The sequence below is a fragment of the Juglans microcarpa x Juglans regia genome, chromosome 3S (genome assembly GCF_004785595.1).
Source record: "Juglans microcarpa x Juglans regia isolate MS1-56 chromosome 3S, Jm3101_v1.0, whole genome shotgun sequence".
NCBI lineage: Eukaryota > Viridiplantae > Streptophyta > Magnoliopsida > Fagales > Juglandaceae > Juglans > Juglans microcarpa x Juglans regia.
In genome coordinates, this window is record NC_054599.1 from 6,338,260 (window position 1) to 6,407,401 (window position 69,142).

At 36.1% G+C, this 69,142-nt stretch overlaps 4 protein-coding genes and 1 non-coding gene across 7 annotated transcripts; 3 read left to right on the forward strand and 2 right to left on the reverse strand.

Annotated features, from left to right (window-relative positions):
• Positions 1 to 14,213: 14,213 nt before the first annotated feature.
• Positions 14,214 to 23,537, forward strand: LOC121256935 (polyadenylate-binding protein-interacting protein 12-like). Its single transcript, XM_041157744.1, has 11 exons — positions 14,214 to 14,582; positions 14,690 to 15,275; positions 15,623 to 15,733; positions 16,028 to 16,072; positions 16,169 to 16,241; positions 16,323 to 16,435; positions 16,591 to 16,650; positions 16,767 to 16,814; positions 16,900 to 16,968; positions 23,023 to 23,084; positions 23,188 to 23,537. Exons 2-11 carry the CDS (start codon positions 14,745 to 14,747, stop codon positions 23,243 to 23,245), a joined length of 1,170 nt encoding a protein of 389 aa, XP_041013678.1. The 5' UTR covers positions 14,214 to 14,582; positions 14,690 to 14,744; the 3' UTR covers positions 23,246 to 23,537.
• On the forward strand, positions 21,917 to 22,040 carry LOC121258937. The gene has a single exon (XR_005939488.1). It is a non-coding gene; the product is annotated as a U6atac minor spliceosomal RNA (small nuclear RNA).
• A 5,341-nt stretch (positions 23,538 to 28,878) lies between the features above and the next one.
• LOC121258645 (elongation factor 1-alpha 1-like) lies at positions 28,879 to 30,500 on the reverse strand. The gene is made up of 3 exons (XM_041160189.1): positions 30,402 to 30,500; positions 29,839 to 30,088; positions 28,879 to 29,168 (listed from the first exon to the last, which is right to left on the reverse strand). Exons 1-3 carry the CDS (start codon positions 30,498 to 30,500, stop codon positions 28,879 to 28,881), a joined length of 639 nt encoding a protein of 212 aa, XP_041016123.1.
• A 10,808-nt stretch (positions 30,501 to 41,308) lies between these two features.
• On the forward strand, positions 41,309 to 42,084 carry LOC121257069. The gene has a single exon (XM_041157937.1). It carries the CDS (start codon positions 41,435 to 41,437, stop codon positions 41,930 to 41,932), a length of 498 nt encoding a protein of 165 aa, XP_041013871.1. The 5' UTR covers positions 41,309 to 41,434; the 3' UTR covers positions 41,933 to 42,084.
• A 6,033-nt stretch (positions 42,085 to 48,117) lies between these two features.
• Positions 48,118 to 51,277, reverse strand: LOC121258045 (growth-regulating factor 2-like). 3 transcript variants are annotated; one of them, XM_041159383.1, is made up of 4 exons: positions 50,670 to 51,277; positions 50,351 to 50,524; positions 49,495 to 49,864; positions 48,118 to 49,185 (listed from the first exon to the last, which is right to left on the reverse strand). In XM_041159383.1, the coding sequence occupies exons 1-4, from the start codon at positions 51,013 to 51,015 to the stop codon at positions 48,387 to 48,389; spliced, it is 1,689 nt and encodes a 562-aa protein (XP_041015317.1). In that variant the 5' UTR covers positions 51,016 to 51,277; the 3' UTR covers positions 48,118 to 48,386. The 3 variants fall into 3 exon arrangements, with proteins under 3 accessions (XP_041015317.1, XP_041015316.1, XP_041015318.1); XM_041159382.1 differs by having other exon boundaries at positions 50,351 to 50,521; positions 50,670 to 51,276; XM_041159384.1 differs by lacking the exon at positions 50,351 to 50,524.
• Between the last annotated feature and the right edge of the window lie 17,865 nt (positions 51,278 to 69,142).

Consider the following 69,142-nt stretch of genomic DNA (forward strand, 5'->3'; position numbering starts at 1 on the left):
CTCCGTTTAAATAAAGATGGAATTCATCATTAAAAATAGTTTTTTTTTTTAAGCGAATCATATATTTTTTTTTTATTTTTTTCAAAAAAAATAGGTAGGATTTGCGCATCCCAAAATTATAAATATCATTTATCAAGTTTTAAATGATTTCATAACTCAATCACTTTAATAAAATGCTCATTTAAAATATAATTCATTAGCTGTTATGATTGTAAATTATCTAAAAAAGTCATTGCAAAAGATAACATAATTTCATATGATTGATATAACAAAACCTGATTTATATTAAAGTTGAGGGATATCAACTTACAATTAAAATAATATATAATAAAATTTAAAATAATAAATATAATTTCACTTCGTATTTTTTTAGAATCAATACACTTGTCTGAACACGTGTATCATGCTTGAAAAATACCTCGGCCTAGTTTATGTGAAAGTTGGGGAATTGGTTCTATGTCCACAGATCCCTGTGTCCACACTACTCCCAAACGAAAATGTTAGATTTCCCATGCTAGGGTTGCCACTGCCACCCGCCCCCTACCACATCCCACACACACATGGGCGGGGTTGGAGGTTTCACCCCGAAACCCGTTCCAACAAACGGAGGCTGGATACCCCGTTCAGGTACCGAGGTGAGGGGGACATCCCATCCGTTCGCCCCCTCACCTACATAAATGGATCATTGGACCATTGACCCATTCTGCTAATAATCATAATTAAACTATTACAATGAAACAAATTAAAAGAAAACTATTACAAATTTAAAATGAAAAATTCATCTAAAAATATTACAAATTGTACTATTGTAGGCTATAGCAATATTACAATGAGTTAATTAAATAAATTAACAAAAGAATAACATTTCAACAGAATTTGGGGTGGCCATGGTGGTAGAAAAGTCAATGAGTTGTGCCGACTGCTGTGAGAATCGGGATCATAAAACCTTAAACATTAATAATTTAAAAGGAAAACAAATTAGAATTATAAACTTGAAACAAAAATTAAAAATAAAAACATATATTAGAAATGTAAAAATTACAAATATTAAAAGTACTAACCAAGATAAGATTGGGTCATTAGGATCGAGATGAGAATAGATCATTGGGTCCTTAGGATTATGATTCAGCATATGTCATTGAGATTATAAAAGCTAAAAAAATACAAACAAAATAATTAGATACGAAAAATTATATAAATACAAAAAATAATTAAGGGACAAATTGTGCAAACCAATAATAAATGGCAATGGTGGGTCCAATACACACGAAATCATATTGCAACAGAAGTAGCATTAGACGTCGTCTCATATATTACTACAACAATTAAATTTATAATTAATACCGATTAAATAAATATAAATAAATTAAAATTATAAAATGAAATCTACGATTACCATATTCAGATTGATCATCACTCTCATAGATTCGGTTCAAGCCACTCTCAGCACTTTACTATGTTTAGCGTAAATTAATAAAGACATACGAATCGTTTAGGTGGAGAAGAGAGGAACTTTAAATACCAGTCTCCATACCAAAGGGTTGTTTGGCCTAATACTGTAATTCTTTTTCATACAGAGGGAGGTAAAATTAAATTGATTCATAATATTTTGGATTCCTTTATCAACCATCTCCATGAATGTCCATTTCTTAGTACCAAATTAATCAAGAAAACTTGGAAATAAGATAAATTAATTGATTCCATTTTCTAACCATTTTTCTTCTTTTTCTAACCATTTTTCTTCTTTATTAACTATAAATTAATTGTGTACGGTGCCTAAACTTCATATATGAGTTAGTAATTGGAAGTTGTCCTTCAGAATCTATGAACCATTTGAACAGCTTCATTGGCAAAAATTCTGAAAAAAATAATAATAATAAACGTGGATAGAAAAGTGAACTTGATATTGGACAGTTTTTTGCATCTACTGCCAACACCAACCAATGAATCCCTCATCTCTCGAGTCCAAAAACTTGTCACATGACCAATAGCCCAATAACATAATTAAGAGTTCCAAACCTTAGATAATTTCAAATTCACAATTCAAAAATTACAATCATAAAAACACATGCATAATTCAATCCTCCATAACACAATTCACAATCCCATCCTCCAACTCTTCAATTTAATTTCATCCTCCATAACTCAACAAAAAAAAAAAAAAAAAGAAAAAAAAACATATATTAGACTGTGCATGCAAATTGGGAATGAGAACTTACTTTCGACGACAAACTAGGCGTGCGACGGATGAACGGCGTTGGAGAATCTTCAGTCTTGATGGCATGCAACGAATGAACAAAAAGAGAGAGAGAGAGAGAGAGAGAGAGAGGGGAACTGAAAGGAATTAGGAAAGTGGGGGTTGCGGGAGGGGGGAGGGGAGCAGGGGTAGCTTAACACCCATATCAAAATGACAAAACGATGTCGTTTTGATATGGGTTGTTTAAAAAGAATACCCCAATCATCAAAATGACGCCGCTTTCTCAATGACAAAATGACGTCATTTTGATGATTGTGGTTTTTTTTTTTTATAAATTTATAATATATAATATATATTTATATATATGCAGGGGCGGAGTGGGGGTTTTGTAGGGTGGAGGTTGAGCCCATCCCGCCCCCGCCCAGCCAAGGGGCACCAGATACGAACAGGGGCGCCGCTGCCCACCCCTAGCATTCAACATTTTCTTTTGTTTTGGATAAGGAAAATGATGTTTGTCTCTCATTTTCTCTCTTGACTTTGATCGTTCATATATTTTAATTTGTTTTTTTAATGATTAAGAAAGTAGCTACTAATATATTTGTGTGTTTTTTAAATATTTAAAGAAATTTTAAAAAGAGAAAAAAGAAATAAAAAGTGCAATTGCATTAGGAGCACGTCCAACGATAAATGTTGGGCCGAGTAGTAGCATCCTTTCTAGAAATATTCAATTAAAAAATAATCTTATGAAATATTAAACTTATAAATTAATATATTTTAATATTGTACATTAGATTGTAAAGTTTATTATACAGTCAAATAGATATAATGTTTTCACATAAAATTATATCAATTTATAAATTTATTTGTGTAAGATCTCATTATATATATAACATTGCTCTTTTTTTTTTTAGTTCAAAATTATCATGGATGAAATCAAATGTATGATTTTGATCTCCCAACATTCTATTCATATTCGTCTTTTCATAATCCCGTTGTTGTCTTTCACTTTTAACATATGATATATACAACATGATAAGATTAACAAGTTCTTAATGGTATATATTTCTAGTCCTCTCCTTATGAAGGGTGGGGTGCTTATGATTTGTCTTTGGCAAGCCTGGTTGTCTCTTAGACCTTGAGTCTGAAGAGGTTTGGTGAAATGATGGAAAACATTACTCGACGTTGGGAATCTTTGAAGTTGACAGATGAAGAACAAGAGGAGAATGCACTTTCGGAGGATGCAGTGTTGTCCACAAATATCAGAGGCAAACATTGCCTTCTTGCTATGATTTTTAATGATAGAGCAGCAAGTAGAGAAGCCTTTAAGTCGACTATAGCCAAAGTTTGGAACACTAAGAGTTGGATCACGTTCAAGGAATTTGGTCTGAACAGATTTCTTTTGGAGTTTCAACTATACTTAGACAAGAAAAAGGTTATGCAAGAGAGGCCATGGTCTTTTATTCGTTACCAGATTTGCATGATTTGCATGAACGAGTTTGAAGGAGTTTTATCTCCTACTGAGGTGCAGTTCAAGATTGAGCCATTCTGGATTCAAATTCACAATCTCCCTTTTGCAGGTATGACCAGAGAGATGGGTATCAAAATTGGTTCTACACTGGGAAAGGTTCTTGATATGGAGGTTGACAATGAAGGGTATGACTGGGGAAGCTTTTTAAGAACAAGAGTAGAAATTAATGTCATTAAGCCTCTGCCTCGAGGTCATATCCTGAAGATTGGAGGCAAACAATGTTGGCTCACTTTCAAGTACAAGAGACTTCCAAACTTTTGTTTTAAATGTGGTTTATTGAAGCATGACAATGGGAAGTGTTCAGAGTTGAATCAAGCTACTCAATCTCAAAAGTAGTATGGTTAGTGATTACGTGCAACTTCTTCTTTCCCTCATGTTTTGGCTCTGAAAAAATATGGTGGTTCATCGGAGCCAGCCCATCATGGCTCCCCCTATCGATGGAATTTCGAGGAGGGTGGCAGAAGTCCCAATTTTGAAAAGTATTCATCACCAGAGGAAAATGAGGTACCTATTATAAGGCAAGCAGCATGTATCAATGGTGATGACACTAATCAACCTCATCATAAAGGAGAGTCTAATAAGAAAAGGGAGGAAGATTCAATTGACTACAATCTTACCATTAATAAGTACCCCAAAGGGTTTATTTTCACTATCAATAGTTCCCAAAAGTAGGGAAGACTTGCTATGGAAACTGAGGAGATCCCTACTGATTCTATTCCTAATACCAACTTGCCTCAATCCTCTGGTATTCCACTTAACGTGGATGATAATTTTGTGAAAATTGATAATATCCCACTAAATGAGCTCTTAAATTCAAAGAAGATTGCATCTGCTCACATTTACGTCATGCATAAAGAGTTGCCTAATTCTAATTCTGTTAAGAATTTGAATGGTAATACTTGGAAGAGAAGAGCAAGAGGGCAATCTACTGCCCTTACATATGTGACCAATAGATTTAGAGACCTTCATGTAGTAACATACATTAAAAGACCTGTTAATGATGTGGAGAATCTGAGTACCAATAATGCCACTCAGAAATTAAAGAACAAGCTCAAACCTGGAAGGAGCCAAACTCAGGCCATATTGGTGGAGGCTGTTGAGCAGTCCCACCAACAGTTATAAATTGCTTGAGTTAGAATTGCCGAGGGCTTGAGAACCCTCGGACAGTTCAGGAACTTCACCTTTTAGTGAAAATAAAGTATCCCAACTTGAATTTTCTTGTAGAAACCAAGTGTGATCGTGATAGAATGGAGAAAATAAGGGTAAAATTGGGTTTTGATTGTTGTTTTAGTGTGGAGAAGAAGTGGGGGGTTGGCTTTAATGTGGAGATCTGCCGTCAATATTGAAGTAGTGACATACACAAATTGCCATGTTTCTGCTATGCTTAAGCTTTCATTAGATGGGCCCCAATGGCAGATTACTGGTTTTTATGGCATTCCTATGATAACTCACCAAAGGGAGAAGTTTGGGGTTTCCAGTAGGCCTTACAGGCATATGAAACTTTTTAGAGATACACTGGCCCATTATGACCTTAATAACCTTGGATACGGTAGAGATATATTTACATGAGCTAACAACAGAGAAGGGAGACATTTCACAAAAGAAAGACTCAACATGGCTTTTGGAAATATGGCATGGCTTAATATGTTTGAAGATCATTCAGTGTTACATTTATTTGCTAATCAATCAGACCATAGGCCTATTTTCATTCAGATAAAGGACCAGGTACCAATATAGAAGAAAGAGATGGTCTTTAGGTATGAATCAAACTGGAGTAAGCAGGAGGGGTGTGAAGGATTAATTAAAAATGCTTGGGAAAACACAAGAGGAAAGCCTGATTCCTTACAGAGGACTTTACAAGGCTTACACAATTGCCAAGAGGATCTGAAGGTTTGGAGTAGAAACAGGCATAAGAATCAAGGAAAGCTTCTAAAATTCAAACTTGGGTTACTGGACTTTCTGCTAGAGACAAATGAGGGCAATCTAAATGATGGCATGAAGTCTTTACAGAAAGAGATAGACTTTATCCTTGATGTAGAAAACTCTAAGTGGCAGTAAAGGGCTAAACATACTAATTGAAAGATAGAGACAAAAATACCAAATATTTTTACATGTGTGCTAGCCAAAGGAGGAAGACCAATACAATTAGCAAGATCAAAACTGACTCAGGGCAGGAAATCAAAGATCCACATGAAATCAGCCATGTGTTTCATATTTTTTTTTTTTCAGGAGCTGTTTTCTACCTCCATCCAGTTAACATTGAAGAATGCGTTACTTCCATGACTCAGGTTAGTAATGAGGATATGAATTCCATCCATACCAAGCCTTTTACAACTGCAGAAGTGAAGGAGGCCATATTTAGTATGAATTCTTTAGGTTCTCCTGGACTTGATGGATTCCCAACAGTGTTCTTCCAAGAGCATTGGAAAACGGTGGGAATATGAGTGTGTGAAGCAGCACTTGAGGTGGTCAATGGAGGAAAGTGGTCTGGGAAACTGAATGATACTTTCATAGCCCTTATTCCCAAGAAGTCATCACCCTCTCAGTTCACTGATTTCAGGCTAATCAACTTATGCAATTTTTTTATAAAACCATTGCTAAAACTATGGCTAATAGGTTGAAGCTCATACTACCTGCCATTATTTCTCTAACTTAGACTGCTTTTTTACTAGGAAGGCTCATCACAGACAACATAATTGTGGCTTTTGGATCTTTGCACTCCATGAAAGCCAAATTAAAAGGAAGGAAGGGGTTTATGGCTCTTAAACTTGACATAAGTAAGGCCTATGACAGAATTAGAGTTGTAAATGAACCAGTCTGTTCGATAGCTTGCTCAGTACTTACTTGGTTAAACTCGAATCGAACTCAACTCGTGAAAAAAAAAAGCTTGTTCGTGAAAGTAGATGCCCGCTCGATTTGTAAATGACACATACCCGATAAAACTCGACTCGATTCTGCTAAGACTCGTTAATGCCTACTCGTTATGCTTGAATTGACTCGTTAACTCGACTTGATTAAAACTCATTGATATATTGATAGATATATGCATACACCTATGTGTGTGTGTGTGTATATATATATATATATGTATTAGCTAATAATATAAGCATACCATTTTTATAATTAAATATATAACATATAATCTAATTACTTATATCTATACAGTGAATATACTTCATAGGTATATTTTAAAATTTGTATAATAATTAGTCAATAAAATTTAATAATTTCATATACTAGTATGTGGGAACCATATATGAAATTAATATATGAAATAGATATACTATCATATTAAGTGTATGTATTAATAATATATGAGGCATATAATATATTGTTATTTTGGATAAATATCAACTAGTTAGATATTAATTATTTATAAATTTTTTAAAATTTTACAATTCAATAGAGGTTCTATTTGTTAGTTGTATAAATTTAATATTAGATATTTTATTTTTTTTATTTTTTTAAATTATTAATTATTAAATCTTATTCAAAGAATAAAAAAATAAACAACTCGAGCTCGAACTCGGCTCGACTCGAACTCGTTTGTGGGATGAGCTCGAGCTCGATTTGAGAGTTTAACTTATCGAGTCAAACTCAAACAAAGAATAAACAAAAATTTCAAGCTCGGGCTCGAGTATTTTGAGTCAATCCGAGCTCAGCAAGCTAAAGATTGGTTTGCCTCAATTGGATTACAGCCCTAGGTAGAATTGAGTGGGTTTTTTTTAAGATCAGTCATGTAGAAATTACGCTTTGTAATAGCTTGGATTGAACTCATCATGCAATTTATCATCTCAGTATCCTACTCTCTTATTATCAATGGGGTGCCTCAAGGATTTTTCTGTTCAACTTGAGGCATTAGGCAAGGGATCCCCTCTCCCTATATCTTTTATTCTGTGCATAAAGGCTCTCAATTGCCTTCTTAACAAGGCTAAGCAAACTAGTCTTATCATAGGCTTGCCAATTAGAAGGAATCATTTGCACATTAACCATTTTGTAAGGTAAATTCAATTGAGTGGAGTCAGCTTTTCTCTCTTCTGGATTCTTATGAAAGAGCTTCAGGTCAAAGATTGAATAAAGAGAAGATCTCCATATACTTCAGCAGGAATACCAAAGAAGATACAAGGGAGATAATCACAAGTATGGCTTGGATCAGAGGCACTAGCTCCTATGAAAGATACCTAGGCCTCCCAGCACTCATTGGCAGATCGAGGGCACATTCTTTCAAAGGAATCCTAGACAAGGTGCAAACAAGACTGGACAATTGGAAGACTAAATTGCCTTCTCAAGTAGGAAAAGAAATCTTAATTAAAGCTATAATCCAGTCCATTCCAACGTATAGCATGAAGATTTTCAAGATGCTAAAGCAGTTGGTCCATGATCTCAATAAGCTAGTGAAGAACTATTGGTGGGGGCAGCAGGCTCAAGAACAAAAAATTCACTGGGTTCCCTGGCATCAGATGAGTAAATCTAAAAGGATGGGTCTAAGAGACTTTGAGAATTTCAACACTGCTTTATTGGCCAAGCATTGCTAGAGAATCATTTCATCTCCAGACTCACTTGTTGCCAAGGTGCTTAAAGAGAAGTATTTCAAAAGAAGCTCTTTTTTAGATGCAAAGGTTGGTCACAACTCCTCTTTCCTGTGGCAGAGTTTCATGTCAGCTAAACTATTTCTTAAGGAGGGATTGTTTTGGAGAATTGGTGATGGAGAATCAATTGAGATATGGAATGACAAGTGGATTCCTCAACAGTCCACTTTCAAGCCTCAAAGTACAATTAGATTCCTTCAAACAGATACAAAGGTTGCCGCTCTCATTGATAAGACCTCACATCAACGGAATCAGGCATTGGTTGAAGCAATTTTCATGAGGGAAGAATAAGCTCTTATCAAGAAAATCCCTCTTAGCCCTTATCCTAAACCTGATAGACTAATTTGGAGATGCACAACTTCAGGAACATTTAGTGTTAAGAGTGTATACCACGTAAAATTAGAACTCGATAGCTTAAGGCTCGGCCAACCTTCTGAACCATGAAAAATAAAGGACTCTTGGACTAAGGTATGTCATTTGGGCATACCAAATGCTACTAAAACTTTCTTGTGGAGGGCTTGCCTCAATGCCCTTCCAACTAGAGCTAACGTATAGAAGAGAAGGGTTCTTGAAGATGGCAGTTGCCCAATTTGCAAGAGGTATCCAGAAATATTTGAACATGCACTATGGGACTGCACATCAGCTCGAGGTGCTTGGGGACAGAGTGTGAGGAAGATAAAATAGACTAGCCTTCAATTTCAGAACTTTAGAAACCTAGTGGAGGGCCTGTTTGAGATTTTAGAGGATGAGATGATGGAATTTGCCATAATCTCATGGAAGATTTGGAAGAGAAGGAATGATCTGGTTTTCAAGAATGCTTTTCTCTATCTATATGATCTTATCCTACAAGCTAAGTAGCCGCTTGAGAAAGTTATGCAGTTTCAGCATCAAGCAAAAAAGACTTCCCCTAGCCTGAATGCACATAATTCTTGGGAAGCCCCTCCTTAAGGTAGATTGAAACTAAACTGTGATGCAGCTCTTGACAAGATCAATTGTAAGGTTGGAGTGCGTGCTGTAATTCAAGATTAGGACGGGAAGGTGAAGGCTACTATGAGAATGAAGCACGATTTATTTCCTGATCCGTTGTTAGTCGAAGTTTTTGCAGCTCTACAAGCTTCTATCTTCTGCGAGTTACTAGGATGGCAGAATGTTATACTGGAAGGAGACTCACTGCAAGTTGTTAACTGTCTTCAATCAAGTTTAGAGACATACTCCTATGTTGGAACAATGATCAATGACACAAGGACTACTTTAGATTCCTTCACTTCGTGGTCTGTTAGACATACTGTGAAAGCTAATAATTCTGTAGCTCATGCCTTGCAAAAATGCACTTAGCATTAGCAACTCTATCATTTCTTTGGATGTTATTCCTCAATGTATCCAAGCTTTAGTTTAAGCTTTATTCAATAAAGGATACTCTTTTCATAATACACACACATACAACATGATAAATATATATTGGAGCGATAAATATCTTAAAAATATCTTAATTATTTGAATTGATAAAAATTTGACACCGGAAACAATCTTGACAGTAGATAATGATAAATGATACAAAGAAAATGATAGTATTACTACCAAATATGCCCACTCATATATTTTTATTTTTATTTATTTTTTAATGGCTAAAGAAGTGACTATTAATGAATTTATATATTTTTTAATTTTTTTTAATGGTTAAAGATGTTTAAAACATGATTATAGAAAAATAAAAAAACTCATTTGTACCGATGTGTACATTTGGTGGGCATATTTGATAGTCACCCTAATATTATCCATGATACAAACTCTCACTCGATGAGTGTAATTTGAAATGTAACCTAAAAAAAATTATATTGTAACTAACTCATTATCAATGAGTAATTTTAAATACAGTTTTAGAGTTTGTAAGTTTTGCATATTTTATTTAAAAAAAATATAGTCTATTAACAAAAAAAAAATTTATATAGATCAATCGCAAATAAGGAAGTGGCCAAAACTGCAAATTTCATTTTTATAAATAGTGACCAAATATCATCTTTAGGATGAACTAAATATAGCTGAGAATTATTTAGATGTTGAAGTGAGTTGAGTTGGGTTGAGTTAAATTGAGATGATAAAATATTATTAAAATATTATTTTTTAATATTATTATTATTTTAGAATTTGAAAAAATTGAATTATTTATTATATTTTATATTAAAATTTAAAAAAATTATAATGATGAGTTGAAATGAATTAAACGAATTAAACGAATCAAACGAAGCTACCAAATTGACGATGTGCTCTTACTTTTGAAGTCTATCCAATTCTATCGTTTATCCCAAGATGTCAAGGAGTAAGAAATATCAACGTTTGAATGGTCTCTATATATAATACGACAGCGTTTTTGAGACAGATATCTCCGAACGTTCAAGATTGTCTACCGCTCCACCAAATCAAAAGGACACGTGGAGTGCGCTAGATGTTAGTTGCATAATACCAAGTAGATGAGGAACTAGTGCGACCCATTTCGGCATCGGTTCTGAACACTGAACAATGATGCCCTTCTCAAGGAAAAGAAAGGCTGAAAGGGGACGCAGATGTCTGTTACTGCAGTGGATAATGACAGCCCTTGGGACTCTATCAGTTTGCACCCGTAACTCTGCAGACGTGGTAAATTAGGTAAATATTAGATATTATTAGTTTTTTTTTTTTAAATAAGATGAGAGTTGAATAAAATAATATTAAAATATATTATTTTTATTTTAAAATTTTAAAAAAAGTTGAATTGTTTATTTTATTTTATATGAGAATTTAAAAAAATTATAATAATTAAATAAGATAAGATAAAAAATTTTGTAAAACTGAACGAGACTTAAGTTTTATGAGTAATATTCTTTATTTTAAATTTAATTATCTCTAATCATATAAATTAATGTGACTTAATCAATTTTATTTATAGAATATTGCACACGATTGTTTGAATTTATTGTAATAAAAAAATAATTAGTTTAATTTAAAGATTTACGAAAAATTATAAAACTAAAATGGAAAAAATCATCTCAAACTCTTGTCCCAACTTAACAAGTGAGAGAAAATCCGATGGTAATGTGATGTATAGAATTTTTCAAATTTTTAATGCTGTCTAAAATATGTATACGACATTAAATACTATAAGACCCACCTTATACATTAATCTCTCTAGTTTGATAGCACGCGATGCTAATTTTGTAAAATGATAGATATATTACATCGCATAGTTCGGAAAATTAATCATGCTATGAATGCTAGTTAATTCTACCTCCATGCATAATCACACATCCATGCCCTCTACGATACGCATGTGTATTCATAGCATGTATTGTAAACAAATTGTCGGATTTGTCCCCATGAAATTTCATGAAGCCTACCCATCTCCACAAAGGTGCTATGATTAGTTATATTTAGAAAATACTTTCCCTAATATCTCTAATTATTGAAATGGATTTTCCCAATCTTTGATGTTCATTGTCACCCAATAATTTACCAAACCTTGAGAGTTAAACATGAGAGGATAATGAATTACATTACCATTAGAGTTTCCTACTTTTTTAATGTTCCAATAAAATCTAAGAATTATAAAATATAAATGTTCTTTAATGGGTTTCTTCATACCATTAAATACATGTAAGCTTTTTATTCAATAATAACAAGATCAAAAATCATTTTTCATCATATCGGGACTCTAAGAAAATAAATATTTATAAGTATTTTAAACATAGAAATTCAATTACTTAATCATTAATTCTATTAAGTGATAGAATTAAGGATTTATGCGGAATATTTATCTTAAATGAATATACACGTCTTATTTTGATTTTTCGAAAATTATGACTCTATGCTGTATTTTTATTTTTTATCGCCATTTATTTTAGGTTTTTTTTTTCGTAATTTAATTTGATTTGATTAAGCTTCTTTTCTCCTTGAGCAAATTAAATATTGTTATATGACAAGAGTTTTGCTATATACAGATATTTTTGTGTACTCCTTCCACATTCTACTGATGTGATGGATCAAATTAGTTATTTTATATTAAAAAAAGATGACAATCAATCACATTAATAGAGTACGTAAAGAATATACAAAAGTAATTGTAGATAAAATTTTTGTTTAACTATATTTTACTTTATACTGTTCGTTTGTGTGAAAGCAACTTTATGATATGGAAGTGTAAAGACTGTGGGTGGAATATGCCTCTAGGGTGCGATACCCTTTAAAATACTGAATAATCTCCAATTACTATCTAATACTTAACAAAAGACTTTCTCTCTCTAACCTCTCACAAACTTCAGATTTAACGAAAGGGGTGGGAGCTTCGGCTCCACCCCTTCTCTTTTTCCTTTTCCCTCCTTTCCCTTCTGTCCTTCTTATTCTTTGTGTAGTTTTTTTTTTTTATTTTGGTTGTGTTTTTTGGGGCCAAATAAGAGAGGATTGTTGTTCGGATGTTTTCCAGCCATCGCCTTTCAACACACGCCACACCGAGATGATGCCTAGCCGTCGATCTTTAAGACCACTGAATCCGGCGTCCATCAGAGTGGAGCGTAGCCCGTACGCGCGGGAGGAAGTTCCGGATCTCATTGGCGAGTGGCCATCATGCTCCACCGAGGAGCCCTCTGTTGATGTTACGCTCGGCTTCTCTGGAATCCCTTACTCCGGGACTTCCAAGATTGACCAGCAATTTTCCTGCTGAGTGACCAGTGTCATGCACGCACCACTGTCGATGCATTGTGCACTGTTCATTAGTGTTTTTGATTTTCTATTTCTTGTTGTTCCGTTTCAGTGTTTTGTTTTTGTTTGTTTCTTTGTTTCCTTGTTGACCCGAGTGTGGTGTTGAGTTTTTGGATCGGACGTAATCTGGAGCAAGAGATGTTCGAGAGTGGCAGACGATGCTACGATAGGTGGTCGTACGGCCAATGCTCGTGCGTAGGTGCCGCCTACACAATGGAGGCTGTTTTGTCCGTGTGTGAGCTGGGTGGTGCTGTCAGGGCTCGAGATGCCAATGCTTGCAGTGGGCGTGACGTCCGGGATCACATCGGTACTTGTGATTTTGTAGTTGTTAGTGTGTTTAATTTGTAGGTTTTTTGTTATTTTAATTATTAATAAATTAGAAATATATTATTGGATTTAGTGTCTATAGCAGTGTCCTGTACTCTTCCTTCCTATGAGGATAAAGTGGATCTTTAAGTTCTGTTTTACAGAACTCATTTCTCTGTTAGGAGAGAGTTTGTTGTGAAGTTAAGACAATGTCAACCGCAAAGAAATTTATGTGTAGAAAAGCCCCAGAGCTGATGCCTAGTTGACTTATAGTTTGGATTTTCTATATATTTATAAGTTACAGTTGTAATTTCGAATCATTAATAAAATGAGTCTATTTCGATAAAAAAAGAAATACTTAACAAAAGAAAATTGATTTATGCACTGAGAAGAAAAAAGAGAAACGACAAAAAAGGGACAAAAAAAAAAAAAAAAAAAAGATTTGTGTTCCCACATATCACAACGCAAGAGCAATGCTCCATTGTCTATGGATTATGCAGTATGTCATGTATGGCATTAGGCCTATTTGGCGGTCGCCCGACTCACCCCGGCTCATTCAGGCGGTCCGTTTGTAAAATTTGATATGGAATTGAAAATCAAATTAAAATTTAAATAAGAAATTATGTAAAATTTTAAAAAAATTATAATAATGAAAATTAATAAGATGAGATAAAATATTTTTTCTATTCTAACCAAACCTAACTGACAAACACACGGCGGCTGACGGCGGGAAACCTAACTGCCCGGCTACCAGCCGCATAGGACCGGTAGCAGGGCCTAGACTAATATGACATATATATTACATGTAATGGCATGGAAGATACATGTATGGGCATTTTCGGAAATGCAAATTTAGCTTGTGATTTTATGGGTCGTCCTCGGCTCTAGCCTATATGCATCAGCGTTTTGGGACGTTGTGAAAGAGAAGGTCCAAAAAGGCACTGCAGCTTGAACGGACGATCCGAAGAATAGAACACCCATTTCCTTTCTCTTTCTCTGTCTCCTATGTGAAAAAACTCCGTAAACACAATACTCCGTATATATTACTGAACAAAAAAAAAAAAAAAAAAAATTGTGTTCTGTTTCGCTTCAAACCTTCAACAACTTTCTTATAATTCTTCAGATTAGTTTATTTCATTTTTTTCTTGTTGGTTTTGGGTTTCTAATCGCTTGAACTAAACGATCTTGAGGTTGGTTCCGTCTTATTTCAATGCAAATGCTTTAGATAAGCCAGGTACGTGTTCTTTCAGGACTATCTTCTGGGTCTATAAAATTTGTAATTTTTTTTTTTTGTTTATTTCCAAGATTATGGACCTGATCAGCTATACCCAATTATTGCAGACAAATCTGAAAGCAATTGAAAGGAAAATTGTTGATACAAGCGGCCTGCGTGATCATGGCGGTTGCTGAGAATGCCAGTCAAAATTTTGAGAATACTACTACTGTAGTATCATCATCGGACTTGAATGCCCAGAATGATCTCGAAATATCAAAACCCAGAAATGATTCGATGGATATTAAGAATGATCAGAAAGAAAGATCAGCAGCAACGACTTTCACAGTGGCGTCGGACAATTACAAGTCTCAGATGGGTCAGATGGTAAATGGGTTTGACTCTAATGGGGTCAAGAGCCAGCAGATGAGGGCGGTGAAGTCTGGTGGTGGGTATGGGAGTAATAATCAGAGGGCTAATGGGGTTATGGTGAGAAATGGAGGGGATGGGGGCGAGAGTTTCAATAGGGATATGAGGGATTTGGAAGAATTGTTGTCCAAGTTGAATCCCATGGCTGAGGAATTTGTGCCTCCTTCACTAGCCAAGAATCATGCTTTCTTTGATGGTGGTGCTGGTGGGTTTGGGTATGCTAACAGTTTTATACTTCAAGCTAATTTTGGCAATGCTAATGCCAATGGATATACTGGTAGAAGGGTATGTATGTTTTTACTGTCTTTTTTATGCTGTTTGGTTGCTTGTAAAATGGAGGATTAGTGGTGATAAAAGAGATTTTACTATATGAGAAAATAGATTTTTTGGCTTTTGTTTTCATTTTCTTTGTTTTCTGAAAAATGAAGGGCTCACTGAGGGTGTTGTATAGTGAAATACATTGAAGTGCTGAAACTTTTATGTCTTCTCTCTTACACATTTTGTCGTAAGCAAGTTGAGCTTGCAGTTATTTGCAGTTTATTTTATTGTTCTTGGTTATTTTGGTAGTTTGGTTATTTTGCACTTTGCTTTTTAGTTGATTCTTTATTTTTTGTTCTATTGAAATTTTGTAGAGGAGGAACGGCTATAGTCAGGGGAAACGTAAGATGAACGGTAGAATGACTCCGGCACAGAGAGAGGCTATGATTAGGAGAACTGTTTATGTGTCTGACATTGATCAACAGGTAAATAGTTTATGTCTGGCTTGTGAAGGGTGGAACTATAAAATTTAGTTTGGGAAGAAAAGCTGTTATTTTTTTTTTTTTTGGGTGGAGGGGGGCATAAATAATTTATGATAAAATTTACCTTATAAGAAAATCTAAAAATATTAGTTTTTGATACCTTTTTGAAATTTTCGGGCCCCCTAGCAAAAGATTAGTTCCGCCTGCTTGTGATTGTGTAAACTCTATATCATTTCTTTATAATCATGTTTTGTTTACTTCATTTTCTGGGATCGATTCTCTTTGTTTTTTGCACAGGTTACTGAAGAGCAGCTTGCAGCTCTGTTTCTTACTTGTGGACAGGTAATGAGTATTTTAGTTTGCTCATATGTATCATTTTCGAATTTATAATGATGCATTATACTTAGGATTGTCTTCTGTTTTCTTTTTTGGCCAAAGGTGGTTGATTGCCGTGTTTGTGGTGATCCTAACTCTATTCTCCATTTTGCCTTTGTTGAGTTTACGGATGAAGGTATTTCCATAAATTTACGTATTTCATATGCATGTATGGTAAATGTCTTGTCATATTGGGCTGATATTGATATGCTTGCAGAGGGAGCAAGGGCTGCTTTGAATCTGTCAGGGACTATGCTTGGATATTATCCTGTTAGAGTGCTGCCTTCCAAAACAGCCATTTCACCAGTGAATCCAACATTTTTGCCAAGGGTGAGGATTATATATGATAGCTCTTGTTCCTCTTCTCTTTGGATGATGATCTTTCTTATTGTCGGTTCTAGAATCCGAATCATCAGTAGAGTGTTCTTATTATTATTTTATTTCTTTCCTGTTTTGTGGCTTCCCGATGTTTTCATGACGGTTAGTCTGAAGATGAACGTGAGATGTGCTCGAGGACTATTTACTGTACAAACATTGACAAGAAGGTAATTTTGGACATATCTATCACGATTCTTATGTAATTAAGGGCCAAAATGGCCCATTATCTTGGCCTTAAATAATTGGTTTAGTTTGTCATCATTTCTTTCTTCATTCGGTGCAGGTTACCCAAGCAGATGTCAAATTTTTCTTTGAATCACTTTGTGGAGAGGTATGTAATATTCCCTGTGCTGAAACCCCAAACTGTTTGTCATTTTTGAATTCTTATCCACATATTGAATTATTTCCTTGCATAGGTGCAACGCCTGAGGCTACTTGGAGACTATCATCATTCAACTCGTATTGCTTTTGTCGAGTTCACAATTGTAATGACCTCTGAGCTCTTGATTTTTATATCTGCATATTTTGATTCTTGTGTGCGTTCTAACTATTTGAGACTAGATACAGACATAACTGTGTCGTATTATCTGAAGTTATTTTAGCAGTTCTGGCTTGACAGTTTGGTCTCACTTGTGTATTCTTGTTTTGAGTCACATCTCTTTGTTAGAGTGTTCAGGTTTTTACTTTACATACTTGGAGAGTTCTTAAATATGCCGTGAATGGTTATCTAACATAATTAAGCTTTTAGCACTGCAAACCAATTAGCAGTTTCATGAATAGAAAATTATCTTGTAAAGGAAGATAGGTAAGCCTTGTGTGTAAGCATGTGACTTTGCAAAGAACGACCCTTGCTATGCATACTCGAAGATGTTATTAGAAGTATTTGAGACATCAAGTGTGATTAAATTAGTGAACTCGGAAAAATATTCCTTAGTTTGTTAAGAGTATAGGCTGTTATCAGTTCTCATTGCTCAATGTTTTTAGGTGTCAATAGAGACGGTAACAAAATTTTGATTTTCACTGGTAAGAGAATTTTATGGATTTTGGTAATATGTTGCTTTTAAAACAAAGGAGTTTTGGTAATAAATTAGAAAACCTTAAGCTATTTAATTTAGTTATGCTGTGTGTGTGTTTGTGTTTTCGAGGGGTTTATGTCATTCAGTTGTGAAACGAGGCCATATGTTGATGGGTTATGTAAGATGCAGTCATCAAATGAGTCCATGTGTGGATGGGTTATGGAAAACGTAGTAAGTTGATAGAGACGAACAATTTGTATCTCTACTTTTTAATGCCATACAACAGATGGGCAATTTTTTTCTTCAATTCTTTAAGAACTTGGAGTTGGCTATGTTCCAACTGTCTCACCAAAAAAAATGTAGTAGACCAGAAATAAGATCTGTTATTGCAGTATAAGAATTGTATTAAACATGTTAGTATTACTTAAAATGTGCTCACTTTCATAATTTAAGTTAATTCCACAAAGCTTATCTTAATAAACTGTGCATGGAAGGATGAGTACGCTACACATAAGTGTGTTGTCAACTCTAATAAACACAGATAATGGGCATTATTGGAGATCTTAACCGTAAGATCACTCCTTCAATGTTATTATGTAATTCCACATAGGAAAGTACTCGATTCAAGAAAACATATCGTACTAGTTATTTTGGACAAGATGGTTGTATGCTTTATAGCTTTTCTTTTCACTTGTAGATGCTGTCTGCAATAATAGATATGGGGCTGGTTTGGTTACACAAACCAAACTATCTCATCTCATCTCATATAATCATCACCACTTTCTCAAACTCCCACACAAAATATAATAACAATTCAACTTTTTCAAATCCCAAAACAAAAATAATATTAAAAAATAATATTATAACAATATTTTATTCGACTTTCAACAAAATATCTCATCTCATCCAAATTGCGTAACCCAATGAGGCGTTAGAGTTGTTAGAGAAAACATCATTTCCCCTTCTACATTGCCAAATTGAGTGGCAAGTGGATTTTGGTGGGGAGCCAAATCTGTAGATGTTTGGGGGGGGGGGGGGGGGGGGGGGGGGGGGGGGGGGGGGGGGGGGGGGGGGAGAGAGGGGTAAGATACAGCATTGGTTCTTTCTTATGATTTCAAATCTTGACTTTTTCATGATGGAAATTAGCAAGTCCCTCTACTTTTGATTATATCAGTAAAGAGCACAGTGAGCTGTAATTGTGAAAAGGTTGGAAGATCTGACCAAATAAGTGCATTGGCTTTCATTTAAGTGGAGATAATGCAAGTGCCATAATCTTCAACAATTGCATCTGTCTGAATGACAGGAGAGATCGGCTCTATGGTCTCCTTCTCTTAAACTTCAGCCCTCTTGAATCTCTCTTCAAGGTCATTTGCTTTGTCTAGTAACAACTCTTGGAAAGCTGTAGCAATCAGGCAATTTGCAAGAAAAGACATCATATTGACTGTCTTTCATACTGCTTGGGAATTAGTATCTATTCCCATAACTTTCAATTCTGAGGGTTTCACTACTTAAGAAGTGATGATGTATAAGTTTTTTGACAAGTTTGGGATGGTGATTTGGCTTCACCAGTTGGGATGGTGCCAAATTGTTTTGTCCTATTAATTGCAGCAATGGATTAACTAGTGCTTTAGCTTTTTTAGGTGTTTTATTATCCATTTCTTCGATAGGTAATTGATAATCGTGCATTTTTCAATCATCACAGCCTCAATCTTATGGATTTTTAGCCATCTCTTCTATTATTCTTATTTGTATATGGTATGCATCTTTAACAGATTTTGAGGATGGGAACTAAAGCAGCTTGGGCTGCAAGTCCTAAACCACTTGAAATTTTTGGATAATTCCCTTTTCATTGTGAGTTCTTAAAAGTGTAGTTTAGGTGGGAGAATGAGAGAAATGGAGATCAATCATAGGAAAGACGATTTAAGAGTCTGGGTAACCTCTTTTGACTCTGACTTCAGCTCTACTACAGATAAGCCTTAGACTACAAGTTTGCCTACATTTACAAGCAAGGAGCTATACTCATGCTAAAGTGCATTATGGTGTATCAAATATTTCAAGTTCAAGAATATATATTAAAGGCTGAAAGGCTTTGTTGAGAAGGTTAGAAAATGGTCTTCTTACAATTTTCAAGGCATCCCAAGCTTCATTTTGGCCCACAAAATTAAGGCATTGAAAGTGGATTTAAAAGATTGGAATGAACAGACTTTTGGCAATGTAGTTGAGCAGGTAAAATCCCTGATCAAAGAACTGCAAACTATTCAGAGAGCGTAGAAAAAGTGAGAGAATTATTTGTGAAGAGAAGATGAGAAAAAACTCAAGTGAGAAGTGATCTGGAGTTGGTTACACCATAGAGGAGACTAGGAATCATATTGTTGGGTCATTCTCTACCAATCAAGAAGAGACTAGGAGTCATATTGCACAGTTCTAATCTAAAGAGATTTGGAAGCTTAAGCTTGATGGCCTAGCTTTTGAATCCAATGGGGAGGAGGGCTTCTGGTTTGAAAGGCCTTTTGAGGTGATCGAGGTTCTTAAAGTACTAAACTTTTTGAACGATGAAAAGGCTCTGGGGCCCGAATTGCTTTTCTATGGATTTCTTTCAAGGTTCCATAGTGGAATTCCTTGCAGTTTCTTCAGTAGCTCTTGTGGTTTACAGCAGAGAGATCCTTTGTCTCCTTTCCTTTTTATCATTGTCATGAGGCACTTAGCAAAATGACATTTGCTTTTGCTGACAAATTTTCTATCTGGTTTTTCTAAGTGGTGTAGGAATTCTGTAGTGCTTAACTTATCACGTCTTCTGTACTCAAATGATATATTATCATTCTTTGGGGCAAACCCAAGCCAACTTGTGGAAAATTCTCCACTGCTACCTCCCATAGGAGTCTTGACTATGTCTCAGTCCCAACAATGTTACATATCTTTTGATTGCTTAATTGATTTTTTTAGTAGTTAGAAGGATTTAGGCTATGACTTTCTCAATTATTGATATTAAAACTGTCACTTTCATATTGGGCGTGCATAATTTCGAAGATTAAGTGATGTTTTCTTTGTTTTGTTGTTTTTTATTCTTTTTGTGTTTTATGATGATAGCTAGATTCTCCTGTGTTTTTTTTTTAAATTAAATTGGAAGCAAGTACCTCCATCTCCCATGGGAAGTAGGCCTGTAAATTGATCCTGTTGGTTTGTTTTGGGGGTCAATCCTCGGACAGAACCGAGGAGGTCTGGATCTTGGTATGTCAACTTGACTTCATCTAATGGGGCGATTCCCACCAGCCGGAATTGATCCTGACCTCCTTTAGTTGATATGTTGATATGGGACACTTTGGTTGGTTTGGGCTTGAACCAATAAAACAAAAAGAAAACATAATTGCAGAAGATTAGCTAATTATATCCTTTTCCCTGCATTTTCTCGGCTACCAAACAGAAATGCATCAAACTCAATATTTTCTAGCTACAAAACAATTCCTCATACACATTCCCAAACATACACAAATACGTTGAATCGCGGAGTACTTGACCAAAGCAACGAAGACAGCAAAACCCAGATAGAGATTGGTGATCTGCTGAAGAATATGATCTGGAATGCCCCAGTGGAAGGCCCAAACCACATGATCTATACTCCGAAAGGACTAGTCAATGATATAACTGAAGTCCATTGGAACATTATAAAGAGCAAAAACTTCTCATTCACAAGCAACATGGAATCCCTTACACCACCTACCCTTATCCTTATCATATAGGGTATCACAAGATCTGTGATGATAGAGAGAGAATGCGAGGTGAGGGAGGTAGAGTTGGGATGATTGATGGCAACAAAAAACAACAGAGGAAGCCAGACAATGCCATTTCAAGTAATTAGGTTTGATCCATTGGGATTTTAAGTGCCATATAAGGTTAATATTTTGGGCTGGGCTTACTCATCAAGGTGCTGCAACCTAGTGGTCAAAGAGGAGGCTTTGGAAGAGTTATAGATTTAGACATTCTGAGTTTGATTCTGCACTAGTTCCTTAGGATTACTTGGTACATAATTATGGTTAGTGGGGTTGTGTATTCAAGGTTTACTGTCCAGAAATGGGTTTGAAGGACACTATTTGGGTAACTTTCCACGTCATCAAACTCGGTTGATTGGTAATGAGTAAATAATTATGAGTAATGCTACTATGCCCCCTAATTTATACCACTCACGTGGCTTATTAATGACCCAACCGGTCCTTTTGAAGACCGGCCGGAACCAACTGGTTTGGTCGGTGGTGTTCAGTTACTTGGTCATTTTGAACAGCCCTAAATTGGAAACTTGGTTTCAAATAAGAAATTTCTTTAAAATTACCTATATTCTCCGTTGTCCCTAGAGACCTTCTAGAAATATTCTGGACATTGATTCTCTCTCGAGACATTAGAAGATATAGCATTTCCCCTTCTAGTGTTTGTAGAAAGGAGAGATGGCATCTCTCCTGACAGGGACGGGAACAGCCTTTGGGCGTACCTGTTACCACACATACGGTTAAGGCTTCCCACCTTCTATGGTGCTTAAACCCATTTTTACTTGTAAAAAAAGAAACATTTCACCTTCTATATTATGAATCTCTAGATTTGTCTTAGTAGTTAGATCATTCCGCCAACCTCCTAATAACCACTCCAGTGATTGAAAGTACCAAATCAAGTGGCCCAACGCCAATGTCCATAGTCCATCAATACTCTTCATTGCCATCTTTAACTTGGCAATCAATGTGAAGCAAGTCCTTGGAGGAGTCATCTGAATTAGAATCATGTGGAGAGATTCCCATGTGTTTATTTTCAATGTTCTCCTTAATGGTTATATTGTTTCTAATACAATCTTGCTTGATCCCCCTTCCCCCATTACAATGCCACGTAATTCTATCTTGACTCTAATGCAATATAGATCACTTATACATGTGTTTGCTGTGTTATGGATTTTACACTGGGTTATCTATATTAATTTAGATAACATATATAATTTTCGAAGCGGAAGCTTTGCAACATCATCAATTTTTATGTTAAATGTCCATAACTTTGGTAATTTAGGTTTTAGGTTATTTGAAAGATCATGTTAATAAATGTTATGCAAATTGAAATTTTAAAAAATTGAGACACTTCCACTTCTTTCCTATTTAACTCTGTCTTCGTACCTCTATAATTAATTTAGTTACCACAAAAAGTCACATTCAAATTACTCCACAATCAGTTGCACGACTGGTTATTAAAATAATCATGTTTTGTCCAAAGGAAATTATGATTAATGACTCGAGAGTTCTTGGACCACTTAAATCTCTATCATTGTGCCTGGGTTCAGTTGCTGGCCTCTTGATGAATCTGCTGATATAAAAAATGATGCTAGTGAAACATGCTTTTGTCTGCATAATTTATATATGGTAAAACTTTGTTACTATGAATAGTGGATTGTGGAGGTGATAACTTTGGATGTTCATGTTACAACTCGATTAGTAGAAGTCTTAATCCGTTCTATGCATAAGAGTGATTGTTGTGTTGGACTTTCAACTCATGCAGGCAGAAAGCGCAATTGCAGCTCTAAACTGTAGTGGTGTGGTTTTAGGATCATTGCCAATAAGGTTGGTGAGGTGGACTGTGTTTGTAATAACTGATTTTGTCTTCTACCATTTCGGTATCTTTTTCCCAGGTTGCTGAAAATATTTTTATGGCATGTGTATGCAGGGTAAGCCCATCTAAGACACCTGTTCGACCCCGTGCTCCTCGCCCGCAGTTGCACTGACTCATCCTTTAATGTTTCCCAGACTGATGTACTGCTGATAGAATTTTTTTACATATATGCATAGTGGCAGAAATGTTTTAAGGTACTTGCGGGTTTATATCCATCCTTTTGTTCTTTGCATTGCAGTCGGGATCTTTGTTATCTAGATTGGGTAATTTATGGGTTATTTGTTTAGCTTTTTAGAGTTGGATGGGATTTCGAGGCTCTCAATGATTTATTATGCTGCACAATGTGATGAATTCTGTAAGGGTGGTCCTAAAGAAAGCTAATGCCCGTCGGTTGTGTCCAACAATCTGAAATTCTCTCTTCCATCTCTGTCCTTGATCGTTTAATGTTCTTTTTTTTTTTTTGTTGGTTTTGTTGAAGTTTAGTTGGGTGCCCTGCTTGCTCCAATTTCAATTTGCAATATTTGCTACTTGACTCGTCGTCTATGTTCTAACTAGATGTGCTGTTGGAGAGTGAGTTTGACTGAATTTTCCCTGCAACATACATAACCGCTATCCCAACCATAATAACCACCTGTACTGCTCTGCCGCCACTTGCCTCCCCTCTGAATTGCCTTCATATCCTGTTGCTGCAGCCAACTTCAACACTTGCAACTTCTGACCCCCCCTCCTCTCTCCCTCTCACTGCTCTTTTGATTGAAGGCAATTGTCCAATTTCTTATCAAAGTCGAAAGAGGGTTTCATTTGTTATCTATTAAATTTGCTTTGTTTCAAGTATGGTTTTTCGTTCATTCTTTCATATCTTCAAATGTTTGCATCCATGAACGCTGAATCTTTAGTGTTGATTGGGGTTGTATTGGCTCAATAAATATTGATCTTGGGGTGGCATTCCAGAGTGAAGTCGCCAGTCGGAGAAGATACTAAGATATGAAGGAGATAGAATATGAATATGGAAGGAAATTATGAGGGAAATTGTAATGGATATTAAGTTGGAAAAATAGTCACAGTTTGGGGTTGTTTGAGGCACCCCAATTCCTCAAAAAATTCAAGCCAAACAACATTCCAGATATTTTCTACAAACCATCACCTCCGGTATGTGTTAGGGGTGGACTCCGACTCCGACTCCGACGGAGTTGGAAAGTTTACCTCTAACTCCGAAATATCTACAAACCATCACCTCCCGTATGTATTAGGGGTGGACTTTGACTCGACGAAGTTGGAAAGCCCACCTCTGACTCCGACTACAACTCTAATTGGAGTCGGAGTTCAGAGCTCCAATCGGAGAGTGATTGGGCCAAGGCCCACTTCCAAAGGCTCAAAGCCCAATATTATATTTGGGCTTCTAATTTTTGAAAAAGCTGTTTCAAAATTAGAAGAAAAACAAAAAAGAAGACAAAATCACCAACATCCTAGTGGGCTTCCCATTTCCAAAAAATATTGTAAAAAATAATTAAAAAAAACTTGAATACAATGACTAAATTACATAAATTACAAGACTAAAGAGAAATAAATGTACAATTACAAACACAATGTAAATAAAAAATGCAAAGGAACCCCAAACAACCAGCATAATCACAACCTCCACAATCACAAGTTTACAACATGTCAACCACCACACTGACAATCACAATCAGCACCAAACAACCACCCGTCCACCATAATCACAACCAACCCTAACCAACTTCACCAAAGTCCCAAACAATTTAAAATGAAATAATGTATCAGAATAAAACAAAATCCTACAAATTAGTAATTACAAATTGACAATAATTTTCAAATTTTCAGCACCATCAGCCTCCAATCCCAAACATCCTACACTATTTTGGAAATTAAAAAAAAGTTAGAACTAAAATATTATTTTGAACTAACAAAAACAAACAAGGCTTTTTTGCTAATGGCATTTCATTTATCACCAATAAAGGGAGTTCTCTATCCTACGGTGCGTTTGTCTAAGTCATCCGCAATTTAGTTTGAGGTTCACAACTAGGTCTACAAAATTATAAAAATTATAAGTTAAATAATTAAAACATTAAAAATAGACTTAAAATGATTATTTAATATTGAATCTATTTATCTGCATCAAAACCTTAGGTTCAAACACAATATGAATAAATAATTATATATATGCACTAACTAATTCTCAGTCAATGCTGGACCAAAGTGTTATTGTAGCATCAATAGAAAGAATCCTCATAGTCTTAGGTTAACAGTAGCAAGTAAAGTTGCTAATCATTTGGAAAGATTGCAAACTACTACCATATATTTGGCTAAGCTTAATTTGTAATGTAATTATATTGGTATCTGATCTTAGTTATTCTTTGAATATTCATGTGCTAGATTTTATGCACGATGATAAGCAAAGTTTCTAACATGATCAACTTAAACAAACAAAAGCTCACAGCCACAAATTTGGAAAATTTTGGATCTTGGATATGATATCTATATTCAGCAGGCCTGCAACAAGACGCCCAAGCCACTTTTGGGCCTTACCTGACTTGGTCTACAGATCATGCATTGCTAAAACAACTCGACCCGACCCATTCGAGTCGGGTTAAAAGTTGTGGGGTTTATTTATTTATGTATTTTTTTTAAACGACGTATGCATAAAAAGCCTTGTTTCCATTTGACTTAGATTGCAGATTCGATCAATGAATCAAATCCCTCCAATCACTGAAGTAGTGTATCAATGTTAAGATTGTACAATCTCCAAGCTTCTTTTCCCAAACACAAAATCCCTCCAATCGTATAGATGAATCAAATCAAGTAAAGAAGTTGGTCAAGTTGATAAAACACACACAACCTAAGAAGAAAAGAACCATTTGAATTATTTTATCCCCTAGCAAATGACATTTCAATAACTGCAAGTAACTACGCGGAGTACCAAGAATCCCATACCTTCGACTGCACAAAAGCCTTGAAATTGTTGCATTATAAACATGAACATCCCTGAATTCTTTCTTGGATGGTAAGAAATTTCCGGGGATTCTATGTCGCCTTCTTCTTCTTCTTGTAATTTTTCATCTTGGAGAAAAGGGAGAAAAATGAGGGATGAGAGTGAGAGGAGGCGGAAGTGGGTGGAGTTGCAAACAAAGAGAAGCGCTTTGGGTTTGATCTTTGGGTTTGGAATCGGGGCCGTAGGAATCGTACTGTAACAGAAGCTCGCCACGTGGGTCATAGATGACGAAGTCATTGTAGGGGAAGAAAAAGGAGATCTTACGGGCAGTGAGATGGGTTGTCGTCGTCGTCATCATCTCTTCAGGGTTGTCGTTGTGTAGATATCCATGTCCGCTAGATCAGATGCCTAAAATTGGGGCTTACGTTTAGTTGATCAAGTAATCTTCACCGTTGTTTACATCGAAAGCCATGTTCTACTGATGATGAAGAAGAGCAAAGCAAACCACCATCTGTGTGAGAGAGAGAGAGGATAAAGACCATGCCACCATCTGTGAGAGAGAGAGAGAGAGAAAGGCTAGGGTTTTTTTTTTTTATATGAAGAAGGGAGTTGGACACTCGGGGATGGATGCGGGTTATGGTTTCGCTCGCTAAACAGTCCATCCAACCCGCATCTAGTTTTAACCCAATTTTATCAAGCCTATTGGGCTGGCCAAGTTTTGCAGTTTTTTGCACAGGCCTAATATTCAGGTATATTCATTAATAGATTTTACCAATTTTTTCTTATTATATAATAGATTTTACAACATTTTCTCCATAGAAACAATAAAATGGTACAATTTGAACCAAAACTATGAATGAATATGAACGAATTCCCTATTGCTGAGTTGATGACTAAAATTATAGCAAAAGTGGATCTTACAAGAAAATGGGAGGAAAACCCTAAAAATTTCAATATGGCTAACTTAAATAGTCAATCAAATTTCAATATGGGTAACTTCAAATCTGAAATTTGAAGCACTTATTGGCAAATCAAATTTCAATATGCATGGCCATTATACACGGAATCGAAATTGGGAGAAAAACTCTAAAAATTTTCAAACCCTAAAAATCGAAATTTCACAATAGGGCAACAAAATTAGGCAATCCTCAAACAACAAAATCACAAGTATAATCAAATTAGATTTACAGTGAAGTCATGACAACAAAATCTCCAAAATTTAGGAATCCCAAATTTCAAATTCATCACAAATCAAACACCAAATACCAATTGCGAATCAAACAAATGGAGGTGATAATATACTTACAGCGTCGCAAAGGCTAGAGAAAAGTAGTCTATGGTGGGGCTGGGCTCGTGACGATGGCAAACAGTGTGGCACGACATACGTAAAAAGAGAAATAGAGAGAAAAGGCTTGCGAAAGAGTGAGGGGGAGAAGGGAGATCCTGCATTTTGGACCCCCGTGTGCAGAAAATGATGTCATTCCACTTGAAATGGAATGACTTCGTGCAGTTAGGTTTGTATAAAAAAAAAAATAGATGCAAAACGACGTCGTTTTACATATAGACTTTTTTTAAAAAATTCGGAGTTCAGAGCCAAGATAGTCCGACTCCAACTTTGACTCCGACATGAAATTTCAAAGGAACTCTGATTTCGACTACTTCAACTCCGTTGGAGTCGGCACCAGGGTGGAAGTCGGCCGGAGTCAAAGCTGGTGGGGGATTTGCACTGCCCTAGTATATATACTGGAAGACACCCCCCTATCCGACAACAACCAAAATAAGGCCATGGGCCAATTCCTGCACACAATAACTAAGGCCATGGGCCACTAGAACAACTTAGCAAGTCAAATAAAACAGAAGGGCAACAACTTAGCTGGAGGCCCATTAAGCTCGGCCCAACTTCATTGGGTTTATTATATTGTCCATCCCTTTAAAGAACATTGTCCTCAAGGTTGAGAACAAAAGACACCAAGTATAGCCAAGGAAACTAGAGCAGCGGAGCCAACAAGAAACTTCTTGCCAATCACAACAGTGGTGCTCCTAACAATATCAAGGGAAAGAACTTCTCAAATATTGTTTGGCAGTAGCAGGCTTCCTTTGTCATAGGAGTGCTTGCATTTCCTACTTCCTTCAAGCCGTCAATCCAACTGTACTCAACACCAACACTAAATTGTTCCTTCTACCTATACAATATGTGCTTTGTTAAGTATGGATCCCACTCATGGTCGAATGCAATTTGTAGGCCCAACTTTTTAATTCTTCCAAGATCAGGCCTAACCATTTTCCACTCAAGATCAATACCCATAACAATACTGATAAATTCTTTATCTAAAAAGAAAATATACTCAAGCCTCAACAACCTAACTGTTCTTCTAAGTTTCTCACATGCTTCCATAATATGTTGGCGAATGCATCTAATAGAGCCAGAACCCAGACAATGACAATTTGTCCTACCGTCTCCAGCATAGTCACCTCTGTCTGTAGACAACTTTGAATTGGGCATTGGGATAATCAAAGCCCCCATCAGCTTCTCCTCACTGCCACCATCATCAATACCAGGAGTAAACTTTACTGTCAGATCTAAGTTGTTCTTGTTTATGAGTTTGCCCCACAATGGAATACTAGCTTAATGATTTGCACCAATGGGAACTTGCTTTCTAGAAAAATGATCCAAGAAAGAATGATAGGCTTCCTCAAATGGAACAAATCTTTTCTATGGGAAATCTAACTCAAAATATTCTAGATAAAGAGATGAGTATGCCAATGCCCAAGACCCAGCATCTCTTTCACTAGAACTAATGGAAACCCTTGTCAACTAAATTTGAAACATTTGTGACAATGTCATTTTCATGTGCCTCATGCCACTGAAATTTATGAAAGTCCTCATCCTCCCCTAAAATAATAGGTTCTTGTGGGGCATTATCACAAGAAACAAGTTCATCATACAAATCCAGCATATTGCTATACTCAAGCTTCCTTGGGTGCTTACTGTGAAGCTCAGGGAACTTTTCAGTATCAAAAAGCCTTTTAGATCCCATCTTAACCATGACTGGTTTGTTGTTGCTGACCTTTAATCCCAAGTGTCCTTCTTGTTAAAGCCCAATCCTTCATTCACACCAAGTACTACTTTATACCATCTTCTAAGCCCCCCCCCCCCTCCTATTTGCTAGAATATTTATGCCCATGAAGAAAAGATTTTAATCTTCCACACTCATCTCTCAAAGCCTTCATTTCTAATGCAAACCAAACTGACCCATCAAGATCCCAACCAATGTAAAGTGGGGTAATACCAATAGATCACATATAACTGCAAATAAACTTTTGTTTCGAGTATTGAGAATGGCAAATGTGAACCTAGCATCCAACATTTCCATAATTTTTTCCCCTTCCTCAATCAAAAGGCCACAAGATTTGGTCCTTTATCAAATGGTCTTCTCAAAGTTTTAGCAATTTTACCCCATAGCACCCAAAAACAACCCTAAGTGGCAATATATTAAGCAGTTGAGGTGCACAACTCCATAATTCTTGGATTAGGTATTCCAAGGATGCAGCAACAACTTGTCTTCGGTAAAGAATTGCTCCATTGAGATTATGATCCAACACCTTAGAACAAGCAAGGGGAGGAGCTTTTGTATTGACTTTCCTTTTCATACTAATAACCCCCAATTTGAATGCAGTTGATTTATGTCTTTCTACTCTCATAGTAGAGGCAATATTAAACTATGTGTAAATGAGAGATTGGAGAGTTTGCTTACCTTTGAGTATTTTGAAGGAGACTTCCGTCACAATTTCATTGTACCTTGCTTTTGAGTATTTTGGAGTTGTGGAATCCATCTTATCGCAACAGCAAATCATTTGCTCGACACCAAGTGTGAAACCCAGGAGAGCATCCTCACGGGTTTGTCCATCCTTGGAAATACCAGCTTCAAACCCTCGAGTGGTGGAGTCAGTAACAAGAACAACACGATTAGCTTGAGAGGTTCCAGTAATCATGTTCTTAATCTCCTTAAGGAGTCCATCAAGCACTGAATCAATAAGCCCAGAGCCTCAGTGTAATGCCCTTCATAGAACGAGACAAGAAATGTGGAGCCACCGCCAATGAACTTAAGAGTGATATGCAATTTGACTATGGAGGTGGAGTCGTCCTTGGCTAGAGCCCCTTTGAGCTATTCGAGAGACTTGTGGTAGTTCGTAATGTAAGTCTAGAGGTGCTTGTGATGGTAGAACAATAGGATCTCGCCATTTAGCTGAGACTTAAAATGGCAGAATTTGAAGCACCTCTGCATCATGGAACTCATCCTGGTGGATATGTTCTTGCCTTGAGTGTTCCAATTGCATCCCTGTCCTTGGCCAAGACCTTGTCGATAGACGAGTCGAGATCTGTCTTGAACATCCTCCCGCCCATGATCCAGCCCATGTTCAAAACCCTAAGGTCGCTAGCATCGTCAGAATGTTGCCAAACTTTGGGACTTTTGGGACTTCTGGATGAGGAGTCAGATTTTCTAGTTGGATACTTAGTATTTGAGTCTTTCGAGGGACTTATCTTGTGGGTTTTGTATAGAAACAAATCTTATCTGGAACAAGGTTCTAGGTTGAGGTTGGAGAGGGTTTGGCATGAAAAAGGACGTTAAGCTTTGAATGGGTTTTCTTGGTGAGAGAGATTTGCCGAGAGGTTGACAGTAATGGAGAAAAAAAGAGGGCGGGGAGTGGAGACACTGAAACTCGCCACCTCAGGGATCAAATTCCCTTATTGTGTCCACGGAGTCAAGGGCACCCTAGTCCTTACCGTGTGTGTCAAGAAAGGTCTCAATCGCTAGGTATCCTCCTTTTTTGGCCATGGTGTGATATTTGCTAAGTAAAGAATTTAAGAGGAGGGAGGGAAGAGAGATTTCTTTGGAATCAACTTTTGTGGACACTGCCACCATCTTTTCAACCTTTGCTGCATTTTTTTCATCTTCCTTCATGCTAACTTGGTCTTGCAACTCAACGAAGGAGTTCGTAACCTCATTCGAAATTTCCTCTATTGTTGCCAGAAGTGCTTGTCATTTTCATGCATTCGATTGACTAAATCTTTGAGCTGTAGGGCTGATGCAAGAATTTGTTCCAGTAATTTTTCTTCCAGCGACTTGAACCTTGTCTCGTCTGCCATGAAGGATCTTAGTGCTCTGATAACAATTGTTATGAACCTCAACGAGATGCAAAGAGATACTAAGATATGAAGGAGATAAAATATGAATATGGAAGGAAATTAAGGGGGAAACTGAAATGGATATTAGACTGGAAAAATAGTCATAGCTTGGGTTGTTCGAAGCACCCCAATTCCTCCAGATATTTTCTACAAACCACCACCTCCAGTATATATACTGGAAGACACCCCCTAATTGACAACAACCAAAATAAGGCCATGGGCCAATTCCTACACACAATAACTAAGGCCATGGGCCACTAGAACAACTTAGAACTCAAATAAAACAAAAGGGCAACAACTTAGTTGGAGGCCCATCAAGCCTGGCCCAACTTAATTAGGTTCATTACAATGTGTTTGAATTATAATTACGGATTTCTTGACGAGGTAGAAAATACAGAGTGCCTATTTGGGATTGCTGTAGGTAATAGAGTTTTTTCGTGTAGAGTTTTTAATTGTAGAGCTTTATTAAAAGGAAAGAGACGCGAAAGAATCTTTCGCATATATATACTTTATTGGCTTTGGACTTACTTCTTAGAGTTCAATTCTAGAGAACTTTTAAATATTGAGTTACAAGTGTGATGAGCTAAAAGTGAAGCTATCTAAGATGTAGTCATTCCAGCAACAAATAAATTAATCAACCTCCTGAAATAATCTAACAAGGGTTTGGCCATTAGAAGCCCCCTGGCCTGGATTGGAAAACTGTCTCAGTTCATAGATAATTAGATCAATCCATAACAAGTGAAAATGGGTACACTTACTTGGTAGGGATTGATGAATTTCCAATATGTCACTTAGCAATAGAACTCTACTAATATATTTCCTTTTGGGGATCTACAAATCAAATGATTATATCTTCATTCCAATTTTGCCTCTTTGTCTCCCTTTGGGCAAAAATTTTTCTTGTCATAATGGTTCAATTTTCCCTAGTAGTATGGATCAAAGAAGGCATATCCCCTTCTCCATTGAAAGAAATGATATTCTTGAAGATATAACACATAAAAATACACATACTTAAATGATATTTTGTGAATAATCGAGTCATATCCTAACATAAGAAGCAAATGAGAGATATATGTTGTTGTGAAAAACTGACTACAGGATTATTAATCGAACAAAACAAAAACCATGGTATGCAAAATGTAGGTGGAATAAGAAATGAGAGGATAATGAATTAATGTATGCCTAGAGAAGAAATGATATTTGTAATCTTAGGTTCTACAAGTCCTGTGCACATCTTTTAAAAATAGTAAATAAATATGAAATATGAAAAAATGATTTTTTTATAGGTGACCCACTTTTTCTTTTAATGAATAAGTGTATGGCTAGAATGTTAGTGAGCAGTCTCCAAGTAGAAATCACCTGTCCCAATTGAACTACCCAATGCCTAGTTACCTTTTCCAAGTTCCCAGAACACGACCTGATATGGTATTTATGTAGATAACTGAATGACCTGATGAATGAATGACTTGTGCTTAGACTTCAATGGCTGTTCCTGATGCTTTTGTTCCTGCCTAGCAATTGGTGTTGTGGTTGGTTTTGCTGCAAGCTTAAACGTCAAGAATGGTTGTTTACATGTTTCCAAGAAAATTGGGCAGCATATTGTTCAGATGAATAATTAGGGGACTGTACAATTATTCATTCCATTGTAGCAATTTCGAAAATAAAGATTCTTTTTGCATATTTCCTCGAGTCTTTCTACACATCATCCCTACATCATATATTATACTTGACTTTCTATTTATTTATTTTTTTTTTATTTTTGTTCTTGCTAAACTAAAAGGATTTTTCTACTTATCATCCATACACCAAGTATTTGGTAAAAGAAAAAAAAAAAATCCTGTGTGGTATGTGATATAGTGATGATGAGAAGAATTTTTCTTTCCTCCCTTCGTATACCATCATGCCATGAGTACCGACCAAACCAACTAATTTTTTGGTCTTCTACTCTATGCACTATGAGGAAAATAATAAATATACAAACTTTCTCAAACTATTACCCTTCAAAGTTCTCAAAAAATAAAGGCGTTTTATATATTTTTTTCATTATATATGAGAATACAAAAAAAAAAAAAAAAAATGGCGACCCCAAAAGTTTCTCAACGTAATATTAAATTAAGAACTTGATTTGATTATCATTCTGATTTGATTTCATAATTATCAAAATATTTGATTTGACTTTCATAATTATCAAATCAATATATTTGATTTTCATTATGATTGGAGATATGTACCTTATCTCATCTCCATGTAATTTTCCTAAAAACATGTATCAATGCTTTGTATTCTAGGATAGTAAAGATGTTGCCTTCAAAATCTCTCTTCCTCAATCTCATTCTATCTTCTTCATCTCAATTTCAATTATATTTTATATTTCTATCATGGTATTAAAAGTCCTAGGCTAACACCAAACTTGATCTTATGAGCTAATTAAAGTTCTTTTACTAGTTTTACCTCTCACAAAATTTCATCACTGTTCAACTATGTTTTGTCTCAAATTCATGCATTTGGAGTATGATTATTACTTGTAAAGGAGAAATCGAATAATATGACTTATTTGTTTTCGCAGATGTAATAAGATGTGATGTGATGAGTTAAGATTAAAGTTAAAAGTTGAATAAAATATTGTTAGAATATATTTTTTTAAAATTTTTTTTTTGAGATTTGAAAAAGTTGAATTGTTTATTTTATTTTATATAAAAATTTGAGAAAATTATAATAATTAAATAAAATTAATTGAGAGAAATTATGAAAACAAACCAGGCATTGAGTCATTCCGAATCCTTAGTTTGTGACTTTGAGGTTGGCTTCATTGCCGAGAAAAAGACTGATTTTTGTAGGTTTGAGGTGTACTCGACAAGGAGTACCATCAGCATCAAGTTGGTTTAGGAACGAGGTAATTTTGATGTGGTTGCAAGGGTACGTTTTTCTTGATTGACGTCAACAACCAATATTTTCACCCCAACTTTAATGGACAAAAGCATATTAGGAAAATGCTAGGTTGTCTTCCATATATCTTTTCTTTTATTTTCAAATTTTGTATTAATAAAAATTAATTATATAATATTTTATTAATTAAAAAAAATTAAAAAACTAAAAAAAGAAAAGAAAAAAGATATTCGATCAAATTGAATGGCAAATTGGGGGGCTCCGCATTCGAGCAAAAAATTTTTTACAATATGATGAATCATATTAAATTAAATTAGTGTATAAACTCTAAGATTTGTAAGTAGACTAAACATTTCACTTTTATTATTGAACTGCTAGAAATAGACAAGATGGTCTAAATCATTTATAATGATCTAAACCTAATGATGCAGAATTTATTGTATGATAACATGTTAAATCAGACTATGGTAGAAAAAGAAGTGTATAAAAGGGACAAAGAGGTGCAAGTAGGTATAAATTAAATGTTAAGAAAATGATGGTAGGTGGGAAAAGAGGAAAAAAAAAAAAAAAATCCCCCATCTATCTTGTGGAGGAGGTGGAGAGGAGGAGGAGGGTGGTCCTTCCTATCTCAATAATAGAGTTTCTTCATATAGAAAGAAAGTGTGGAGAATGAAGATTTTTCGTGCTAAAACGTTATATAGAGAGAGTCATTTCAAAAATACTTTTGTTGTTTGTTAGATGTTTCAAGTATTTAAAGTTAAATAAAAATTACTAAATGTATTTAAGAAAAATTTACAAAAAAATTAAGACTGTTCATCAGGACCGGATTTTTTTCAGAACCCGGTACTCGATTTTTTTTTTCCATTCAATTTGAATGTTTAATTTAAGCATTCTAAATTTGAATGGGACATGCCATGTAACTGGTTTGCCAACTAGATTAATTAATGGGATAGTGCTTAATAACATCAATCAAAGAAATCTAAACTTACATAAAGCTTGTCTAAAAGGAAGACAAAAGAAATATCTTTGCTTAAAGTCTGGCATGCATGGAGCTAGTGATGGGGGATCAGACATACACCGGTTGTGCATATGATGCTTTCGATAGCTATATATACTTTCTAAAGATCTGTACACATGATAATATTGACGATGATCAATTAAAGGAATCTAATCAAATTAAGAATGCTTAATTAAGAACTGTCAAAAAACCAAAACATTAAAAAAAAAAAAAAATGGGAACCCAGATTCATTTGGGTTTTGGCCTGGGTTTGAAACTCGAGTTCTTGGGCTAGAACTCGGATGAATAATCCTACAAAAAATTTACTTATCCACATGTCAGTTATTGATATATTAAAAATCATGAAATTTAAAATTAAAAAAAAAACTAACAAAATAAGTCCTATAAGTAAAGTTGTAAGTAAAAGTATAAGTATATGTAACACTACTTAAGTTAAATAGGAAATGGAGTGATCACCTATCATGTTTAGTTTTAGGGTTTTAATTAAGGGTTGAAATATCAAAATTTGAATTTGCAATCCAACAATGGCTTCTTCAATAAATTGGGTGAATCATGAAAATATTGAATATATTAGTTAAATGTTAATATAAATGTAAAAAAATCATATATAATACCATTCAAACATTATAATGAAGTATGAATGACTTTAAAATAGGGATTCATCATCAATATGGATATAATATGGATCCAATGATATTAAAAAGAAAATAACCCATGGGTGTAATCTCAAAGTTCCTTTTTTTATTCCATCTCAAATATCATCATTTACCAAAAAGCTAAATACCCTTAATTTAGAGGGTCATGGTAATAGTATTTTTGGGTATAGCCACAAATTTAATAAAAATTACTTCTTTCTTTCCTATTTTTTCTCCTGAACCAAATAAAGTAAAGAACTGCATATTTTATTTTTCAAATTTTCTACTATTCTCACCAAGAGAAATGCTACTATACCGCCCAGTTATGCAACTCATTCTGCCTCATTGATGTGGCACGATTGTGGTTTATTAAAAAATTAAAACCACAAACATAAAATAAGTAAAAGGAACGTAAAGTTTTAATTGCAATCTTTTTGTGTTTTCGAATGTAATTTTTTTAATATATATATATATATATATATATATATATCGTAATAAATCATGTGACATCATGTGGTAATACCACGTTAATGGAGCAAAATGAACAATATAATTAGGACGGCGTAGCAACAATACTCTTCTCAACAATCACAAATACTATATTATTTATATAGTTCTCTCATATTTTTGTACAAGAATAAAAACAATAGAACTTCGTCTCTAAAATTCAATAAAAAAAACGCACCCAAAATCACTCGCAATGAATCGATTGAATTGATTTTGCGATTGAATAAGAAATACACAAAAATGCTTGATTTATGATAAATCAACTTTAGTCAAAACAATCTTTGGTCCGGAACATTTTGTGAATCCTAATTTTATTTGTTCGGATATTGAAAATACTCAAGAAAATCCTAATTTTTTTTTGCTGTTTACAACGTGTGCCAAGGCGAGCGAAAGTCTGATCTCTGCACACAACAGTAGTACATGGTGATGTGAGATTTATTACGTATATAATTTTGAGTTACGTTACATATAATTATTTTTATTTATTTTTTATATATTTTATCAATGTGATTAGTTAAAACAGTTATTTTATATTAATAAAAATTGATGCAACTAATTACATTAGTGGAGTGTACAAAAAAAACATAAAAATGACTGCACATAAAATTTTTATATAATTTTTAGGACACGTTTGTTTTTAGAGATGAGATAAGATGATATGAAATTAAAATTAAAAAGTTGAATAAAATATTGTTAGAATATTTTTTTAATATTATTTTTATTTTAAGATTTGAAAAAGTTGAATTGTTTATTTTATTTTATATTGAGATTTGAAAAAGTTGTAATGATAAAGTGAGATGAGATGAGATTAGATGAGATATTTTCTAAAAACAAACGAGGCCTAATCATCTTTGATTTCTATTAAGCCACCTCACCATTCCTCTTATTAATTTTATCATTTAACATTATCTTAAAGGTGTTATGTTTTTCTAATTGCGAGCATTTTATTACTTCTTGCTTTTATTGACAAAAGACTTTTGGTTTTTTATTGCTTTTAATTTTTGGTACCCCGAACTTTTTGCTCTTCTCCTCCCTTCCAAGCACATTTTCAATCCAAGCTTTAGCTTTTTTATCTAGAACTCAATTTAGAAAAATATTTTAGTTTCATAAAAGTAAATCTACAAATTAACGTGACTTGATGTGATATATTAAGTTGTAAAACTATTTTTAGTATAAAATTAATCTAACGTATTATATGAATTTATATTAATTTGTGAGTTATTTTATAGAATCTCTTTAGAGGATGTTTAGAAAAAGTTTTTATCTCATCTTATCTTATTTTTTTCACAAACAGCATTCAAACACAAACACTTTCAAACTAATCATTATAATATTTCCAAACTTTCAAATAAAAAAATAAAAAATAATTCAACTTTTTCAAATTTGAAAAGATTAAAAATTTATATTATAATAATATTTTAACTTTATAATATTTTTTATTCAATTTTTTCTCGTTTATTTTCAAAACAGAATAAATTTTTAACTTAAATAATCTCACTACGATTTACAAACTATCTTGTTATTATTTATAAAATTTTCATCTTATCTCATATCTCAACTTTTAACACTTCTAAGTTCTTGTTTTTTTTTCTCCTTCTCTCATAATGAATTCAAGGACTTTTCAGATATAACTCAGGCGTGCGAGCAATTTTCTTTAACCAACTCATTAAATTCAAGGAAAATAATTTATACATAATATTTTTTACAATATTTTACAAAATTATGTTTTAAATGAATGATATTTTTATAAAATATCTTATAAAAATAACATCATTTTATAAAATTATCCTCATCTTATGACGTTATTATGAAAATGTATTGAATATATCATTACTCTTAAATTCAAACTATATGCACCCTCTCCTACACAATAAGATAATAGGACTGGACAATGCTACAGCTCCCGCTAGGGCCTTTTGCTGGAGCTCTATTATGTGTTTTCTTTGTGTTTTTTTTTTAAGTTATTTTTTATATAGATTTTTTAAATACTTTTAAATATTTTTAAAAAATAAAATAAATTTAAAACATCATTAAAAACACTTTCTTAATTAGAAAGTAAAAAAATTATTAAAAAATATTTCTTTAATCACATGATTAAAGAAGTATTTTTTAATAATATTGTGAATTTTTTTTTATTTTTTCAAAATATTTAAAATTATTAAAAAAAATCTATATAAAAAAAAACTAAAAAAAACATATAAAAACACACGGTGAAGCGGAAATTCCCAACGGGAGGTCTAGCATTATTCTAAGAGGACTAGCATTTCTCTGACGACCCATAAGAAATCAACCCCAAAAGAGCTGGGGAGGGCCCAAAGAAGCCGGAAAGGGTAAAGAAAAACAGCACAAGACGTGTAGGGTTGTTCCTCTTTAGGGAAGGAAAAATAATAATAGTTGATTATAGACTCTTTGACCCAAAAAGAAAGGAAAAAAAGAAAGAAAAATAAAAAATAATATTAAAAAATAATATTCTAACAATATTTTTTAAAAATTTTTATCCTTCATTTAAAATCATATCATCCCAACTTCTCTAAATCCAATCTAGCCAAAGCTTAGACTACGAACAACGAAGATTCATCGCACTTACAATTGTGATTCATGAGCTAGTGGATTGAAAATGTAGAGGTAGATGCCTCTAGATGGAGGCTCTCACCAGTCACCACAATGGCGGCTGGGTGCACCACCATCAAGCCTTTCTACAAGCACATAGGTCCCACAATCCACATTATTTATGTTTTCTTTGCACTTTTGAATTCTAAACTGTTTATTATTAAATATTATAATTTGTGAAAAATCTATTTGCAAACTTATTTATTGTTATACCAAACATACCGCCTATTTGAAAATTTGTGACATCAATTTGCATGAAAAAACATGTTTTGATTTTTTTTTAATAATTGTAATTAATCTCATAATATAGTATGTTTATACACCGACTTATAGAATTATGAAATTCTAGGAACATTTAGAAGAAGTTAAACCCTTTCGTAAGTGGAAAATGCTATTCCTCCTACTTGAATTTTTTGTTTTTAAATTTTTTTACTTAATGATTACATAAGTATTTTTTAATGATATTGTGATTTTTTAAATATTTAAAGTGTTAAAAAAATACATGTAATATATATATATATAGATGAAACATACTAGCGGGAGCTCCCAACATTGGCTGTAGAGCCACCCAAAGAAAATCCCCCATCTAGGGCTAGAATGAGGGTTAGGTTCGTTAGATTTGGATGTGTTCTACTAAAACATAATCGGCAAGTCAACAGTTCCAATAAACTAAAGACATAGAGGTTTACTTTTGTCGACTTAGGAAATCTGTGTTACGATTAGTTGACCCTTCTTTTTCCTACATGTGATAAAGACATCCTCTTAGTGGAGGACCCAACAATGCTTACGAGCACTTCAACAAGTTGATTCCTTCTTTATGGAGTGAAGATTTAGTGGGTTGGCAATGAACTTTATATAATAATTAAATCCTGGCCTGCATAATGGTTTTGTACTTGCAAAATCTCAGAGAGTTGTGTTACACATAAGCTTCTCACTCTGCGCATCACTTAAAAAATATGTGATTTTACTCTTTTATCTTCATGTTTCATATTTCATAAAATATAAAATATGAGGGTAAAAGAATAATTTCACATATTTTTAAGTGGTGTGCAGGAATTTGAAGCTTGTGTATAGAATTTTTCAATCTGAAAAAGGTTAGTCATGATCCTCTTTTATATATATATGTACTGCACCCACTATTGGTTTATCAGATTGTTTATGCCAATTTCATTAATCTTCTCTAATCAATTTGAAATTGTATTTATCTGATTGTTGAATCTGTTTAGTTGGTTTCCCTAGTAAAACTGGTTTTGTTTTGGTGAAGAAATAGATCCACTTGAGTCTCAAGTTTACAACTTTGTTTGGAATTTTGCTCCATCACTATCAGAACCTGCCAAGTTCTTTCGCCCACAATTCCAATTTTAAAAACCATATTATTTGTACTGTAAAAAGCAATTTAAGAGGCACTGTTCAACCACCAAGATGAAAACCTAAACCATCTTCAAAAATGACCTAAACCACTACTTTTGTGTCAACTGTACCTCATCTGCATAATGAATGAAATGCAAAGACCTTATCTACAACCCAAAACCAATCAGTTTATGAATGTTCTTCTAAGAAAATTATTAGAATTGTGGAAAGAGTTAAAAAGAAAATTATTAGAATTGTGGACAGAGTTAAATAACAGGGTTCCGCCCCCGCCTCCCCCCCCAAAACCACTATAAACATGTTGTAATATTTTTCTACCGCTGTTACAAGAAAAATAAGTATTTATGGCAGCTTATTTTGCGACGATAACTATTATTTACGACAAAAACAGACTCATTTTAACAGGAAATAATCATTATTACTGGAAATAACTAATTACAAATAAATAATTTTCTTGTAGTATGCTTCCTTGACATCAAGAATGATTCAAGTACAGAGATATTAGACAGACCAGTACATACCAACCTACTTTCTACTTCCACCTTTAAATCTGTTCATGAAGATATTCATTAATTGGGCCATGCCCCATTAGGATAAACTTTAGTTTAGTCTAAAGAAATCTTCAAAAAAAAAAAGTTTAGTCTAAAGAAGCGCCTAACCTTTAATGCTGTGCCACATGTACAGTCACCAAGTTAATGTACAGCAAATTGGCTGTATCTGTATGTATGTGAGCTTGAGACAGACAAATAGGGATCAGCTGAAGGCACAGCCTAGATGGGCGATGCCAATGCGCTTACTTTCCACTAACCGACCTCTGTTGCATGCGTGTTGACAATTTTAGCTTTTTCTTTTCATTCTTCGACAGAATTTACTCAAAAATTCCCTTTGGCTCCAAGTTCACAATACTTTTTATTTGTCACAGAAAGAAAGTTTTCTACCGCTCCTTTCCACACGAAAGAAAACTCATCATTTCTTAGGCACCACTTCAATATATATACCCTTTAATTAGCTTTGCTCCAACTCATAAAACCTCAACAACATCTCTCTCTCTCTCTCTCTCTCATATACAATTGCAGTCTAGTTCTATTACACTTCTTTCATCACTTCAGTTTCCAATTCTCTTGTCTCTTCGAAGTAAAATGGGCAATTGCTATGCTCTTTGCAAGCCCAGTATGGGCTTGTATGTCAAACTTGCTGCAGCAAAGCATGGGAGAGTTTTACAAGTCGTGAAGATGGATGGAAAGATTTTAGAATTCAGCACGCCAATTCTTGTTAAAGATATGATGGTGAACTTTTCCGGCTCAGGTATTGGTTTATCCAAGGATGCCTCGGAGAATCTCCCACCAAATTATGAATTGAAGATAGGCAAAACTTACTATATGCTGCCTTCTTTGAGTTCTGGGAGTCCCACTAGTACTACTGCAGAAATTTCCTCAATAGCAGACAAGGACAAAGCCAATGGTGTAAAGAGGATTAAGATTGTTATAACAAAGCAACAGCTCCAGGAGTTATTGACAAAGCAAATATCAGTGGAAGACTTCATGTCAGGGCTTGAGAAACCAACGTCTGTTTCTCATGTTGATTCGTCAACAAATTGGAAGCCGAAGCTTGAATCTATCCCTGAAGGGAGCGAGTAGCATTAATTGCTGCAGTGATTAGATAGATGTTCTAGTTTTTGTTTAACCATTAAAGATAACCAAATGACTGTTATAGGACACAAGGAAGTCTGAGAATTATTCTCGTCCTCTTTGGCTCAACATGTTTCCTTCTCAGTTAAATCTCGTATATATATAAAAAAAAGGGAGTGGTTTGTTTTATCTTCAATTTGGAGCTGTTAGTTTCATGATTAGTGTTCATGGCCAACGTTCTAGAATCCTGTAACTCTAGCACATCCCTTGCTGTCCCTCTGCCTTTCTGGCAAGTTCAAGTACCTTAAAAACCTATCATTCATGAAGTCGATCAAGATCCTCTTAGGTCTTAAGTGGAGAGAGATTGTAGCACTCTCAATCAGGTTCGGGTAAGAACTTAAAAGAAAAATTTTCCCATGAAGTAGTCTTCTACCATACTTCTGCATGATTTTTAGGGTGCATGCTAGACCATGTAGTTTCCCCCCAACATGCTTGTAACTGTATTGCATGCAGCAACATGAAGAAAAAGAATGCTAAAGCTACCAGTCAGTTTTGTCAAAGTGTTTCTTAAAGATTTGAAGGGGCTTCGATATACCTTTCTAAACGTTACTACACTTTGGGCATCAACTAATTATCCTTCAAACGCGCTAATTGAACCAAATTATCCCATAGCTGATCAAGAGAATTAAACACTAGGCTGAAACAGTGAACATCGCTTGGAATAAGTCTAGACGACTAATCCCGCAATAAACATCAATTTGTTAGGGACTAAAAGGCAGAAGGTGGCCACTTTCAAACTTTCAGCAAGCCCCAGATCTCAAACTCTCATGTCTCTACCCACCCACCAACTTGCTTGTCAAATGTCAATGCATCCAGGACACTATTTCCGAGCAAACAAACACAAAAGAAGATACATTTAGTTGTTCCGATAACCTCATAATCACTTTAATCATTACAAAATCAAACCATCTCATCTTATTTCATCTCATATAATTATTATAATTTGTCAAAACTCATACACAAAATATAATAAACAATTCAACTTTTTTAAATTCTAAAATAAAAATAATATTAAATAAATTATATTATAACAATATTTTATTCAATTTTAAATAAAAAATATCATCTCATCTTATCTCATTTGAACTGTGTATCCAAACGAGACCTAACTTTCTTTATTTGCTCGTCAGTTTGGAGGTGATAGGCGGTGCTCATGTCCATCTGCACCCCATGAAAAGTAAAAAACTATTGGCAAAACTTGCTAATGAAAGTAGTGTCTCTGTCTGTTATTATAGAGTTAGGTAGGCCATGATATTTGAAGACATTCTTTAAGAATAGCTCAACCACTGACTTGGCTGTGTAGGGATGCCTTAGAGGCGTGAAATGACTATACTTAGTATGTCAACCATCACAAGTGTCGGATCTACAATTATGTTTATTTGTTTTGGGGGGGGAGGGGGGGGGGTTTGAAAAATCAAAATATATCCCTTGTTTTTTATAATTTCCATATGTTTCACAAAATTTTATAAAATTCTAAGAAACATAGCAATGTCTCTCCAATTTTTTCCAATAGTCCCAGAACTTTGTATAATTTCTATATATTATTTATTTTTAAGAATGTAGTCTCACCAAAATTAAATCAAAACTAACTTTAAGAGAAATGATAAACTTATTAATATGAATCACAAAGTTTTTTGTTATACAATATTAGGTTTCTTACTATAGAATCCAAAGTGAAAATACAAGAAAAATCTTTTAAGGTTGGTGATCTATGTGGAAAATAATTGAGAGATTTTATCCTTTAGACTACATTGAGCAAGAAAAAATTTATTTAAGATCTCAATTATAGTATTATATGTTTAACGTGACACGAAAATATCTAGAATTTACATGAAACTTAATAAACTAGCTTACATACTAAAATGAAATATGATAATCTAAAAGATCACTTGATAGTTTCTATGGAGCAAATAAATTCTAAATATTTCATTACAAAAATAATAATGGATGAATATTATTTCGTTAAACATTGTTATAAAAAATCTGAAACATATATTAAAGAATTGTATTTTTAGAATTTTATTTCTATGTGTATATTGCAAATTATCGAGATCTATTTTTATATATAGTTATGTTTTTTTATGATTTTTTGATCTTAATGTGTAACACACTAGAAAATTTGGCCCCCCTCAGAAAAATTGTTGGTTCCGCCATGACCACCACCCATAAATAGTTAAATCCATGTGAGTGTGAAGCTCTTCAATGAAGTCCATAAATATGTGAGTCTATGGTTGGTGAGACACGACTAGGGGTTGCAATAATCCACTAGGCAAAGTATTGTCCACCTTCACTCTTTGGCACGTGTCACAACTCCTAATGAGCCATTTCATATATTTCTTAAGGCTTAGCCTGTAACACTCCCTCCTCACTCTTTGTATAACCGAGCACCGCCCCCCCCCCCCCCCCCCCCCCCCCCCAAAAAAAAGGGCTACTATGCATTAATTTCAACAGTTTGGTTTGCAACAATTTTCTTAAGCATTTTTGTTAAAGGGGTTGCAATACCCCCATACCATTTTATAAACCTTCTATAATTGTTAGTCAGCCCTAGAAATCCCCTCTCAAAGCCTTCAAAGCATTGGGTAAGGGCCACTCTTTCATACCCAACAGCTTCTTTGGGCTAGCTCTCACTCCTTGAGCTGGAATTAGATGGCCAAGATATGCCACCTCAATGCATCCAAATCTGCACTTTCTTTGTTTTGCTAAAGCTAGTGTTGCCTCAGTGTCTCCAAGGTCACTCTTAGGTGCTCCGTATATTAAGGCTACGTTTGGGTAGTGAGAATACCTGAGAAGTGTTGAAAATGTTTGTGAATAGTAATGAAAAAGTAATAATAGAATAATGAATAGTAGGTAAAAAGTAATGAATAGTAAAAAAGTAGGTGAAAAGTAATAATAAAGTAAATAATAGTAGTGAGAGTACTTGAAGTACTCTTGATACCCAAACGTAGCCTTACTGTAAACCAATATATCATAAAAAAAATACAAGGATAAACTTTATTAGATATGATTTAAGCACCTCATTCATGAGGCTTTAGAATGTGGAAGGGACATTGGTTAGCCTAAAGAGCATTACCAGAAATTCATAAGGCCCTTCATGTGTCCTAAAGGCTATTTTTGGGACATCTTCTAGTTTCACTTGGATCTGGTGGTAACAAGACCTTAAATCTAATTTGAAAAACACACAACACCATTGAATTCATCCATCAACTCTTCAACAACTGGTAAATGAAACTTGTCTTTGATGATGACTTGGTTAAGACCCCTATAATCCACATAAAGTCTCTATGTACCATCAACATTTCTCACTAGGAACACAAGAGAAGAATAGGGGCTTTGGCTAGGCTGGATAACCCCTATTTTAGGAGTTCTTTTACTATTCTTTCTATCTCATCTTTTTGGAAATAGGGGCAACGATAGGGTCTAATGGAGATAGGTTTAGTTCCAGGAATTAAGTTGATTGCATGATCCTTAGATTTGGAAGGATGCAAGTCTTTAGGCTCCTGAAACACATCATTGCAGGATTCCAACAAACATTGTACTGCTGCGGATTGCCCCTTGTTCTGTTAACTCAATGCTCCCTTTCCCTTCTAGCACTTGAAGAATTACCTTTTTTTTTTTTTCAATCTCATTACACTAGTTTAAAGACCATTCCTCAATCATTTGGGCTACTACTAACCCCTTTAGTTCAACTGGTTTCCCTAGATAGGAAAATTTCATAGTTAACTCTTTAAAATTCCAAAGTACAGACCTTAGCTCCCTGAGCCATTATATGCTCATGACCATGTCACAACCAGCCAACATTAGGACATGAACATCTAGTAAAAAAAGGATGTTTTATATTTTCACCTTTACTCCTTCAATCTTCCCTTCACTAAGCAGTAATTCCCCAATGGTTACCCTCACTTTAACCCTTTCCTCCAAGTTTACATGTAGTCCATTTTTCTTGACCACTGCTAGATATAGGAATTTGTGTGTGGATCTTGTGTCAATAAGGACTATAACCCAAGTAGAGACTATGATTCCCTTAACCTTCATGGTTTTAGGATTATGTGACCTCGTTAGAGCATGTAAAGAAATTCCTGGGGTTTCCTTAACAATGCTCAACTCAACTAACTCTCATTCTCTTTTCCTTTTAGGTGGTGCTAACTCCTGCACAGGTTCAGGTTCTGTCTCAGACATTACTTCTTCCAACAGGTATAACTTGGGGTTTTGACTTTTGTGGCCTAGATTCCATTTAGCATCACAATGGTAACATAACCCATTTCCCCTCATCTCATTCATTTGATTTTGGTTGATTTTTTGGATGGTAAGTGGGGATTTTGCTGGTTGGGATTTTTTAGTATCTTAGGTTCCAATGAATAGGGTAGGGTCGGTTTGTGGTGCCTTTTGGAAAGGTTTAGGTTTTCTTCTTAAATCTTGGCTAGGCTATAGGCAATGGTCAAATTGGAGGGTTGAACATCCTTATAGGGAGTCTTATCTCATGTTTTAGTCCACTTAAAAAGAGTAACTTAGTTTATAGAAATTCGAGAGACCCTTCAGTTTGTTGGACAAAGCTTCAAACCTAGCTTTGTAGTCTTCCAATGAACCAGCTTGTCTCAATTTGGTTAGGGATTCCATGGGTTCATCACAGGCATTTGGACCAAATTTGCATTTAGGCCAAATTTGGCCAAAAGTGCCTTAACAAATGCATCCCAACCAGTGAATTGTCCAAACTCTTCCAAATCTTGGAACCAAACAAGTGCTTCTCCTTCCATATGAAAGGATGCTAGTCTAATACGATGCTGGCGTAAAGTGTTATAAAAAACAAAGAAATAGTATACCTAATACACCACCCTATGGCATCCTCTGCTTGAAACACAGGAAGTCTAATTTGACAGATCTAGTATGAACCTCACCTCCTTGGGAGTTGCTTCTTTATGGTTCTGAATCCTTGAAAAAGACTCTGCATGGTTGTGATTTTTATTTTTCTTTTGCAGCTCTAAAGTTAAAGATGATAGTTGTTGCATCACTGCTTCATTTTGCCTCTTTGATTTCCAGATTTTGATATTGAGCATCCATTTTTTTCAAGGCATTCAAGCCATCTTGTAGCTGGGTCAAACGAGTACCTTCTACCATGGTGATGGAATTCCGTGCACAGAGATCATGTCTCTTTGATACCAAATATAACAAACCACTTTGTAATGTAAATATTTTGAATGTAAAAACCTTATTTCGAAGGTGAGAACCTCTGGAAGAAGACAAGGAAGAAAAATGAGAATTTTCTATTATTTTCTGTATAAAAATTCTACAAAGCACTACTGCTCAATACATATAGCTGGCAATGAGTAACGGATTCTTCCTAACATGGGCTTGGGCCGATTGCTGAGTAAACCTAACAAAACATAACATAAAGACCAACTGACATCAAAGCTAGTCTATGGGCTTCCAGCCCGTTAATTCAGTCCAACTAATTACAATAACATAAAATGGAAATAAAAGTGAGAGCCCAAGAGCCCAAGGCCCATGAGAACCGAAAATACTTCAGCTTCCTCCATGTACTTCCTTTTCAGGTCTCAAACTCTCCATCTGCTCCCTATGATCTTCACATGCCGAACTGTTACAGTTGTATTCTGTCATTGTTGGGGGCGACGAAATGACTAATGAGTAACCCTTTTCCCTACTGCAGTGTTCTGAAGTGTCATCAAACAATTTAAAAATAACACGCACATCCAACTCCTAGCAGCTTAGAAAGAGATTGCAAGTAACATTATAACACTAACATGAAGATAGCTTTATCACTGATAAAAAGACGCGTCATTCATCCATCTTAAGCCCTCTGGTAATGGCAGAACCATAAGCTGCTTGAAGGCTTACCAGCTTATGGTTGAAGAGGCCACGGATCTCTCCAGGAACCAAAGAACGAATTCAATGCCAAGGCCTGATTGACATTACTACCAGCTTCCAAAATGGAGATATGAAATTCGAAACACCTCCCAAATATATCAAAAAATAAAAAACAGAGAACGAATTCAAGTGTCTTTGTTAAAAATGGGGAAAGAACACAACAATAGTTCAGGAAAAAGAAAAGAAAACAAAGCGGAATATATGCCATGTAAATTGAGTTCGGCTTCTCCCCAAATATAATTCACACAGGATTATTGACTTGAAATCAACTATAAAAAGATAAAGTCTGTTTAATCACATCAGCGATATTTCACCGATGTTACACTTTGAACGTCGGCGATAAATACATGCCCTGTTCTATAGATCCACAGCTCAAAACAGATGTTCAGATCTTGCAGACAACTTATAATTTTACACAAAAAAAACTATTCGACAGAACTAAATTGTCCAGAACAACATCGTAATTAAAGAAACCAATGAACCCATCAGGTTTGATTCAATATGATCACGGTGCTAAGTAGCTCTAATTCAACCAGAGCATAGCGATCTCAGGAGTGGCCCTCGAGCTCCCAAGGTTTGGGCTGCTATTACCACTACTATCAGACAATGAAGCAAATGTTTTCTGAAGAACCCCAGACGGCGATGAGACCATAGTAGCATGAGACCTTGTCGAATCACCCCTTGAATCACCATTTCCAGGGGTTGGAGATGACACATTCGATGCAGCTCCGGCAGCGATGGCAACCATGCTCGGCCTTAGAACCTCAGCTAAAGGCCCACCCGGTGTGGGAGCAGCTACCGACGAAGCAGGGGTATACCATCTTGATATATCAGATTTGCTACCACTTTCATTGTTTTGGTTCCTTCCAATTAAGCCCGATCCCATTTGGAGTTGACCCATTTCATCATCAATGGAGTTACTGCCACCCATTGATAGAGTGAGTAAAGAGGGCGAGAACCCATTTGATGAGACAGAGCACAAGGTGCTTGAGTTGGCTATGTTCTCCTCTGTTACTGCATTAGACCACGCATCAATGAAACCCCTTGTGGTTCCCGTGTGAGGCTCTTGTGTAGAAATCATATCTGAATTGAGGAACAAAGAACAGTCTTTGCTCTGTGTATCTTCACAGGTGCTGAAATACACATACGAGTTCAGATTCAAGGGCTCCTCGGGGTAGTTTTGTTTGAAGATAGAAGCATTGGGGTGACAGTGAGAGAACGTCTCAGAGGCGAATTCCATTTTATTTTGCATCAGATGGTGCCATTGTTGGTCAGTTGTAGCCATGGGAACGGGTTCTCCTTTTACAACCCAGTCCAAGCTCCTTCAAAAACGCAAACACAACCACATCAGGCACCCAAGAATACCCACTAATTTACAATAATATTTTTCTAGAATTCTCACTTTGGCCCGAGAATGCAGTTGAAAATTACAGGACAACCAAGGACCACCCGTTTGTTTAAATTTCTTGGCTCCTATAAACTAAGATCAAGCAAGCAAGCTCCTTTCACAATAAATAATCACCAAAAGCTTAAAAATTTCCCCTTTTCTTCGGAAAACATTACCGATCAACCAACCGGAGTTGAAAAACGGCAGAAACTATAAGACGCCGAATGAGAACTATAATACCAACCTCGGATCATTGTGTGAAGTAAGCGAAACGTCAGTCGGCCGGTGGAATGGGGAACCAGCAGTACGTCCAAGAAACTGAGATGAAACACTATTGTTGTTGACTGTGGGTCTAGGAATAGGAATGTTAACAGAAGTAGGAAGAGCACTATAATCTTCACGGCGGGTCCTCTTGCTGCTGCTGCTGTTGTTTGCTTGAATTTCCACAGGCTTTCTTGAACGGGGACGGCCTCTATGCAAGTGGCGCTCACAGTATTTGTGGTTGGGGGCCACATCTCTAGAGCACCTCCATTTCTTCCCATCTGTCCTCTTGCACCTCCCCGGCTCTGGATCCGAACTGTTTGACAATCTGAGGTTCAAACCACTACTTCCCACTGCCCACCAGAACATAAAAACACAAACCAGAGATCGTTAAATTCGGAAGAATCGGTCAAGAAACAACACAAGGTGTAACCCGGCCACAAGAACTAGTGGGGAAAGATACTATCCCATCATGAAAAGAATGTCGGTGCATCACAAAAGACACAAAAATTAACACGATCAATTATGTAAGACAACTGCACTCTTGAAGGAAAGTAGGTATGAACTTCGTGCTTGTACGTGTTCGTGGGAGAAAGAAATCGAAAAAAGCAAAGCGCACACACATCAAATACAAAATAACCCACCACGGTAAATCTAACACTGAACAAGGGACAGAAAAAGGGCAAAGTCTATTTTGTCTGTGTGTCTTGGGAGAGAGAGACAGGGACAGAGTTAATAACCATATCAGATCAGTAAAGGAGAAGAATGGAGCAGCCCATCATGAAAGTAACGAGAGATCGAAGGAGGAAAAAAAAAGTCAAAAAGAGAAGGGCCGTTACAGTGAGCGTGGGAAGCAGCTGGGTCTGAGGGAGTTCTGCTAACGGGAATAAGGAGCTCAGGAGGAACAGGAACGGAGGCCATCATATACTTGTAGATCATAGCTTGTCTTTCAAGCTCCTTCCACTGTGCATTTGTAAAAGGAAACCCCAGAGATGCTGCCATTCTGCCTGCTGCTACACACACCACCAAAAACACACGCACATCCTCAATGCCTTCAGACAAAACCACCTTTACTTTTTCTCTTTTCAATTTATATCAACAGCCAGGGAGCTATAAGTTTCACTTTTGCAATGACTCGAAACAAAAATAAACCCAAACCTGGGAATTTGGAGACGGTGTGAGGAGTAGAATAGGTAGAAATGTCAAAAGGCTGCACAGCTCTTACAACTGCACCACTACCTGGAACAGCAGCACCAGAAACAGCAGCAGCAGCAGCAACATCGTATGCACCACTAGTTATAGTGCTGTTGCTACATCTGGGACCATCGCCATCACCAACCTGAGTCTCGCATGATGGACATGGACGGTGGTGATTTTCATGATGAACCATAATCGCCTTGTCACTAACCGGTTCAATGCTTTCCAGCTTCACACCTAACTTTGGAACATCACCACTGTTTTCTTTTGCTTCCTTGTCTAAAACGTCGAAGCTGTCCATACTCATAATAATGAAACCACTTTCCCCAAATAGAAAACCAAGTTTCCCATCCAAAAGAACAACTACTCACCCCACCAAAGTCCCCCAGACGAACATTTTTATATATGGATATAATTTTTTATTTTCTGCACAGGCTTCAACTTCTATGACCCATCTCTTATCCCTCTCTCACTCTAAGAAATCTGCCTCCAGCTGGGTATGAATTTTTTTTTTTTCTTGAGTAATGGTTGATGTGAGATTTATCACCGAGTAATGGGTTGCCGCCATTCTCGGCCTTGCTTCCATGCTTCCAACATTCGCACCATACTAGCTAGCAGACAAACTAGTAAAAAAGGGTCCCTATTCTCCCCCCCCTCTCTCTCTCTCTCTCATCATTATTGCGATATCCATCTATCGTTTTCTGAATGTAAAGCCAAATCCCACACTAATCCTCCATTGGGAAATGATCACAGCGTTAGGGCACCCCCCCGTACCGTTTCTGTTTCATACCATTAGCCACGTCCTTTACTGTCTACTACTTCGCTTATCGTTCTCTCAACCAGTGTAGAATTATAACATGTTAAAACGAGTTAAATTATAACTGCTTAAAATGATTAATTAATTAATTAATTACTGTCACATAGATTCAATTGACATACGCTATTTAAATTAAGAAAAATATTATAAAAAATTTTACACTATACACCTCTATTTAATTTATATATAATTTATTATTTTTATCTTTTTATATTTAAATATTAAGATAAAAGAACAAAAATAAGATATTAGGTTGACATAATCTTTTAAAATTTGAGAATTGTTAAAAAAATTATATAAAATAAATCTATAAATTAAAATATTTTTATAAAATAAGTTAAATTTATTTTATAATAAAATAATTTTATAATCTAACATATTATATTAAATTACGTTAATTTATAAATTTACAAACTTGATTGTGATTATAATATTTTTCTTAATATTTCTATACGCAAATAAGAAAAAGTAAAAAAAAATGTTATTTCTCTGAGCACTTGGGTGCAAGACTGGAATTAGGGAAAATAAGTGCCTCCAAAACGGTGACACTTTTTTTTGTCGTTACGAGCACCGTTTAAACTTTAGTGCCTCGAGAGAAGCGCTGAGACTGGGCCCACTTGGCCGTAGACGTGATGCGTTAACTAATCGTCTCGAGGATAGCTCTCCCCTTTTATTATATCTATCTGTATGTATAAAAATCTTGCATACAATTTGCAATCTTAAGCCACTCTCTATTTGAGCGCGTTGGATACTACAGCACAATCTAACGGTCCGTTCTGGAAACAACTTAGGTTTCTTCATCGGATCCGCGAGTATAGAAGTCAAGCACCTCAATACAGAGGGTGTGAGAGAGAGGGGTTTGGATGCGTGGGAAATCAGGATGAGATGTGGACAAGACGTGAGGTGGGTGCGACAAAAAGATGATAATTCTGGGTATCTTATAATATTTTAATAATAATATATGATGTTATTTATTTATTTAAAAATCAGGGTGGAGTTGTTTGGGTGCAAAAAGCGAGACATTTTCTTTAAGATTGGTGGCCGCTTAGATCTCATTGGGTGGGTTTGATACTTTGATTAATCATTTAACTTTGGCACGGCACCCCATCCGAAGACAACTTTTTCAACGAATCTATGATCTGATATTCACGTACCGCCTCATTTATTTTTAGGTTGTCTTTGTATGAGGAGTTTAACTCGGAGTAATCATTTTTTTTTTATAATTATTTTTAGTAATAAGAAGTTTTTGAGACGTGATAAGTTTAATAATTTGAAAATTAAATATTTAGATGTTAAATTTAGCTTAAAGTTAAACTGAGTTCAGCTGAATTTGGAAATCAAACGTAACTTTACAGATGAGATGAATTGAGTTTAAAATTAAAAATTAAATAAATTATTATTAAAATATATTTTTTTAATATTATTTTTATTTTAAAATTTAAAAAAGTTAAATTATTTATTTATTTTATGTAGAAATTTAAAAAAATTATAATGATTATATAAAATAAGATAAGATGAGTGAAAAGAATTGTAAAAACAAACGAGACTTTACTTAAAAGAGCTCACAATGTTGTTGCGTGAACTAGTTGAAATTGATTCGTGTGAAGTTCATTAATGTCAAATATCGAACAATAGGTTGAAATAGTAGAAAAAGTCATTCTCGACCTACGATTGTGACTTGGGTATAGTTCGGTGTCTTCTGAAGCTCATGGTGGTGGTCCTGAGTGGTGGTACGATACTCATACATACATCCATAGTAGTTAATAGAAAATAAATACGAAAAATATAAATAGAAATGGAAACACGCTGATATACGTAGTTCGGCACAAGGCTTACATCCGCAGATCGTTTGGAGGATAAATCTACTATAATATAAATATTTTATAACCTCTCATGATATCTCATTTCTCTCTATAAAATGGAGGTATGTGACCTCTTTTACGAGAGAAGATAATATCTTGGGAACTCTCACCGCAAGGTTGAAAATGATCTCTGTCTTCTCATAATCGTTGCTCAGAAATCTGGAAGTTCATTTTTCTCATATCTCAAATATCCTTTTATTGTGGTCTTGTCAGTGGTAGGTGATGAAGTCAGCTTTATGTCACTCCTCCTTTGCATGTATGACTTGCTTTCCTCTCTTTTTTTTTTCTCTTCTCATCTGACATTTGCTTTTCTTTATCCTCTATTTGTCTCTTCTCGCTTGCCTCCTAATGGTGGCTCTTTAATGGGCTAGTCCTGGTATATATGGGACTACTATTTCTACCTCGTTCAGTTACCCATGATTCTTAAAGTCTATTTGCACAACAAGAAGACCTTGAGAATTTTCAAGTCAACTGCAATAGAGATAGTTTGTAGAAAACTAAATTCCGAGAGCAAGTCCCTCGTTTTTTATTTGGTTGTGTTAAGTGATGAAGATTGCTAAGTACGGAGCTCGGCTTGGAGATTGAAGTAGGAGATGTACTCGACCGCACTAGGTGCGAATGCGGAGCTCAGTTTGGAAAGCTTGGCAGGAGATATATTCTACCATGCTAGGTGCTAGCGCGAGCCTCGGTTTAGAGAGCTAGGTAAAATATGTATTCAACCACGCTAGGTGTGAGCACAGAACTCCACTTGAAAAGTTAGGTGAGAGATGTGCTCGACTGTGGTAGTTGCGAGCGCATAGCTCATCTTGTAGTTTGTTTGTATAGACTTGGCTTTGAGCATGAGGGCCGGGTAGTTAAGGGACTACCACTGCCCATTGTTTGCGGTGAGTCAATGGACTTGGATTTATACGCTAGGTTAGACAGTCAAGGGACTGTCACCACCCATAGTTCACGGCGAGTCAAGAGACTCGGCTATGTACGAGAGGGTCGGGAAGTCAAGGGACTGTCACTGTTCATAGTTTACAGCGAGTCAAGGGACTTGACTTTGTATGGGAGGGTCGGGCAGTCAAGGAACTTGGCTTAGTAAGCAAAGGTTGGGTAGTCAAGCCGTCAAGGGACTGTCACTGCCCATAGTTTATGGCGAGTCAAAGGACTCAACTTTACTGAACCTATTGGCGAGGGTCGAAGTAGTCAAGGGACTATCATCGTCGTTGTTTATCATTAGCAAATAGTGTATATTCATTCGATCGTTTTTGTTTTCGATGGCTTTAGTGGATTTTTATCCCTTGATGTGAATTGTTATTGGTGTTTCCATTTTGGTATTAATGCTAGAGTTTATTTGTATTAACCTGCACTAAGTGATCAAGGAGCCCATCGACTCCCTGAATCCATCTTAAGCAGTTGTTGAGTTGGTCAACTCGTTCCCGAAGATAACCTGCACGAGGCAATTTTGGAGCTTGGAGGCTCATTCCTGAAAGTAACTTGCTAGCGGTGATTGTGGTACGAGTGTAAACACTTGGCGTTTACTAGAGAGGATGTTATGTTGGTATTGTTGTCAAGGTGAAAGTGCAAGGGCATGCAGCTTTTGTTTGTGTGAGGGTTGGGTAGTTAAGCAACTATCGCCGCTTGTTCTAGGGCAAGTCTAGTGACTCGGCTTTCTGTGCACGAGGGTTAGTCAAGGGACTGCCAATGCCCGTTGGTTCGTGGCGAGTCTAGTGACTTGGCTTTTGTTTGCGCTTTGTTTTCAACAAGTCCAGTGACTCGACGTTTGTTTGAAGGAGATGCTTGACTGCGCTAAAAGGTCAAACCGGTTAGCCTAGATTATCCAAATCACAAGTGTGAGATTTGCAAACCTGAATTGTTTTGCTAGAGTATGTCAAAGGCTTGGGATGAGCGGCGAGGCATGTGGGCAGTCTTGCTTTGGAATTTATGAAGATTTGGGGTGCCTGTGATACTAAGCCATCTATTCTGATGAAGACAAATTAAGATTTTTAAGTGGTGCCAGAGTGGGGCTATGTAGCCAATGTCCTGCGCCACACAAACGATTTCTAGTGAAGTATGCTCCTCGAGCGTGTAGCCAGTTGGGACTCTCGTGGAATCTCGGGGAGTTTTGTGAAGAGAAAATCCAGAAACTAAATTTGTTAGTAAAAATAAAATTCAAATAGCGAGTTTGGAGAAAGATAAACAGGAGCAATTTAACCGTTGTTTCCAATATTTGCTCATCTGAGATCCTCCATTGCTGGTTGTTATTGTTTTCTTTTTCTTTTTCTTTTTTTTTTCTTTTTATCCTCTATACTTTATTTATTTGAGTTGAAACTCTTGATGACCGATGAACTATCTGAAGAGTGCGAATCCTTTGGAAATCCTTGATTCCTTGGAGGACTAAGCATTTGGATTAGAAGATATTTTGCAATTTTGACCACATGGGCGATGCGACTCAATCCGTCATATGTTCTCATATGAAGGTTCAAGCTTGTACTCCACACAATTAAGAGTCAGAACAATTTCAATTTTTCGCAATCCAGAAACATTCATTGCTTTCCATACGATCGAAGAATTTCCATTTGAGATCTGGATGCACTCTAGATCAATGGTGACCTTAGTTGGACTTGAGAGAGACCAGAGGGGGAGAGAGAGTGAGAGTGAGAGAGAGAGAGAGAGAGTGTGTGTGTTTCATCGTGGTGGGCCGAGACTTCCTCGTTGCATGCTTGCTGCTCGCCACCACGGTAGCAAGATGCCGCCAGAGGTTAGGTCGGCGAGATATCCCTCGCCATGAGAAAGAGAGTGCTAGTTGCGAGTTGGACTTGGTTTGGTTGCATGGGGCAGGCAAGGAAACTTGCCCACCGCGTACGTGGGTGGCGAAATAGCTTTGGGCAAGCAAGGAAGCTTGCTAGCTGTGTGTGTTGTCTGCATGTGGGCGGCAGAACAGCCTTGGGCAAGCAAAAAAGCTTGCCAACTGTGTACCCTAGGCGGGGAGCTCACCACAAGTCTGAGGAACTAAATGGTCGGACAACCCAATGTGACCAACGAGAGGTGGTGGCCGAGTGAGCTCAATCTGAGCAAGTATGATGTGGTCGAGAAGAGGTGGTGATTGGGCGAGCTCAGCCTGAGCAAGTACGATGTAGCTAAGGAGAGGTGATGCCCAAGTGGGCTCAGGCCAAGCAAGAGGTTGCCTCCTTGTGTGCATTGCAGGACGATTGCTCATGTGTATGGCTGAGCAAGAGGTGATCGAGGAACACTCCACTGGCGATAAAATACGCCGACAAGTTAGACAGTGACCATCGTCGACTTTATCCACCTGTGGTTGTCACGGGTGGTATGGACTTGACGCATGAGGTCGAGGCTTCTGGCGGCTTGGTAGTTTCTTGATCAGCGGGCTGCTAGGGTCCTATTGCTCTCCACAAAGGTGGCAGGCCATAGAAAATGCCAACGAACTTGGTGGTGGTTGCTAGCGCCTGCACTTAGCTCACAACTAGCCAAGGCGAGCCTCTTGGGTGCACGGCAACGTGCAACTACTGTTTTGCCATGCATGACATGTATGACCTTCGTCGTCAACGATCGCCTTGGGGGAACGAATATTGCAGGTGGTCCATGTGGTAGTCGTCGGTCATGCAAACTAGGTTCATGTTGACCCTATGAGCCCCCTAGGAGCACGACAACATGCACGCATTTGCAACTGTGCATGGCATGCACACATGCCATGCACAGTTGGGACGTGATTCATCTGTACTGTGCACTTAAAGTCCACAGTGTAGGCTCGATGTGTACCCATTATGTACTGTATATGGCATGCACAGTGCACTATGCACTTAAAATGCGCAATGCATGCCCAAGTACTGGGTTCTCGCCTCTTCTATTTTTCTAGCCGCACTATTAGTAAAATTAAAGGATGAAAAGTTAAGAACACTCACTTTATTCATACTGAATGGCGGGATGGGTGAGAAAGAAGGTTAGTAAGACACTTCGTGAACAAGGAGTTGTCTTTCTCATAGCGAAATTGGGGAGAATGACGTGCATTCATCTTTTTGTGCTTCGCACGTGCGCGTCCCTTAAACACACTTTCCCTCATTTGCTATGCTCATCCACACCCGAGGAGGAACATGTTTCTCACTCTGTATGAGCTGCATATGAATTACAACTCCCCCCTTCTACCCTTTAGGGTGATGGGAAGCCTCATACTCTACAACTCAAGAGATGTGAGGCTAGCTCAACTAGTATCTTGGGATACTCACTAACTGCTTACCTTCGCTCCTCAAGCTAACTGCCATTATTCCAAAGCCAATTCTTGATTGCCAATTGCTTCATCAATTGTGGCTTAGCTTTAACTGAACCGTAACCTTTAAGCTACAATTAACAAAAGCAAGAAGCTGAAATCTTGTTTGCTTAACATGTTGATTTTCAAAGCACCTCGCATACCCTTTGAGGAGGTGAAGTAGAGAGGAAGGTAGCCCTCATAGGGGGGAGGGTATCATAGGAACACCCATATAAGCAAACCCTCTACTCAAGCAATCAATCAAAGACAAAATCAAATACTGTAATCAATAATGAAAGGAAGATGCATGAGGGGAAATTTATCTACTCATTTGTAGATTATTTTGCATATTAGAAAATCATCATTCTCCCATTTCTGGTGTAAAAAATAAGTCGATCCCACAGATGGCGCCAAATGTTAATATAAAAAATCGCACAACAGGCCAGAACGGGAGAAAAAATAATTCTTGGCCAATGGTTGTGACTCAGGCCTCATTCGGTGTCATCTGAAGCCCAAGATGGTGGTCTTGGGGCGGTGTTATGGTGCCTATACGTACATCCATAGTAGTAAATATAAAAAAGAATTCAAAAAATGTAACTAAAAATGGATACCCAGATTTACATAGTTTAGCACAAGTCCTACATCCACAAGTCGTTTGGAGGACAAATTCACTTCAATATGAATATTTTATAATCTCTCATTTATCTCTTTATAATGGAGGCCAAAGACATCTTTTACTAGAAAAGATAATATCTTGAGAGCTCTCATTAAGAGGTTGAAAATGATCTTCGTCTTCTTGTAATCGTTGCTCAAAAGTTTGGAAGTCTCATTTCCTCATCTCTAATCCCTTTTTATTGTGTCATTGTTAGTGGTAGGTGGGGAACTCAGTTTTATGTCACTCACTTGAGTGTTTGACTCGTTTTCCTTCACTTCTTTATTTTTCTCTCTTTTCTCTTTCCATCTGACATGTGATATTCTTTGTCTCCTCCTTGTCTCTTCACACTTGTCTCTTGATGGTGGCCCTTTAATTGGCTGGACTTACTACTTTTTACCCCTTATATGATTTTTTTTCGCAAGTATTGGAGTTGTTTGGGTCCAAAAAGCTAGACATGTTTTAAAGATGTGGTGGCCGCTTGGATCTCATTGGGTGGGTTTGATTAATTATTACAAGTTTCGCACAGCACCGTCGGAATACGACTTTTTCAACAAATCTATGATCTGATCAGAGTTTACTTACTCAAAGAAGATCACAAAGTGGTTTCATGAACTAAGTTAAAATTGGCTCGAATGAAGTCAGTGCAATATTGCCCGCCGTCCAGGCGAGCACCTGGCAAACAAAAGTGGGAGCACACCGCCTTTTTTTACTTCACAATCATATGCTAATTTTCATAAAACCCACTCTATTCTTTCCTTTTCCCTATAACCATAATCGATTGGAAGTTGAGCATTTTCTACAAGCGATGCTGTATCTTCATTTTATTTAGCTTTCTAATTTCGACTAAAAATACTGTCAATCTTTGGATTGCATGTTCATGGAGTTTGATTTTATCGCCCCTATTGATTTGATTCGGTATAACAGGTGATATCATATGATATATATATATATATATTAAATATTTAATATGATTATGCTTTTTATCATTCTAGCTATTTTTTTTTAGTAAGATATCTTTACTAGTGATATTTGATATTGAGAGTCATTAGGATTGTTCATCTGAATCTGAATTTTGGTATTCTGAATATATTTACACCAGGACCGAGTTTGTCAAGTGGCCTGGATTAATCAGGACGGTATCCGGATGTGTTCGGATTTTTGAAAGGAAAATAATTTATACACAATATTTTTTACAATACTTTATACAACTACGTTTTAAATGAAAAATATTTTTATAAAACATCTTATAAAAATAATATCATTCTATAAAAATATCCTCATTTTATAATATTATTATGTAATATATTATACAATATATTGTATATATATGGTTACTCTTTCTGATCACCCAAACAGAAGGTTAAGAAAAGTTAAAAAAGAAAATTGAAAATGTACACGCCTGGATCTTAGTGCGAAAAGAATTCACGTGGGAGAGAGCGCACAACAGAAAACAAAAATAGTCAATTGAAATCACCTTTCACATAAGCATTTTATTTTGTTTTTAAATCTTAAACCCGGTTGTAACCAGGTATTCGAATCTTGTACCCGTATCCGCCCCCAGATATATACCGGTGGTAATCGGTATGGTTCGGTTCGTAACTAATTCAATACCGATTTTCATATTTTGAAAATCAATTTGAACCGAACCGCGATTTATATATATATATATATATATAGATTGAGTGGATCATTTATGGGATTACAAGTCAGATCCAAATTGGCAGAAAGTTTTGTGAGTATCTAAATTGCACGCAATCAATTACTTCTATAGTGGATTTGAAGGTGGTAGTTGAGTAAGCGGAGTAGTTTCTTTTCTTAGTAGTTCTTTAAAAGTTAACTTTCCGTTGTGACCCAAATCTTGTGTTCATCATTTTTATACGTTCTCTTAGATTTTAAATTGATATGATTTTAAATTGATATATGTGATTGCCTATATATATTGTTTTTTTTTTCCCTTTTCTAATCAAGCAACTATTTCATTATCATAAGAAAATCAAGATACATGAGGATGGGTGTGGTTCCTCAATAAACACAGTACAAAAGTGAAAAATAGATCGAATCTTAGGACCAAAACCTTGGTTCTCACCCATTCTCTCTAAAGAGGGCATCGTATTAAATGACAATTTTTTTTACAATTCGTATAGTTGTGCAAAATGTGTTGCCATCGTTAGAGGCGGTGAATGTTGGTGGTGCACTGCATTATGTTGTCCTGAGATGTTCATAGAAGAGACTAGTGTCCCTTGCCTCAAGATCTTCGATTAGAAAAAAATAGAAATATAGTAGGATGACCGGCATCAATTGGCCAGGAATGCCACTAGCTGAGTTTATTCACTCCCGCATATGACTATGTGTGGAGCTCACGCATCGATGAAAATAAGATGGGGTCACTCAGAGCTAAAAGATCTTACAATGGTGAAACTACTAATACGACACGTGTAGCTATCGGATGCATTTCGACTCAGTGTCGCATGGTGGCCACGTGTGGGACAAGCCGTGCATGTGAATCATGCATCGATATTTTTGTTTCATAGTGGTTCTGCTTTGTATCAGCAGATTGACGGTTGGAGAGTTTCTTGGTGGGCACATGTAGACAATCAGTCGTTGGAATGCAATAGATCAAACCTAAACCAAACCAATGGAAAGGGAAAGTTGAAAAAATATTAAAAAAAAACCTATAAATAAATCGGAACCAGAAACATAACGAAAAGAAGGATGGGAGCTATTTCATCTTCTCTCCAATGGAGCAGTAGAACGAAGAGAAAAGAGACTTTTTCTTAGGAAAAACTCTATTTGCACTCGGGAGGGGTACCCTCCGCGTACACGGGCCTCCACGTGTATGCCATAAACTGCTGTGTTTCATTTACAACGTGTAGAAGCAGATAGACTCCCAAGTTGCGATTTATTTACAGCGTGTAGAATGCTCATACCCACATACACTTTCTTTCACAAATTGACCACCGGTGTAGATGGTGGTTCAACGGCGCAGATCATGGTTCGACAGCACAACGGTGCGGGTTCAATGCCACGAAGACGAGATGGTTGATGCTCGTTGCTCAGATGGCCAAGGAATGAAGAGGATGAAGAAAATTTCTTAGATGCAAAACAGGGATGAATTTGGCGCCTGAGATGGATTTCTGAAATCATTTTTTTTTAATTCATTTATTAAAATAATAATATAAAGGCGACATGGCTACTGCCACGTCACAAGATTCCGCAACAGGTACCCAACGCCAGGTACCTGTATCAGAATTGATAGATGAATTATTTGAGTCTACGCATCTAAGAATGGGACTAACATCATAGGTTGCAATTGATAAAATAGCACTCTATTTTATTGTTTTGTATAGTTACCACCGTGTCCTCATCCACGTACAAGGCAAAGATCGAGCAGCACTTGGTTGGTAGAAACATGTGCTTTCAGCGTGTTGCTCGATCTTTTTTAAATATAAAATATAATAAATAATATAATTTTTTAAATTTTAAAATAATAATAATATAAATAAATAATATTTTAATAATATTATATTATCTCAACTCAACTTAATTTAACTTAATTCAACATTTAAACTCGGCTTAAAAATAATATAGATATAGAAGAATTGAGGTTGAAGAAGTCAATGGCGTCACATGGGGCACATGCACTAATTGTTTGATTGTGGGGGACTAGAAAGCAATAGACAACGCGACATAGCTTTATGTCTAGCAATACATTTACTTCCTCAACTACTTGTTGAATAAAAAAACACATCTATCTCATATACTAATATAAAAAAGAAAAAAACAACACATCCATCTCATACACACGATGCCAAGTCCATCGTACCGATAACATCAATCGGTTTGGAAGTATGCATTTCTCCAAATTAGTTCTATAGTTTTCTCCTTCGTCCACCGTCTCAAGTATTTCACCAACTAGCTTTTTTAATTTTTTGGAATTTTCGTTTAATCGTTTTTTTTTTTTTTTAATCTTTTTAGAATTTTCAAACAAACTCAAACATGGAGAACAAAAATTTAAACAAAAAAGAAAAAGTCAAGAGCTAAAAAAGTCAAATCTTCAAAATTTAGAAAACCAAATCAAACTAAAATAAGCAAAAGAAAATTAAAAGAACAAATATGGAAGTGTGGCAAGAGTCAATGATTGGGTGGCCAATTTAATCCAAGTTAGTTTTTTTAAGGTATATTTTCTTCTTTCCATTTTTTTCTGCTGATTTTTTAAAAAATATATTTTTGGTTTTAAAATTATTATTATTATTATTATTATTATTATTATTATTATTATTATTATTATTATTATTATTATTATTATTATTATTATTATTATTATTATTATTCTGTATGTTATGGCACATTCCTACGAGGATCTAACAGGGCGCATGCGTGTTGGGAATTTTAAATTTTTAAGTATAAGTTCAACGTGGAATGATCTATGATTGTATCGTGAAAAATTCTTCTCATTAGTCACTATTCACTATCACACATCTCACATCTTATGAAAAACACCCCCACACCCTATGAAAAGGCTATAGGTATGGAGTGTGAGGAGTAAATAGTGGCTGATGAGTAAAATTCCTTTTGTATCATAACCTGCGCAACAATTGATAACTTGGATAATAGGGGAGAAATGGACAACGCCAAATGAGCTTAAGGCCCATGGGCCCAAACCGCAAGGCCCTGCAAAACCCACTAAGGTAGACCCATGGGGTGTGGACAAGGAAACTTGCAGCGGTAGGAATGGCTATAGGTTCAGTTGGCACATAGCCAGCTAGAATCACCCACCCCTCCCTAGCACGGTGTAGAGAGGATTACCGCATTAAATGCGGTGAAGTGCCCCTTTGAGGAACAAGCATGTGTCAGTCCCTAAACACCATAGGATCTGGGAGGGGACATCATAGTAAACGTGGTGATGTCCCCACCAGACAATTGACAAGTGTCAGATCACCTAGGGAAAGGGAGGGAGGCCATTATGCTCTGAACAATGTATAGCCAGGTGGAGGTAAGTTGAAAAGTAGGATCACCAATCCAGATATTTCCTTTTCCTTTTTTTATATATCATCCGACAAAGGATCTAACTTGGGCATCGAAGGCTACCCCTGAAACCAGGGTTAAGTCCATTTGCAGATATAGAGTAGGGTAGTAGGTGTGTCAAAATTGATGTCAACAATTGGCACCATCTGTGGGAGCGGGATAATTTTATCGCACTATGCCTACTGCCACGTGGTCCTAAGCACTCTTAGGCCAAAGAGCCATAATAGAGGGAGAGTCGCCCATTAACGAGATGGAAAGAAGATCCAAAGAAATGGACAAGAAGCTAGGAAAGATGGAGACAAAAATGAAGGCCCTATAGAAGGAGAACGAGGCATTGTGATGGAGGAGCGAAGAGCTCGTGAGAGAGACGGACCAAGACCGACTTATGCACATTGATGAGGAGTCACTATGGGAGGCTGATGCTGCCCCTAGCCATGAGGAAGAGATGAAAAGGGTGAATGATGGCTTACGTAACCTCATAGAAAATATGAGGAAATGATAAAACGTGTGGGAATGTTGTCATCCATAGACAATCTACTCAAAAGCACCAACATGCCATATAGTGTGGAAATTATAGTGGTGCCACTTCCTCCAAAGTTCAAGGTCCCGCACATCAAGTGATATGATGGGTCGAACACCTAGAACTTTTAAACCCCACATGACCCTTCACGAATTTCCTATGGAAATTGAGTGTCACGCCTTCCTGTTGACCATCAGAGGAATGGCGAGAGGTTGGTTCGAGAATTTAAAATCGGGGTCAACCACCAACTTTGAAGAATTGGGTAGACATTTCCTAACCCAGTTCATCGCTAGCCGACAGCATTGGTAGCCCATTCCGTTCTTGCTCACAACAAAACAATGAGGAGACGAGAGTTTGAAGGTGTACCTAGCATGGTTCAACAATGAATGCCTGACAGTAGATGATTAAGACGAAAAGATAATGTTGGCTGTGCTCTTGGGGATTATGACCAAGTAGCCCGTTCATGGCCGAGTTAGTACGAAAGACGCCAGAGACACTGAGAGAGTTTATGGATAGGCTTGACGACTTCGTCAATGCAAAGGACACGCTGAAACTACTCACCGACCCGAGTAGGGGTGTAACTGGTCCGATTTTGTATATTTTTTAGAACAGAACCGGTATACACCGGTTTTGAAAATTTAAAAATCAATATCAGACTGGTTCACTATCGAAACAGGAACTTCTGAATTTTTAGGTTTCGGTCCAGTTCAGTCCAGTTTTACAGATTTTCTAAGTTAGTGATAATATGATATATATATATATACTAAACTATTAGTCTATTTATATTATAGTATAAATACATTATTTTATAAATAAAATGATAGTGAGACTCCCGAATATGCCCACCAAATTTGACCACTCATATGTTTTTATTTTTTTTATTTTTTCTTAATGATTAAGAAAGTGAATATTAGTATATTTTTTTTTTCTTAATGGTCAAGGATGTTTAAAAAATACTTAAAAAAAAAAAAAAAACTCATTTGCACTAGTGTGCCTATTAGGGGTGCACATTTGGTGTGCACCCTAGCATTGTTCATTTTATAATAATTACCGTATATTAGTGTAGTATTGAATTTAACTATAGTCTATATAAGTTCTAGACTTTTATATGAGTATATATGATCAAATGTGTAAAAATGTATATACAAAAAGAATATATATTATCATTTATTACGCCAAAAATGTATTTATTATTGATACATATGTATATATATCAAAAGTAAGTTTATATTAATAACTTAATATTAATATTTATGTTTAAGATTTAAATTTTATGTTATATTAATTTCTATTATAAGATTAATTTTATGTTATATTAATTCACAATTTAGTATATAATATATATAATATAATATAAAAAATTATAAATATATATACCTGTCCAATTCAGTTTAAACCGATTTTCAAAATATGAAAACCGGTACTGTACCGATTTTCATTCTTAAGAACTGGTACCGCACTAGACCGCTTACACACCAGACTGAACCCACTGGTTCGGTACAGTCCCATCCGGTTCAAACGATTTTTCGATTTGTTTTTACACCCCTAAACCTAAGGTGCACTGAGTTGGAAGAAGTGGACCAAGGATATAAAGAGGACAATAGTAGTAAAGGTATGAGGGCGCAAGCAAAGGCTGACATGACAACTTGTGAATGAGTGGAGAGAAAGAAGGATGAGGGACTTTGGCCTCACGATTGAGGCTTTAAAGAAGTTCGTACGACTGCGCCACTGAAGGAGGACTATGAGGCTCCACCACGGTGAGAAGACGATAGCAGGTTAGAAGACGATAGTAGGTCAGAAGACCAAAAGCGTCGACCCCCGGTGCACCAATTGTGGCAAAGCAGGATGCTCGGCCAAATACAGTTGCCGTGATCAAAGGCAAATTGAGCCACCATGGTGAAACGAAAGGACAGAACGCACCACAGATAGGAACAGGCCCCAAACACATTGGCCAACTAAAGAGCTACCCTCAAGACGATTGACGAACCACGAGAGCGAAAGCCCAGACCAGAAGAAATCATGAAAGGAGGCTCTCTCACCTCAATATAGTCTTGGCAGGTCGAATCCCCACTTAGGGAGATTGTGACCATAGCTATGGGATTCGTCAGAGGCAACAAGACAGTGTCGGCCAGAAAGGCTCATGCTAGGAGGGTATGGTATGAAGGAAGTGTTGGCAATCAACTGGTTGATAAGGCAACCAAAGGCCGAGGTGGAATCCCCAATAACCTTCACCATGGAAGACCGCGTAGGGTTGGTATCAAGCCTCCAAGATCAGCTAATGTCGCTCCTACTCGAGCACAGGGATGTGTTCTAGTGGAGCCATGATGATTTTCCTAGAATCAACCCAAAGGTTATAGAGCACAACCTTAACATCGACCTAAAGGCCAAGAAGATATAGCAAAGGCGTGGGTAGCATTGAAAAGTACGCCACCATAGGCCTATAGCTGAATAAATGGACCTCTTCCTGGAGGCTGGCTCATACACGAGGTTCTCTACCTGCATTGGGTCTGAAGCATGGTGCTCATAAAAAAGGCAAACGGTAAATGGCAAATGTAACCTAAATAAGGCATGTCCGAAGGACAGCTTTCCCCTACCATGGATCGACCAGATAGTTGACTCGACTGCCGACCACCGTATACTCAGCTTCATGGACCCCTACTCATGGTACAACCAGATTCAAATGAGTTTGAAGGACCAGGAGAAGACTTCCTTCATAACCGACCGAGGCCTGTATTGCTATCAGATGATGTCATTGGGTCTCTTTATGTACAATGAATACCGAGTAACTTAAATATACAAATGAAACATGAGTAAAATAACCAACTAACTAATTGTACACCTGGGCATAATTCTAATACTCTCCCTTAAGATGAAGTGTGTATATTGAGCACACTCATCTTAAATAAGAGCAAATGAAATTGTGTGGATCCAAAGGCTTTGGTCAAAATATCAACCATTTGTTTAGTGGAAGAAACATGCAAAATTTTAAGCAAACTAGGTTGAATTTTCTCTCGGACCAAATGATAGTCAATTGCTAAATGTTTAGTCCTCTCATGAAAAATAAGATTAGTTGCAATGTGAAGAGCAGCTTGACTGTCACTAAACAAAAGGGTAGGTTGCTTGTGTTGGATGCCATAATGGTGAAGTAGAGAAACAAGCCAAGTTTGTTCACAAGAGGCAGGTGCTAAAGCAGAATACTCAGCCTCAGCAGATGATCTAGGAATGGTGACTTGTTTTTTAAATTTCCAAGAAATTAAAGAGTTGCCTAAGAAATCGCAACAACTAGTGATAGACCTTCTAGTATCAATACACGATGCACAGTCAAAATCACTTAATGCTTTAACGTGACAAGTAGATGTAGCAGAAAAGAAAATACCCTGGACTGAAGTAGCTTTCATATACTTAAGAACTCAAGTAGCAGCATCCATATGAGAATGAGCAGATATATCCATAAACTAACTTAACACTTGCATAACATATGACAAATGAGGCCTAGTAATTGTAAGGTATAACAACTAACTAACCAATCTTCTATAAAATGAAGGGTCAGACAAAAATTGTCATATGATTTAGTAAGCTTGAGATGTGGTTCCATTGGAAAGTTGACAGCTTTAGAACCAAGCAAGCCTGAATCATTCAATATTTCCAAAGCATAATGTCTTTGACTAAGAAAATTGTTTTTGGAGGATCGAACTACTTCAAGGCCAAGAAAATACTTTAGAACCCCCAAATCTTTTATTTTAAACTTGTTATTGAGAAAGAGTTTAAAATCAGTGACAACTTGCAAATCATTACTAGTGACTATAATATCATCGACATATATCAAAATGGCCACAAAACAAGTACCAACAGATTTGGTAAACAAAGAGTAATCAGACTTAGATTCAATAAAACCCTCATCAATTAGAGAAGTGGAGAGCTTAGAGTACCATTGACGTGAGGCTTGTTTAAGCCCATAGAGTGACTTAACCAGGCGACAGACGTTGTTCTCCCCTTGCCAAGAAAACCGGGTGGAATAGTCATATAAACTTCTTCCTCTAAATCTCTATGCAAAAATCCATTATTTACAACAAATTGATACAAATGCAGTTATGAATAGAAGCAAGAGCAAATAATAACCTAACAATAGTCAATTTAGCTATAGGTGAAAAAGTGTCAAGATAGCCCAACCCTTCACATTAAGTAGGGTTGGGCTTCGACTCCTCCGCCGGAAACCCCCATTCTGACCAAAATCAAAGGTCAAATTGAGTTCCGACTCCGATTAGAGCTATAGAGTCAGAATTGGAGGTCGAAACTCTAGTTGGAGTTGGCTTCCTTAGAGTGGTCAACTTGTTGTGGTGTGCAATATAAGAGTTGCATTGTTCTGGTGATGGCATCTTGCGGTCTCATTTTCTTTTCGCAATCCTTTCACTCTGACTCTCTGTGGAAAAATAAAATAAACTACTAGTGGAAAATAGGAAAATATAAGGAAAAGAAAAATTGACAGAACTAAAACAAGAAGAATAAAATAAAACCCAGTAAGAGAAGGAGATCAATGAGTCCAAAGAGAGAGTGAGGATGGGAGGAATGAGATAAAAAAAAGAAGCGGAAGAGAGCAAAAGTACAAAAGGAAATAGTGAAGAATGGGAAAGAAGACACAGAGAGAGAGAGAAGGAGGTGAGAGTAGAAACACTTTAGCTGGGCAATTTGTGAGGAAGAAATGTATTTATTTGTTTATTTACGAATATCGATGAAAGGATAGTGGAGGCCATGCCGATTCTCTTCAACTCTACCCATTCCATATAGCAGTAATCTTATGATATATATGTTTTCTATAGTTAAATATTCTTATGTATGGTGTACACAAAAAGTTTGAGCTCTAAACTGCAAAAATGCAAAATCAACATGCAGTACTACTACTTCTAATACACTGCTAAGTGTTGACTTCTCTACTGACTTGTCAATGCCAAAATAAATTACTCCACTTTAACTTGGGTCTAAGGGATGCTCTTCCCCATTGCATGCACAAAGCACAAAGTTTTATCAATCAGGGATGTAGGGTTCAAAAGGCCTATCACTTGCCTTACTGCTTTGCCCTACTGTCCGCTACTATGATGAAAGGATCTATGAAAGGAGTTTTGATGGTACCAAATGAGGATACAACAACTAGCCAATAAAAAAATAAAAAAAAACATAGCCTACAACCTGAGCTCAGAATGCTAAAATAATATTTTCCCACCACCACACGCCTAAGTTTGAAATGTGAAAAGACAAAAATGACAGAGTTGAAGTCGGAGCCAGAGCAGGTGTCGACTGGATTTAAG

Excerpts from the sequence above, each read along its gene's own strand:
- LOC121256935 (XM_041157744.1), top strand. The coding sequence starts at position 14,745 with ATGGCGGTTGCTGAGAATGCCAGTCAAAATTTTGAGAATACTACTACT. Across the intron at positions 15,734-16,027 it reads TGTCTGACATTGATCAACAG|GTTACTGAAGAGCAGCTTGC; the intron begins GTAAATAGTTTA and ends TTTTTTGCACAG. Across the intron at positions 16,436-16,590 it reads ATCCAACATTTTTGCCAAGG|TCTGAAGATGAACGTGAGAT; the intron begins GTGAGGATTATA and ends CATGACGGTTAG.
- LOC121258645 (XM_041160189.1), bottom strand. The coding sequence starts at position 30,500 with ATGGGCTGGATCATGGGCGGGAGGATGTTCAAGACAGATCTCGACTCG. Across the intron at positions 30,089-30,401 it reads ATGCAATTGGAACACTCAAG|GAGATTAAGAACATGATTAC; the intron begins GCAAGAACATAT and ends GGACTCCTTAAG. Across the intron at positions 29,169-29,838 it reads CTCCTTCAAAATACTCAAAG|GACACTTGGGATTAAAGGTC; the intron begins GTAAGCAAACTC and ends TTTAACAAGAAG.
- LOC121257069 (XM_041157937.1), top strand. The coding sequence starts at position 41,435 with ATGGGCAATTGCTATGCTCTTTGCAAGCCCAGTATGGGCTTGTATGTC.
- LOC121258045 (XM_041159383.1), bottom strand. The coding sequence starts at position 51,015 with ATGAGTATGGACAGCTTCGACGTTTTAGACAAGGAAGCAAAAGAAAAC. Across the intron at positions 50,525-50,669 it reads CACCGTCTCCAAATTCCCAG|CAGCAGGCAGAATGGCAGCA; the intron begins GTTTGGGTTTAT and ends TGGTGTGTGTAG. Across the intron at positions 49,186-49,494 it reads ACTTCACACAATGATCCGAG|GAGCTTGGACTGGGTTGTAA; the intron begins GTTGGTATTATA and ends GCGTTTTTGAAG.